Source organism: Mauremys mutica, chromosome 1, assembly GCF_020497125.1.
Source record: "Mauremys mutica isolate MM-2020 ecotype Southern chromosome 1, ASM2049712v1, whole genome shotgun sequence".
NCBI lineage: Eukaryota > Metazoa > Chordata > Testudines > Geoemydidae > Mauremys > Mauremys mutica.
Window position 1 is genome coordinate 151,665,161 of NC_059072.1, and position 53,778 is coordinate 151,718,938.

General features: G+C 51.1%; 3 protein-coding genes across 6 annotated transcripts; 1 reads left to right on the forward strand and 2 right to left on the reverse strand.

The window, feature by feature from the left end:
- Window positions 1-1,355: 1,355 nt before the first annotated feature.
- USP5 (ubiquitin specific peptidase 5) lies at window positions 1,356-25,520 on the reverse strand. 2 transcript variants are annotated; one of them, XM_045000545.1, is made up of 20 exons: window positions 25,297-25,520; window positions 22,737-22,862; window positions 22,336-22,402; window positions 15,261-15,394; window positions 14,891-15,036; window positions 14,194-14,378; window positions 12,709-12,803; window positions 11,455-11,648; window positions 11,132-11,203; window positions 8,356-8,443; window positions 8,033-8,158; window positions 7,373-7,526; window positions 6,755-6,929; window positions 4,899-4,987; window positions 4,448-4,639; window positions 3,748-3,891; window positions 3,446-3,591; window positions 3,158-3,311; window positions 2,206-2,290; window positions 1,356-1,980 (listed from the first exon to the last, which is right to left on the reverse strand). In XM_045000545.1, the coding sequence occupies exons 1-20, from the start codon at window positions 25,402-25,404 to the stop codon at window positions 1,887-1,889; spliced, it is 2,574 nt and encodes an 857-aa protein (XP_044856480.1). In that variant the 5' UTR covers window positions 25,405-25,520; the 3' UTR covers window positions 1,356-1,886. The 2 variants fall into 2 exon arrangements, with proteins under 2 accessions (XP_044856480.1, XP_044856481.1); XM_045000546.1 differs by having other exon boundaries at window positions 4,517-4,639; window positions 25,297-25,518.
- Window positions 25,521-25,694: 174 nt separating this feature from the next.
- On the forward strand, window positions 25,695-32,783 carry CDCA3 (cell division cycle associated 3). Of its 3 annotated transcripts, none has more exons than XM_045000557.1 (6): window positions 25,695-25,823; window positions 26,297-26,476; window positions 26,735-26,870; window positions 27,377-27,661; window positions 31,604-31,725; window positions 32,324-32,783. In XM_045000557.1, the coding sequence occupies exons 2-6, from the start codon at window positions 26,357-26,359 to the stop codon at window positions 32,465-32,467; spliced, it is 807 nt and encodes a 268-aa protein (XP_044856492.1). In that variant the 5' UTR covers window positions 25,695-25,823; window positions 26,297-26,356; the 3' UTR covers window positions 32,468-32,783. The 3 variants fall into 3 exon arrangements, with proteins under 3 accessions (XP_044856492.1, XP_044856494.1, XP_044856491.1); XM_045000559.1 differs by lacking the exon at window positions 25,695-25,823 and adding an exon at window positions 25,865-25,886; XM_045000556.1 differs by lacking the exon at window positions 25,695-25,823 and adding an exon at window positions 25,902-26,045.
- An 853-nt stretch (window positions 32,784-33,636) lies between these two features.
- On the reverse strand, window positions 33,637-48,834 carry GNB3 (G protein subunit beta 3). The gene is made up of 9 exons (XM_045000553.1): window positions 46,740-48,834; window positions 45,201-45,239; window positions 44,895-45,001; window positions 44,562-44,625; window positions 36,808-36,970; window positions 36,638-36,704; window positions 35,623-35,824; window positions 34,964-35,180; window positions 33,637-34,587 (listed from the first exon to the last, which is right to left on the reverse strand). The coding sequence occupies exons 1-9, from the start codon at window positions 46,794-46,796 to the stop codon at window positions 34,481-34,483; spliced, it is 1,023 nt and encodes a 340-aa protein (XP_044856488.1). The 5' UTR covers window positions 46,797-48,834; the 3' UTR covers window positions 33,637-34,480.
- Between the last annotated feature and the right edge of the window lie 4,944 nt (window positions 48,835-53,778).

The following is a 53,778-nucleotide window of genomic DNA, read 5'->3' on the forward strand; positions in this document are numbered from 1 at the left end:
GGACTAAGAGGTTATGGCAGGGAACCCAGCATCCAGGCTTGGATTCTGCACTCAGCTCTACTACTGCCTTGCACTGGTCTGACTCTGTCCTCCTTCACAGTGGTGGGAACAATGACATTGTCACTGTCAAGCTTATCACCCCAGCTAGAAAGGCTTAATTATTTCAGAATTAAAAATATTTGAGCTGCTATGTTCTACAGGCCCTGGAGCACCATCACCTCCAATAGAGCTCATGTTCCCTAAGGATGGAAGAGCAAGGAGGGCATCTTAGAGCAGATTAAGAGACTGAGATTTATGGTCAGCTGCCTTGGCAATTCCTGCTGGAAAACTGGTCTTTTCCTTGATGCCATGATTAGAATCCAGAGAGTGGAATTAATCCCAACTCTGATCCCAGCCATTTGCCTGCAACTCAGAGGACAGGTCCCAATCTGCAGGAGATAAACAGCCTCTGTCCCTGCTCTGTGGGGCGAATACAAGAGGGCACAATGCCAGGAAGGAGAGGATAGCCTCATGGGACCTCCACAAGGACAAGAAACCATTCAGTATGTACTACGCCGATAGACCCATGCCATTATGGATACTTAGAACGCAGGAGTCCAGAACAAGTTCCCAGCTCCAAGCACCTAGACCTCATGCCCAAAAAAGTAACCTGACATGTTTTGTATTTTATTACGTGCGTGCACCAGCAAATGGATAGCACTTTCATCCTGTAAAAGGAGGAACAAAACAATCATGTACCACCCCCAGCAACTGGGCAAGGAAGGGAAAGGGAATTGTTCAGGCACATCACATGTAGGGCTTTAAATAAGAACGGATGTTGACCTGCATCCTTTTCACTATCACACCACTACAGAAAACAAAACCAGAGCTGTGTTCACCAGAAAGGCTGCTGCACTGTGCATCCAGTAATTTCTTAAGGGAACGCATTATTACACCAATAATCAAGTGTGGAAAACATAAGTGAGTGGATCATCATAGCCAGAGCCACGGGTATTTAGGCATGAACAACCCTAAGAGTTGCAAACTCACTGAACAATCCAGGGGCAGATACCTCCAGTTGATGGGATATTCATTAGGCACAGGTAGCACAGCCATCTTTAACCTCTGCTTTAATAGATACATCTCCTGCATCAACATCATTGTCCACAGGCTAGGACAACAGGTGCCGACAAAGACAGGAGGGCATCTAGCTTTACAGTGAGGTCTCCCATTCAAGTTTCTTAGCACAAGGGCTCATATGCCAAAGCAGAGAACTGCAAGTGGCAGGGATACACTGAGCACTGCCTTAGATGAGGAAGGAGTTCAGATACCCCAGCTGACAGGGCCCCCCACTAACATATGGGACAGACAGAAGCCAGGGGGTATTTAGATTTTTATTTTATCCTTCGTGTATTTTGGCATTTAAGGGGCACACAAGGAGGAAGTGGTGCTATTTATGGCCCACATTATTTCCTGCACAGCACCCTCGTGTAGGAGGGGGCACAAGGGAGAGAAGCCACCCACCCATGATACACAAAGCCACACACACACATACATACATACACACGCCCCCCTCCTCCCCTTTCAGCCTGAAAGGGGATGGCATAATTACACCAAGCAGCAAAGCACTAGAGGCTGTGTCTTGGAGTAGGGAGTAATGAGAGATTTTATACTGAAACAAATCCATCTGCCCACCCCTCTTCACTCATGTCCATGGGGGCCCCAGCCCCCAGTTTTATTAACCAAGGAACACCTGCCCCCAGAGTTACAGCAGTGGCACAGGTGGAGAGACAGTGGAGAGTGGGGTGAAAGAATATGCACTGCTTCTCTGTATTTATTGTCACTGCCTCCCCCCCCTCCTCATGCCAGCAGCCTGCTCCCCCCTCCGCACACAGTAGGAGGGGGTTCTAGCTGGGAATCCGCTGATAGAAGTAGATGTAACCGAGATCCTTGGGTGGCTTCTCAGATGCGCATACTTTCTGGTCATTGTAAATCACCCACCTGAAACAGAGATGGAGAGATGAGGGCCACCAGCTTGCAGCTGACCTGCAAGTCTGTCCCCACCATATGGCACAGTGGCCTGTTCCTCTCTTTTCCCTCCCCCCATGACAGTGTGTCCAGAGGGAGAATGACACTAGACCACTGAAGTAAAGGGGGAATTATACTGGTTTATCCTTAGAAGCTGCTGCCTTTAGGCTACTTCTTGTCCCCTCAAGCCCTTCTTACCTGCCATCCTTCTTGATATGGCAGACATAATGGCCACACATGGTGGAAGTGCCCATGTGGCTGATGAAGGCAAAGAGCTGATACTCTGAGGGAGAGAGGAAAAAAAGAGGTGATCAGAGAGAGACAGAGGTAGGGAGGGTTACATACCCTTGGATACCCTCATCCCCCTGAAGAGCTCTCTAGAGAGGAGCTATTGTCCCATGACTCCCTAGAGAGGCCTTCAGAGGTCTGGGCCCCAATAATGGCTGAGAAGACATGTTTCATGATGGAGTAGGTGGAACAAGGCAGCTGCCTGATCACAAGGCCAAGAGAATTTTAGATCCAAGCTCTGTGGAGATACTGGTGAAGCAAACAGGAGGAGAGATGATAGCTCCTTCAAGGCGTCCCGGCCCTACCTGCTGCCTACCTCCCAGAGCTTGATGGGGGAAGTAGATGAGAGAGAAGGCCCTGGCTCACACATCTACTGTGTGGGGCTTTCCACATTACAGCAAGTAGTGTAGCAGCTTGGGCATGAATTCCCACAAAGATTTAGCTGGCTAGAGCCCAGGTATTTTGATAGGGAGACCAGAAAAGAACAGTCTCCAAGGCAACACAGAGATGGGGTTCTGAAGAATGGGAGCAGAGCCCTCCTTACCTCCCTGGCAGGACACCCCTATTCCTCTCCTCCATTTGACTAGACACCACATCCCATTCATCCCTCTGATGATTCCCAGTGGGCACAGACCCTTTCCCCTTCCTCTCTGTTACATTGCCTCAGCAGCCAGATCAACTCTTGGGAGGTGCTAGAATCCCAGGGATCAGTGAGAGACCTGAGAGTTTAGGGAGGCTAAAGCTCTGGGGAAGGCTGGGGCCCCATTGGTTAGAAACCACTACCACCATCCCCGGGAACTAACCTGCCCCCACAGAACCCAGAGGAGGGCAGAACTCATGCCCTCCAGTGTCTAGGACTTACTTCCAGGCCCATCGCGCACTTTGGGACCCACAGGGACAGATTCAGAGATGGACTCAGCCGCAGAGCGCCCCTCTGAGATGTCCATGGCAGCCTCTGCATCCAGGTCATCAATATGACTGAAGATCCAGTCCACAGCCCGCTCCAGACTGTTACTCTGCAGGGAGAGGGGGAAACTGTCAGGTGAGGAACCCCTCATCAATCTAAGCACCTCCCTCCCCTGAGGATGCCATTCCCAGGCACAGCCCTATAAGGTTGCAATCCAACAGTAATCTCATCCTTGCTCCTCACCGTGGCTCTTAGGGCTTTCATAGCCTGATCTCGGGAGAAGCCCATGGAGACAATGGTGGCCACGCTGTCTTCTGAAGGGGGGTCTGGACAGATGATGGTGGAACCTGGCCCACTAGATCCAGAAAGAACCAGAGGGTTGGCAAAATCTGTAGCAGAAAACAGAACATAGTTCAGAGGGATTAGCTCTGGTGGTGGAGAAACATTTTAAGGTCTCAGCCCTGGCCTCTCCAGCAGGCAGTGCTGTAGCATATAGCACATTGATCTGGGTGGGAGGGCTTCGTCATGGTCATGTGTTCTCATACCTGGATCATCCATGTGCGACATGATCCAGTTCATGGCAGCCTCAGCCCCGCTGTTCCCTGTGTAGTACACAGCTTTGCGGCAGGCATCCATGGGAAAGCCCATCTCCACCAGCTGGATAATTACCGATTCATCCAACATGGGGGCTGTGGGGGGACAGAGATTAGAGGAGCCTTGGCAGCCCTGCTCCCACCCACCGCTTTAGTGTGAGTTCTGTCCCCTCCCTCCCACACAACCTTATGCAAACCTCAAGCCTCCCTCCCTGGCTGAGTCTCATGTGAGCCTTGGCTAAGTCCTTACCCCCACAGCACGCAGGCCTCATGCAGGGGGTGGAGAGATGAAAGTCATGAGCCAGGCACTCCCTAGCAATGGCTCAGGAGCTTTGTCTCCTCTTCACCTCTCACCACACCGCCAATCTTTGTGCAATCAAACCTCTCTCTCAGCTAGACCTTCTGGATGCATTGTGCATACCCCACTTCCCACTCCTTCCTAATATGGGCCCACACAAACCTACAGCTGAAAGAGCTTCTGGGGTCAGCAACATCCTCGCACAATGAGCATGCAAGGGGGCACAGTCACTGGCAGAGGGACAGGAAGAGAGAGACTAAAGGAGGAGGAAATCATTAGCCAGGGAGACAAGTCATGAGGAGAGCGAGGGAGTGAGTCAGGCACTAGGAGGAGGAGAGGAGAAGAGTCACTAACATGTTGGAGAGGAGAAGTGAGGGGAGCAGAAGGAGTCGTCGTCCTCGTTGCCATAGAACCCCAGGCTACCTTTGGGCTCGTCTGGCGTCACCAGTGGAGGCGCAATGTCTGGCATCTCCTCCTCACCAGCTTGCAGCCCTGTCCCCTGCAGTGCAGAGATGTCCAGCTCCTCTGGCATTTCGATAGAGACATCTGTAAAAGAGTCTGGATCAGACCCTCAGGGATGTGTTCAGTGAGCTCAAAGAACGTGGATGAGCGGCCCTCAAAGATAAGCCATTTGGGGTAGAGAATGCACATGGGATGTTCTGCAGCAGCAGTATAGCAATGCAGTATGGAATGCTCTCCTCTGTCAGTAGTGACCCCAATGCTTAAGCATGGGGGCGGTGCTACACAGAGCAGCACTGGGGACTCATTGATCCCGATGCTTTGTGCTTCACCTCACTCTCCTTACCGAGCTTTTTGGGTACCCAATCCAGGCCAAAAGTGAATTTCTTGATCTGGATCACCAGATAGTCTGGGAAGGAGGCAAACCGGGTTGTCCTGAAAGAGAGTGATACGTCATATCTGGGCAGGTTACCCTGTTACTTTGTTAATGGGGGAGGGGGAGAGGGAGAAGGAGGGCTAGGGGAGACTGGTTGGCTTGGGGAGAAATCAAGGAAGGGGGTGTGGAGTCTTGCACATTCCAGAGCTACTGCTGGAATACAGAGGGAATGGTCTGTATGGCTCTGGGTCTCCCCACTGTACTCAGCACTGAGCCTGCCAAACCCTGAACAATTCCCAGAGGAAGTGCTCTGACTGGAGGAGAGCTTAACCTAGCATTTCCCAAACTTTTAAGGGTGAAGACCACCTCCAGGAAAATCAAACACTCCTCCCTCCCCTGCAAACCCTGCCATGTGGTACAGGCCACTGGAGATTTTAGAATTCTAATTAAATACAGGTAAAACAAACACGTATGGATGCATTTTAAACTATAGTTGAAGGAATGAGGTATATTCAGCACTGGATGTAAGGAAAGGTGAAAGAATATGCACTGCTTCTCTGTATTTATTGTCACTGCCTCCCCCTCCTCATGCCAGCAGCCTGCTCCCCCCTCCGCAAGTCATTATTCCAAACTGCAGTAGAATGTTAATAATGTCAACTTGAAAAGCAACATTTCTTTAGCCCTGTTATTGCTAAGGGGTATCTTTCAGTTTTTCTGTAACAAAATGTCTCCCCCCCCCCCCCCCCCATGGGCTCTGCTAGGCTCCTTGGGCTCAAGTCCTTCTTGACTGGGAAAGGAATGCCAGTGGCAGCAGAACAAACAGCCACTCAGCAGACACTGTAGCTCTTCATTACTGCCTTGAGTTACTATGATCTGTGTTTTGGACAGCAAAACAGTTAATAAATCTGACATTCAAAGTATCATCACTGGCATTCGAGTTAGCCCTGCTGAAGTGATGGGGACAACTCATCCTTCACAGCTATTGTTTCAGTCTTTCTGTAAACTCAAGGAAATTTTGGTGCACCGGTTGCGCTCATTTCATGTTTTGAAAGTTTTGTTCAACTTTAATAACTAGAGCAGGGGTAGGCAACCTATGGCACGGGTGCTGAAGGTATCACGCGAGCTGATTTTCAGTGGCACTCACACTGCCCGGGTCCTGGCCACTGGTCTGGGGGGCTCTGCACTTTAATTTAATTTTAAATGAAGCTTCTTAAACATTTTAAAAACCTTATTTACTTTACATACAACAATAGTTTAGTTATGTATTATAGACTCATAGAAAGAGACCTTCTAAAAACATTAACATGTATTACTGGCATGCGAAACCTTAAATTAGAGTGAATAAATGAAGACTCGGCACACCACTTCTGAAAGGTTGCCAACCCCTGAACTAGAGACTTCTTTTAAAACGAAAGTTAGGGCTGGGGAGAACAACAGAGTGCTGTCCACATCTCCCTTCTAGGCTAGGCACACTTTAAAGCATAACTCAAATTAAGAATGTCAGAACACTGACAATAGGGCATCAATACCACTGCCAATTTTTCTGGCTTTCCATTGCTTTGTTTTCTGTACCACCACAGAATGCAGTGTTGCGGACCCCACAGCCACCTTAACTCTGCCCACGGTAATCCCCATGGAAAATGGGACAAGACTGAGCCTAGAGGCTCAGGAACCATCCCCCAGGGCTGACAAGTCATGGATTTCTAAGAGGGGAACTGGCAGCCCTAGGAAACATCCCTGCCCACGGTACTGTAGGAAAGGGGTTCCCAAAAGGGCTTTTCACACTCTGATCTCTATCCTAGATAGCACCTCCAAACCACACTCACTTGAGAGCCACAGACTTGGCCTGCAAGGCTGTGCTCCAGAAGTCATCCACCTGCTCTGGAGCCCCGTAGGCCTCTAGACAGGAGCTGAAAGGCACCTTGGCTCGGACCAGCTCAGGCAGTGGCTGCTTCTCCTCTTCCGCCTGGCGCTTCCTCTCCTCATATTCCAGCAGCTCATCTGGGGACAAGGCAGAGGAGTCAGGTCCAGATTCCAGGCACCTGCTGTTGGCTACCTCCAGAGGCAGGACACCAGGCTTGATGGGCCCATCAGGACATGTTCCCTAGAGTGGTGCACAGCGCACACAATCTCCTCCAGCCATCAGGATGGTTTCATTATGCTGAAGTGCCACAGGCTAAGTCACAACCCTTGCCTTGGGTGAGGCAGGGGAAAGGTTTGATCCCTAACTCGAGTGACTGATACCTGTCCACAGAATCTCTGAGGAAATCCACCCTGCCCAACTCCATGGGGTGATGAAGGAGAAGTATTTGGCTACAGAACACCTTGCTTCTTCAGGTCCTTGAGGGATCCTCTCAACCCCAGTAAAGAAGCACAGTAGGTAGAGTTTTCTCACTGATCCCAGTGCCTGCTGTCCCTTCCTCAGTCACCATCAGGCCACTGACCTTTGTTGAGTGCAGCATCCATGGGCACGGGCAGCTGCATAATGTAGTCCACACGCTGGGTGTATTTCACCTTCTCTGTGGCTAGGCACTTGAGCTTCTCCTCCACCAGGAAACGGAAGACCTCATTGGGATTCTCTGAGCTGCGGCAGTTCCTCTGGGAAGGGCAACATGGTGAAGGTGTGTCATATCAAGGTGGCCAGATCAACCAATCACAGGAGCAGCAGCCCCACGTGGGACACAGACAACGAACTGTCTCCACTGTCCCTGGTCCAAGTGTAGAAGCTGGAGCCCTTCAATCAGCACCACCAGTCTCCAGAAACCAATCCCATTCCCACCCCAAAGGAGAGGGTTCCATTTTTAGGGGGAGCTCTGGGTACTCCAAACTCCCCCAAAGTCTACACACAGCAATTTCACAGGGGCTGGGGGTGAGCCCCGAACAAAAGGCCCTGCCGTTGGGCACCCTCATCCCCTTCTCCCAAAGCGGTCACTCACTGGTATCCTGAACCGTTAGTTCTGGTGAACCTGGTGTTTCAAAATACCTGTATGCTGGCCCCCTCCCTGCATTTCCATCCAGCCTAGGTGCCAACCCCTCATTTGCTGGAGCTCAGAACAGGAGCTTCCCCCTTCCTAAGATTTCAGAAAGTGTGGCTCAGTCATTACCTCCACCATGTTGATGAAATGCAGGAAGAACTCCTGGGCGTCTTGCTGCCTATTGGTGGAGAATTCCGGGTGCCCTTTGCCAATGAGAGATTTAAACATGCGTGGAGCAATGCCATCCTGCATGCCCTAGAAGAAAGTGGGGAGGAGAGGAAGGAGTGAGCATGGCCTCCCAACAACTCTGCCCTGGGGTACATCTTTCCAAACCCTGCCTCTATTTAGGGTCAACACCCTGGACAGTGTCTCCACAGAAGATCCCCCACACCATCACAGATATGCTTTAGTGAATTCCCTCCCCATGAGGGTAGTGGGGCCCCAGTCCTCACCTTCTGGTTCTGGTCTGGTTGCTGCTCTCCGTCTCCAGAGGCTGGCTTTGAATACTCCCCAGAGAGTAGCCCATGGCCCAGCTTGGCTCTGGAATAGCAGAGGATTCACCATCAAAGCTGTACCAAGCTGCTTCCAACCCAAACACTCCTGTCACTCCAGGAGCCAGTTCAATCACTTTGAAAGTCATGTTGACTTGCCTCGGCTGACCTCAGCTCCCTCTTCCTACCTAGCCCCGACTCCTCTGTCTCATCCTGCTCTGCTGCCCCCAGCCCTGTCTGATATCTTCCATCTGAACACCTCACAGAACTTTAGAACTGAGCCTCAGCTCCTCCATGGCCAACGGGTAAGGATTGTGGAGGGACAGCCTCAGCCATTCACAGAAAGGCAGCCAGCACTGGGCTGTGACAGTCGTTTACCAGCCACATCTCGCAGCAGCTTGGCACAGGAAGTGAAGCCCCACAAGTGACTCTGTACAGGAGGCTGAGGGAGGCAGAATGCAATCCCTCCAAATCAGCAATGGCTGCGGCCCACGTCATGGAATAGCTGGAAGCAGACTACACCCCATTCCCACCAGCAGGTTGAACAGATTTTCTAAAGTGAGAGAGAGACACTTTACTGCCCAGGGCGGGCAGGAGATAACATGAGATACCCACTATCAATCCTTCACTGTGCTCTCTTGGGCCCAACTTCTCCCCCTACCACCTTCCTCTACTCCCATCTTCTCCACACTCACATTCACACAGCCTCAATCACCAATTCACTCCCATTCCCTTGCACACAACCCTGCCAACCCAAGCCAGCCCATCCCCCTCTCATTTTAGCAACTGACCCAATCCTCACCTGCTCAGAAACATCCACATACCTATTCCTCCTCAACTCTAGACTGAGAACCTCTCCAGAGCTCAGTCACCCCCTCCCCTGCCCCCCACAGCCTTTGAGACTCCTACCCAAGAACCACCTTTAATTGTCGCTGGCCCCGGAAAAGCAGAGGACACGTGCATGCAATTAAAATATTCCCAGATAAGTCTGTATTCCCTGCTCCTCACACAGTATGCAGCCTCTGTGGGACTAGCCCAGCATTTCTCAAATGCGGCCACCAAGGGGTTTTCCTGCAGCCACGACAGCCTCCTGGGCAGAGATGGGGGAGGGGGCAAAGCAGCAGCCGTTCCCTGCAGCCCTCTGCCTCCGGTGGCGGGCTTCAGTCCAGGGTGGCGGGGCTTCAGGAGGGCTGGCTTTGCTGGGTGCAGTGGTCAAGAGGCAAGGAGCGGGATGAGCCTTGGGTGCGAGGCTGCAAAAGGGAGCTTAGAGCAATGGCGGGGGAGCAGCAGGGCCCAGGGACAGTGGGGGGCTAGGAAAGGCAGCAGGGGCTACAGGCAATGGGGGGAGGCAGCAGGGGCCAGATGCACCGAAATACAACTGTACATGATTTTTATTACTGAACCTGCAAAAAGCGCCCTACATAAATCAATGACAAGGATTTGGAGGTGTGTATATGCATATTTATTTGTTTTTTCTAAAGTTAGTTAAGTATTTCAGAAAAATTTGCCAGTTGGTGGCCGCACTCTCAGGCCACCACAATTTTTGTTATGAGAACCCCTGGACTACCTCCACCTAAACCGGTATACTCTTCTCTCAGGCCTGGTCTATACTGGGGGGGGGGGGGGGAAAGGTGTCGATCTAAGGTACGCAACTTCAGCTACGTGAATAGTACCTTAGCCCGAATTACTTACCGTCCTCACGGTGCGGGATCGACGTCCGCGGCTCCCCATGTCGACTCCGTACCGCCATTCGTGTTGGTGGAGTTCCGGAGTCGACAGGAGCACGTTCGGGGTTCGATATATCGAACTCCGAGAAATCGATTGCTACCCGCCGATCCGGGTAGTGAAGACGTACCCTCAGACACCTCTCTCTGTGCTGCAGAGCCAGACACCCTCTGCTGACAGCTAGGGGTACTACACCTACCAGGAGTTTCTCAGTGGCAGCATGGGTTACTGCACCCTGCAGGACATTTGCCACTCTATACAGTTGTGAGATTGAGGCTGGGGCTTAGACCCTTTAATAATAATAATAATAATAATAATTGGAGATATACCAATCTCCTAGAACTGGAAGGGACCTCGAAAGGTCATCGAGTCCAGCCCCCTGCCTTCACTAGCAGGACCAATTTTTGCCCTAGATCCCTAAGTGGCCCCCTCAAGGATTGAACTCACAACCCTGGGTTTAGCAGACCGATGCTCAAACCACTGAGCTATCTTTAGCCCAGGGGTCAGCAACCTTTCAAAAGTGCTGTGCTGAGTCTTCATTTATTCCCTCTAATTTAAGGTTTCGCGCACCAGTAATACATTTTAACGTTCTTAGAAGGTCTCTTTCTATAAGTCTATAATATATAACTAAACTATTGTATGTAAAGTAAATAAGGTTTTTAAAATGTTTAAGAAGCTTCATTTAAAATAAAATAAAATGCAGAGCCCCCTAGACCGGTGGCCAGGACCCAGGCACTGTGAGTGCCACTGAAAATTAGCTCGCGTGCCGCCTTCGGCACCCGTGCCATAGGTTGCCTACCCCTGCTTTAGCCCATCAAGCCCAATCTCCTGGTCAAACCTCAACTCTTGGAAAGTTCCAGAGATATTTAATGACTTCAAGGGGTTGGCATCTCAGAAGAAGTGGGACCTACTTGCAACACAATGCAATTTAAGAATGGGGTTGGACATGAGGCCCCCTACTAGAACACCCCAAATCCATACCACATCCCCCTTTCTTCAGAGCACTACATACACTTGGGTGCTGAAGTCCTGTGTGGGGTCTGCGGGAGCACTTTGGAATATCTTCTCCAGCTTGTCCACATACCTGCAAAGCAAACCAGAGAGGCAAAGAGAGCTGCAGACAGAGCACCAGGCTGCATCCAGCAGGGTAAGATCCCAGCATTAGGGATCTTTCATGCTGATCCCCGGCACCCCTCAAAGGATGGAGTGAATTAATTCCTCTCAGAGCTCAGGTAGGACTGGGGCAATTGGGATGGAGACCAGGACTAAATGGCTAAGTAACCCACAATCCTGGAGCAGTGGTGAGGGGAGGGGGCCTTCCCTTAGCTCACTTACTTTCTCTGGAAGTCAGGGATGCTGAATAGCACCTGCACCACAGAATTGAGGTAGCAACTATTGCCCAGGTTTCGGATGCCAGTGTAACCAGGGCCATAGAGGGGTTTGAGCTGCACCCCAGACTCCTGGATCAGCTCCCACTCCCCAATGCGCTGATTCATGTCAATCTCCAGCTCGGTCATTGTCTTGTCTGTCTGTGGAGAGAAGAGATGGACCAGGGGAGCTCAAACAAGAGCCACAGATACATTCTGGGCCATCCTGTTTGGTGAAAACTATGATTTGGGGGAGGAGGGGGAGAAAGATATGTAAGGGTGTGCAAATGTCTAAGAGATGCCAATGCCAAGGGGAGAAATATTTTTTGGGGGGCCGGGGGGTAGAGAAGGGGAACAGGGCAAGTCTGAGCCAAGGAAAAGGAGCTCAGGAACCATCCCCCAGCACTGAGTTGTCAGAGTCTGAGGAACCAGCTCCCCAAGGGAGGCCCCGTTGCTTGGAGTACGAATAGAAGCCACGAGGGAATGAATCTTGGGGGGGTGAAGGAGAAGAGAGGGAAACAAGTCAGCTCTCTGACCACTGCATAGTAACTAAGTTACGGCCCCCACCCTGGTTGGTGACCGGAGACTCAGATCCAGCTGAGGACTCAGTGTGATAGAGGACAAATGCTTACAATACCCTAAACAAACCTTACTGAATTAGGTTTAATACGTTTGGGGGGGGTCCATTGTATTAAAAATGTAATTGATAGTGTGTTATTGTAGGATTGTCTGTAGCGTGGGGAAACATTAGGAACTTCAAAGAACTGTTTTGGACAATATGTGAGAAGTGGGTTTCCTAGGAGGTACTTGGGTGTAGCTTCAAAACACCTCCCTAGGGAGAAAAAAAACCCATTGTCTGCTGATTACCTGCTCCTGGAAACTCAGAGACCTCTGAACTGTATAAAGGCTGGACTAAATTTTTCATGAGTGTGCTAGTTCTGAGGTTGTTAAGAACTTGTGACCACAGACGAGACCCCTCTGCTGGGTCTGAAGGGCTAATCACTGCCAGAACCCATGTCAGAGTTGGGGTGATCTCTGGTAAGCTTATTAGCCTGGAGATACTCCAGTTAGCAGGGAGAGAGAGACGCATCACCACCCAAGAGAGGTGACAGCTGGGGAGCTGGAACCCTGAGAGTGATGCCCTTGCTGAACCCCTGAAGGGAAATACAGGTGCAATTGTGACACTCAGACCGCTTGTTTTGATTGGGAGTTTCCCTCTCACCTTCTGCATCTTGAGCATGTCAATCCCAAAGTGAGCCAGGTGTTCAGCCAGGCTGGGATCCAGCACCATGTCATCCTCATCATACGAGTAAACGTCTGCAGGAAAACAGACAGGAAACGGAAAGAAACTAGCTTATACCCCAACCAATCCCAGATCCCATTAACACCCACCCCTTCTTCCTCAACCAACCTGCGGCTAGGGGGAGGGTGCAACATAAAGTGCTCAGAGCTTTAGGGTCTAACAGATTGTCCGAGCCAGTGGTTTTCAAACTGCAGGTCACAACCCAGTACTGGGTCACAGTGGCTCTGGTCAGCACCGCCGACCGGGCCGTTAAAAGATCCAGTCGGCGATGCTGCCCTGCTAAGGTAGGCTAGTTCCTACCTGTTCTGACACTGTGCTGAGCCCTGGAAGCGGCCAGCAGCAGGTCCGGCTCCTAGGTAGGGGGACCACAGGGCTCTGCGTGCTGCCCCCGCCCCGAGCACCGGCCAATGGGAGCTGGGGGTGGGGAGTGGTGCCTGCGAACGAGAGCCGTGTGGAGCCGCTTGCGCACCTTTGCCTAGGAGCCACACCTCCTGCTGGCCGTTTCTGGGATGCAGCGTGGTCCACCGTGCCAAGACAGGCAGAAAGCCTGCCTTAGCACCCCCGCTGACTGGGAGCCGCCCGAGATAACCCTGTGCCCCAACCCCCTGCCCTAGCCCTGAGTGCCCCCCAAACCCAGAGCCTTTCCTGCACACCAAGCCCCTCATCCCTGGCTCTACCCCAGAGCCTGAACCCCCAGCCCAGAGCCTTGACCCCCCTCCTGCACCCAGCCCAGAGCCCCCTCCCACACCCTGAACCCCTCATTCCTGGCCCCACCCCGCAGCCCTCACCCCAACCCTCTGCCCCAGCCCTGAGCCCCTCCCACACCCCAAACCCCTCATCCCCAGCTCCATTCGGTCACGGCCATTAACAATTTTCTTCAACTGGGTCGCCAGAAAAAAAGTTTGAAAACCACTGGTCTGAGCAGTACTGTCCTAAGGTGGAAAGAATGGGGGACCCGAGTTCCCCAGAGGTGTGGGGTAAGGAAGTGGAGCAAACAACTTTGCCTTGGATTCTAGTACAAAGGCCCTGTGCGCCTGGCTAACAGAAGGGTGTTGCGCCAACCACCCCCCTTCCCTGTCCCAGACCACTAAAACAATGAGCACCCCCCATCCCAGGCTGGAGGGAAGAGGGAATACAGAAAGCCCTTTCAAAGGCCCTCAAATTCCAAGGAAGGGGGCAGGGGAAGCACAGGGTTTCAGCAATTAGCTCATTGCCCCCTCCACACAGGAAGGCCCAGTTGGTGGTGGTGGCAGCTAGTTGGTGCATATCCTAGGCCACAGCATTGGCACAATTAGTGTGACACCCCAAAATCCCCCTCACTTGTTCTGTCAGGGGACCATGGTGTCCAGATTCAGCCCACTCAGACGCCTGGCATCTGCAACTCCACTGAGTCCCCCATCTCACCAGCCCCATCGGGGGTGATGGTTCCCAGTTTCACAGCCAGCGGGTAGCCTGTCTCCCGATAATGCTCAACTGCATGGTTGTTGCCGCCACTGCCGTCGAAGTAGCGCCGGCCACACAGGATGGATCCATCAGTCATGTTGAGCCACAAGTTCTCACGCATGTCACACTTGTTGCACTTCCAGCCACTGCCAGTAGGGAGAGAGAAAAGGAGCCGTCTATTCCCTATTACTCACCCACCATGGCACAAGCAAAGGCTTTTGGGATTCCTCTCCCCTCCTAATCCAGGAAGCAGAGGACCCGGGGAGACCTATAGGGCAGGAGTCAGTTGTAGTCAACCCCTCACCCACAGAGTTTCCAGGAATTTAACAGCTTGTATCACGGGTCACACACTGATCAGGGAAAAAGAACAGGAGTACTTGTGGCACCTTAAAGACTAACAAATTTATTTTAGCATGAGTTTTATTTTATTTAAAATAAAATAAATTTGTTAGTCTTTAAGGTGCCACAAGTACTCCTGTTCTTTTTGCGGATACAGACTAACACGGCTGCTACTCTGAAAACTGATCAGGGAGAGGCCCACAGGAGAAACCCCTTCCACTGAAAGAGCAACAGTCCCATCACAGCCCCAGAGAGGAAAGTTGTGTTGTGAAGTGTCCAGGGTGAGAGGGAACATGGCCAGGCTTGATGCCAGACTCACCACGGAGGGATGCGGATGCTGTTCTGTAGCTGGTTCAGGGAAAAAGCATGTTTGGAAACACGTCGAACTTCTCCATCCCATGCCTGCACCTCCTGCTTTCGCGAGGCTGAATCTGCTGTCAGGATAGCCTCAACCGCACTGGCAATCTGGAATTGGGGAGCGGGAGAAATAGGGAGATAAGAGCTCCACAACACCTACCCTTGCTATTCCAGACTTGGGCTCCCCACAAGGCTCTGCTAATGCCACTCCACCCAGCCACCCCCCTGCTATTCCAGTCCTGAGCCCACAACACTACTGGATCCAATTTACAAAGTAGGAGAATTCTAATCCATAAAAGTGTGCTTCCTGCAGACAGAAAATAAAGACCTACCCTGTCTTGGACCATGTCTGGCAGCCCCTCCAGCCCATCCCGTGGGATCTCCAGGTGCTCTGGGAAAATAACTATTTTTACATCTTCATCATATTCAAACTTCTCCTCTGGGATGTCAAACCCACCTTCTATGCCTACAAGAGAAGGAACACTTCAGTAAGAGAAAAGGCAAAGAATATATAACCCAGCCAGCTTTCTTGCTTTATGGATGACATCCAGCCTTGGATATTATGTGAACTAGAGAACCTTAGAGCTGTGACTAGCTCCAAGTCTATAGCAGTGGTTCCCAAACCCGGGTTCGTGAACCCCTGGGGATTCATGAAATGTTACAGGGGGTTCTCGGGAAAAAATTCCCTAATGGCAGACAGAGCTGTCCCTAGGGACCCCGGGCAGCACAGGGCCAGCAGCCCGGAGCCCCTGGATTTCCAAGAGCTAAGCAGATCAAAGCCAGCATATCTATCACACTGAGGAGATTTAAACTTCAAGATTCCTTATAAGAAATGGAAAGGGAGGTGGATATTTTTTGCTGTTTTTAAAATTAAATAGGCAGCTAGTATTGTTTTTAAAATTATTATAAAGAACAAGTGTAAGCTTTGTTGTAACGTGCGTTGCTTGCCTGGACTGCTCAAGACCTGAATGCTTGTATAGGGGGAACTCTCTGAGTTGGCTTCTTAAATACCTTCATGCTGTTTCACATCTGATACTCCTGGATGAAACATAGGAGCCTTGTCTTATAACAAGCTTATTCAAAGTGATACAAGCTACAAAAGTGAGATCTTGGAAGAGTGTTGCCATTTTCATAATGTAATAAAAATACTGTAATGATAAATCATAATTAATAATAATGTGTAATAAGCATGTCATAAAAACAAACTATTTCCAAGATCACTGCTTTTATAATTTATACTCAGGTAAAAGAGAAAATCCCTGGAAGTATTCATTTTTAGGAGGGGTTTCACACGACTTGACATTTTAGTGAAAGGGGTTTACAGGTTGTTAAAAATTGGGAACCACTGGCCTATAGTGACATTAGCTAGGACAGAACCACTGGGGGCATTCCTGCTCCTGATTCACAGATGTAAAGACAACTAACTGTAACTGGGGGACATGGGAAGAAATCCTCCCAAACCCAAGGGCCAGTGCACTCACTACCACTTCCAAAACACTTGGCTAAGGCAGTGTGCTCACTGCTCCTTGCACCTTCCACAAAGGGAGGCTTCCTGCTGTTCCGGTGTTTGAGGGCAGGGTGTGAAAGTACTTAGCTCAGGTCTCCCCCAGAAACGCTAGAGTTAGAAGAACAAACCTCACAGACCTAGAGAAACCAGAAAATGCACAGTTCAAGTACTTTCCCACACTCTCCCCTTTACTCTGTCCCCTTTTGAGCAGTCACTGTCCACATATCAAAGAACAATGTTACACGCTACTGTAATAATCTTTGTACAAAATATGCCTTGAGATATTTAAAAACTAGTAACACACTGATCATCAATATTCTTATGTAATGTATGTACAAAATGCATATTAAGAGTTATGCATGTAAGCTGAAATCAGGACTGCAATGTGTTCACCAGACAAGTTGGGGGAGGGGGGCAAACTGGTTTATCTAAGAACAAGATGATGCTTCTAGCCTGTTGTCATCAAAGTTGACTGGCAATCACTTGTCAACTGGCCGTTCTTTGGCAACAAAGGGGGCCAGGAACAGATTGATCTGCATTACAGCAAACAACATGGAACCTCTTACATCGCGAGACTCCATGTCTCTGTCCACACAGCTGGAATGAACTTTATCTAGGAGTAACTGCAGGAAAATATTTTTCAAAGAGTGACTGGACTATAAAAGTGAGGGGCAAAAACACCCTGCATCTGCGTGCACATTTTCTCTCTCTCCCCTCTCGTCCCCCAAGACGACCAAGGAACTAGCCCTTTGACTTTGGGGGGAGAGCCTGACTTGAGGATTTGGTCAACTGTGTTGCTGGGAACCTGTGGTACAGATTTTACCTTGAACCAATTCTAGTTTGTTAAGTTTTAGCTAGGAAGCGTTTTATCTGCGTCTCTTGTAACCATTTCTGACTTTAATACTTTATAGCTGTATTCACTTAAAATCTCTCTTTGTAATTTAATAAACGTGTTTCTAATCTAAACCAATCCGGTGCTGTGTTTAAACTCAACTGTTTGGTAACACCAGTTAAAGTAGCAAACTGTTGAATATTGACCCTTTATAGGGGCAACAGACCTTCAATATCTGAACTGCCCAAGAAAGGGCTGGACACACACTTTTGGGAAAATTCAGGACTGGCAGTGTGTTTGGGTCACCTGAAATTAGTAACCAAGGCTGGTGGAAGCCAGAGGGCGACTGGAAGCCAGAGTGCCGACAGGCTGCTAGGCTCAGACCCACTGGATCAGGACTGCAGCTATACACAGACACTCAGAGTGTGACCTGCATGCAGTTAGGCTGTTTGTGAGCAGCCCAGGTTGGGAGCTACAACAACAAAGCATTATGAGGCACCCATGGTTGCAGGGCACACTGTGAGACAACTCCTTACTGGTCTGAACTGCACCCTGGAATGTGACAGTTTGTAATGGAAAGATCAGATAGCCTAACTTTTAACCCAGCCCCCATGGGACTGTCATGAGGAATGCGCAGTTTGGACAAGGGTGGCATAAGGGAGAAGTCACCCTAACTGAGCATTTCCTGGTTTTCTAACAGAGTTTGGGGATCTAAAGTCCTACACTCCTAAAGGGTACAGGGAGCAGACAGCACTTTGTTCAGGAACAACCTTAGCCTGACCTTTTTTTGTAAATTAATTTCCTTTGTTGTTGTTGTTGTTTTTTAAAAACAAGGCAAATGAGCTAGGCTGGTCAGGGTTCTAATGTCTCTCTCTCTGTCTCAACACAACGGTTCACTCTATTGTGGCAGGGGCATCTAGTCTTTGCAGTTAATACTAGTTGTTACTTTGGTTGCAAGCAGGTTCAACTTAGCATCATCCTTGACCAGGACGGATTGATACAAAAAAATCAAAGTGATTTAAATCAGCAAGCAGAAAACCTTGGTTGAAAACCATCCATTTTAATCTTGTTTTTACATTTGTATCTTTTAGTTAATTTCCTAAAGAACAATTGATTCTCATTGATTCGTAACCATTAGAAATATGTTCATTTGTAACTAAATATAACCTTTACTCTGAATTTGATACTTCTTTTTGCTAACCAAGAGAATACACTGTATCTATACACCTTTATTTAAGCAGTTATATAGCTTAACAGTTATTCGGAGTCTTAATTTTTACATTTTGCATCATTCACCATTTTTAGCCTCTCTTTTTTGGTAGATTACTTTTTTGCTTGTGTCAAGCTGTATTTGGATGGAAGTTGGAATTCAATTTAATAGGTACAAAAATCAGCATTTTAAAACTATTTTATGCTAAATACAATTACCTTAAATGGATATATAAGAAAAAATAGGAAGTTTATCACAACACGCTTTGGATTTAAAACTGATTAAAGAAAGGAAGTATTATCTGTAGTTAATTAATTGAATGGACAGTTTTGGTCGCCGTGTATAAGGTTTTAGAACTAGTAGATCTCAGACTTTAATCATGATTAATCATGTCTCAGAAGGGACAATCATGATCATCTAGTCTGACCTCCTGCACATCACAGGCCAGAGAACCTCACCCATCCACTCCTGCAATAGGCTCATAACTTCTGACAGAGATACTGAAGTCCTCATATCTTGATTCAAAGACTTCAAGTTACAGAGAATCCACCATTTGCTCTTATTCAAACCAGCAAGTGACCCACCGTGACCCATGCTGCAGATGCAGGTGAAAAATCCCCAGGACATCTGCCAATCAGACCTGGGAGAAAATTCCTTCCCAACCACAAATGTCCTCTCACACCACATTTTTATTTATAGAGTGGAAGAGAGGAAACAAATGTTCTTGCTTTTTCAACTCACAATCAGTTTTTAAATGAAGTAGTTATTGAACTGGACTAGTTGAATAAATTGAAATAAAGAAAAAATTCTCTCTGCACCTGCAGAAGAGGCCACTGTGTCAAAAGCTGGTTTAGCACTTCAGCAAACTCTGGTCTAGGTGCTTAGCCAGTGACTTTCTCCAGTTCAGTGGTACAACTTTCTTTAAAACTTTAGCAGCAAATATATAGTGCTTGAATATTTTTGTAATTTGAATTCATTTAAAAGATTATAGTACATTTAAGTCTTAACATAGGTTGCCAATTTCAAATTTAATTTGTAATAGGCATATTTTTAAAAACAACAAAATATTTAAATACAAATCTGATTTTTTTTTTTTTTTTAAATCATCCATTTTTACCCACCCTGTCTGGCAGGCCCTTTTACCCAATGTTCTAGAAACAGCCACTATCTAAAAGAGCCTCCATTCCACAGCGCTTCCAAGAGCCATCGCCTGATTAAATGGAAGAGCCTAATCGCTACTGGCAATCAAAAATATACATTACACCAAGCACAATGCTTTCTCACCCTCCGCGTCCTCCAAATACCCCTTGAGTGCAATGATCTGGTGATGCTGTTACACCAGCACAGTGACAGAGAACTACAAACCTTGGTGGGGTCAGAAATACCAGGAACAGTCAACTGAAAAACACAAGTCAGCACACTATCCCCAGGCTCTCAACATACGCAAACATGCCTTCTCAGCATCTCTCCTGATGTATCCTCAGGGCTCCCAGTCCCTACAGAGAACACCATGCTCTTCCCCCACAACAAGGAGTGATTGGGGATGGGGAATCCCCAGAGCATTAAAAGTTCCTGAACCCTAAAACAAAATAGGCTACTAGGGTTTCAAGGTGGCCCTTCAGAGCTTCTTAAAGCCCTGATGGGGTGGTGGACCCCTTGTGAGCCTCAGGCTCGACAGGTGGGAGTGGCCCTCCAACAGCGTACCACAGGGATCCCAATGATCTACTGAGGTGCTTATAAGCCCCCACTTCAGTACTGAACACCTCAAACACTGATGGAACTATCCTACCCCCACTCAGTGAGGTAGAGAAATCCTGTTGTCCCCCTATAACAGATGGGGAATAGAGGCACAGAGACTAAGGCCTTGTCTACACTACGGGGGGGGAGATCAATCTAACTTACCCAACTTCAGCTATGTGAATAACGTACCTGAAGTCAACGTACTTAGATCTGCTTACTGTGGGGTCCATACTACGCTATGTCGATGGGAGACACTCACCCGTCGACTCCCCTTGCGCTTCTCGTTCAGGTGGAGTACACGAGTCGACGGGAGAGCGATCTGTGGTCGATTTAGCAGGTCCAGACCCACTAAATTGACCGCTGAGGCATCGATCACTGTGTGTCAATCCCCCGGTAAGTGTAGACAAGCCCTAACGTGGAGATTTAAAGGGATTTAAGACCAGAAATCTTAAATTCCTCTCGACAGTTTTGAAAATCTTCCCCAAAGCAATTAATCCAATATCATGCAGGAAACCTGCCGCAGAGAGAAGGTGAGAACTACTGCCTTAACCAAAAGGCCAGTCTTTTCCTTCTTACAGTCCCTGCCTCATTCATTACACTGAAATGTCATCAAGTGCAGCTATTTGCTAGGCCAATACAGATGCATGTCTCACAGAGCTTTGTACACAGGAATAACCCAACTGTACAAAGAGCATAGCTAAACACATGGATTTGGCCTAATCTCGCCGAGAGGCAGCATAGCTAAGTGGGTGAAAGCATCTGCCTTACCAAGAAACCTCTCTTCTATTCCTGGCTTTGACACAAGTAACCTTGGGGAACCTCTGTTACCCAGATACTCCCTCTGTAAAAAGGGGGGTAATGATAAGAACTCAGTGTTATTATTTCTATTGCAACAGTACTGAGAGGGCCCAAATCACTCAGTAGCTTTTGCTACACAAAAAAAGGAATTTTAAGGTGATAAGCAGATCTAACACACTGGTTCAATATGTGTTATACGTTTCCCTCTAGTGGCTGGCCTACATAAGAGGCAAGAACCTACCACTTTTAGCTGCAGTATTGGAGGTCTGGACTGTAGTACAGGAGGTTCTGGGTTCAAATCTGCTCTAACTGAGGAAGAAGCATTTTGAGTGTCCTGACCTGAATTCCTGACCAAAACGCTTTCCAGGTTGTGCACAACATCCCTTTGATCAGCAGTGGAGCACCAGCACTGCAGCATTTCACTCTATCATTCCAAAAAGGATCATTTGTATATTTCAGTGTTTAGGCCTTTTTCAGTACCATGCCCTAGATCTCAAAGAACATTCTAGACCAGAGGTTCTCCATCTTTTATTTTCTGAGGACCCCCCAACATGCTATCAAAATCCCCACCTGTGCCACAATAACTGGGTTTTTGCATATCAAAGCCAGGGCTGGCTTTAGGGGGTAACAAGCAGTGCAATGGCTTGGGGCCCCGTGAAGTTACATTGCTCAAGTTTCGGCTTCAGCCCCGGGGGGCTGGACTCAGGACCCCGAGCTTCAGCCCCAGGCGGTGGGGGTTTGGCTTTCTGCCCTGGGCCCCAGCAAGTCTAACATTGGCCTTGCTTGGTGGCCTCCCTTACACCTGCTCATGGCTCCACAGGGGCCCCAGACCCCTGGCTGAGAACCACTGTTCTAGACAGAAAAGTTTAAGGAGGAGCCTGCCCATAATTTCCCCCCTATCTTCACTAAAAAGGTTCAGGTTTTTCAACTATGTAAAATTGTATGGGGGACTCTCAGAAACATTTTGATCAAGCCACCTCGAAGTTTCCCCAAACTCTACCCCAGCCCGTAATCTTGCATAGCAGTGTTCAAGCTGATCTATGTATGCAGATTTTAGAGAGGATGCAAATTCCATCTGTCAACATAAGTCCATTGTTATAGACTTGAACATAAAGCAACTCTCATCACTGCAGCAGGTTATTAAACAGCTATCCTTCTTGGCCATTCCTGGATACATGGACATTGGACTAGATAGGACTACTGGGTCTCATCCAAAACAGAGGCATTAAAGGCGAGAGTGAATGGCCACTGGGCTAGACAGCCGTAGAGGTCTAATCTGGCACAGCAGGGAAACTGGGCTAGATGGAGTTGTTTTCTTACCAATAGCCAAGCGGGTGGGTTTCTTCCTGGGGGGGTCTCCAGCACTGGAGCTATTGTCTTCCTCCTTCTGTTTTAGAGGCAAGGAGAGAGGAGACAGTCAATAAGGAGGCCAAGCAGTATGAGGGTAGCCCAAAGCCTGTGGAACTGAGGCAGATACTACAGGTGGAGAGAGATGGGGCAGGCAGCCAATACAATAACTAATTGAGTCAGAGCTTCCGAGTTGGGGTTCCATGGGGCGGGGGGGGGGGGAGAGAGAGAGGAGAGGAAGGACGGACACCAGGTTGTGTTTCAGATGAGGGAAAACCTCAGGTCTGAATGAACATGGAGTTGGATCCCTCTTCTCAGACTCAGCAGGTTTGGCAATGCAGTGTGTCCCCCAGCTCCAAGCACCCCATTCTTACCAGCTTACGTGTTCTCTTGAGGTGCAGATAGACCCGATGGCCTGTTTTCCCATAGTATTTCTCTACATATTGCTTCCCGAAGCCTAGGAACGTGTTCATACAAATATACAGGCCCCCATCTGACTCCTAGGGGAGAAAGACAGACTGATAGGGAGACACGTCTCAGAGGGGCTAAAGGAAGGTGTTCAACAGAACAGAATAGACTTTTACCTTTAGTACGCTGGTTCTAATCCAGCTCCATTCAATGACTGCAAATCATGCCCATGTGTCAGCCATTCAGTGGCTGGTCTGAAAGGAGTTGTCAAGTCTCACTCTAGTTGCCAGCAAGATACGTATCTCCCACCACTATGAATTATTTGAAAATTCACTTGCCCGTTTATCCATCGTAGGAAGCTGAATCAGGCTAGACCCATAAACTTCTGAGGAGCTGTAGCCTCATTTAAAAAAGACTTTAGCACTTATAGTTGTAAAATATGACCCAGGCAAAACTGATGCAGCTACATCAATCTGTCTCTGCAGATAGACGGATCTAGTGCTACTGGCGCTGCCCAGAGCTTTGCCAAATTGTTGCAGAGTGAAAGTTAACTAGAATCTTGTTTTTGGTGTTGTTTCGGAACCTTGAGGGCAGCTGTGAAACAGACCAGGACAAGAATTGGGTCAGTCTCATGCTGCTGTGCTTGGCAACCTCCCAGCACCTACAGCACTGATGCTATTTAAAAGTGGTGGGGGAGAGCATGAGACACACCTAACTGTGGAGACCAGGAAAGAGACAGAATACCAGAGAATACCTAATCTGTGTCACAGCGATCAGAAAGCTGAAATGGAGATAGAAAGGAAAAATGAGATTCCAAACAGAATTCAGATGCAGGGCTTGTGGAGGAAAAGAAGAGTCTTTCATTTCCTATTGCCTTGGACAGTGGGACCCAAAATCTTTTCATGTCTGTCTTTGATTAGTAGGTCTAATTCTTGTAGTGAAGTGAAGTGAAAAATAGACACTGAAGACAACATCAAAAGATCTAATTATATGAAAAAAAAAGTGGAGTGAAGTCAGGAAGAGAAAGAAAAAAAGATAAAACTAAGTGAGCGACTGGTAGTAAGTTACATGTTTAGAGTGTTAAAATTTGTTTGACAATGTTACAATCTGATACAAGAAAACATATCATACAACTGTGCTCATGCATAGAAACTGCAATGGCAGTGGCAATGCAGGTATTTTTCATCCTGGTTAGTAGGCTTAGCTCTAGACCAGTGGTATCAAGTAATTTTTGAAGCCCTGATAGTGGGCACAAGTAAGCCTTATAGCTGGAAGCCTCAACAGTGAGTGTAAGGATTGAATGGACCACAGAGGCTGAACTCCCGTCCCCAGGAAGTATATAGCACTTTATCAGGGGGTGTACAGGGAGAGAAACTTGTTGTACTGCTACTCGGGCTGTCCCCAGTCAGGGGATAGAGACCTCCAATTCCCAGGGGCTGCCAATCAAGCACTTTAACCAACACTAACTTCCCAATGAAAAAATGGAACCATGTTTAAAAAATGCCTGAGACTGCAACTCCATTGGGTGAATGTGGCTGGAGGGAAAGGGAGGGGGAGAAGATACAATGCTCTTTTAATGACACAGTACTGGGGTATCCCCCAGCTTTTGGGGCCAGAGAGAACTTTGTGTTCCAGCCTAAGAGGATACAGGGTCCCTACGACAAGGTTCTGAGGGACTTTTAATTTTGGAGCTTAGGGCTGGTTCAACCCCTTCAATTGCCTGGATGTATTTTCCACACCCTGGGGACAGGGCCTGGCTGTGCCCCCAGGAGATGGAGGAGACCTCCCCCGCAAACCGGGCCGGGGGTGTGGGGGTAAGAAACAGCAATAACTTCCTCCCCTCAAATCCCAGGAAGGAGAGCGTGCGCGTTCAAACCCGGCCTCCAGGGGGTGGGCAAGGGGATCAGCGATAAGGTCACCCCCTGCGGCTGTGTCCGGGCCTGCGGGGTGGGCAGTGCTGCCGGACCAGCCGGGCTACGCCCACCAGCGTGCACCGCGAGCAGCGCGGCCCGCCAGAGATGCCAGCGGGGCGAGGAGCCCTCCGCGCCGCTCGTGGAGCGACTCTAGTCTCGGGGGCTGCAGCGCGGCTGGGCCGGCCCCTCGGGCTCGCTCTGGGGGAGGGGTCAGCGGACTACAGTTCCCAGCATGCTCCGCACAGGAGACCCGTCTCGGGGCTGCGCTCCCCATCCCAGCGGGCGCCGGGCCGCCCCGCGGTGAGTCAGCAGGACAAGCCGCGTAGCCGCTGCCGGGGCGGCGGAAAGGCAGAACTCGGCGGGCAGCGCTGGAGAACTACAGCCCCCAGCACACTTCGCCCAGCAGCGGGGCCGGGACCCGGGGCTTGCCGGGAGTTGTAGTCCCCGCAGCCGCGCACTCCGCTGAGCCGAACGGGGCCCTCACCCGTGGAAGACTCCATGTCCCAGCATGCCCCACGCGGGCCGGTCCCTGGGGCCCGGGCGCGCTGAGGATCAGGCCGGAGAGCAGGCGGCCCCATGGGTGAAGGCGGGAGCAGCTGCCGGGGGCGCTTACCGGTGTATCGAAGGAAAAGGCGCATTCCTCCTTATGGACCCGGTCCCCGGCCTTGGGCACGCGGATGGCCGGCAGCACCGACAGCAACGCCTCACTCAGCTCCGCCATGACAGCGGCTCCCTGCAGCACCGCCCGCAGCCCCACCCTGACCAATCACAGACCTTCGTTGTCAGAGACTAGCGGGCCAATCCCATTCCACGCAGGCGCACAAGCAGAGAGGTGGGGCTACCGTTAACCGCTCCGCCCCCTTCGTTCCAAGGCCAGCCCCGCTCACCCTATCAAAATTGCCCTTTGTATACGGACAGCCACCTGGGACAATCTAGGTAGAGACGTCTAAACCTCCAGCCAATGCAAGCGCAAGAGTCACTTGGGGCGGAGTCGCTTTGAGATTGACGGGGGGAAAGCCAATGAGCCCCGGAAGCCTAAGGACCTCACCAATAGAAGATGATAATGTGCTAGGCCAGGACATAGCCAATCAGATTGGAAAACAAATAAATTCCAGCGAATAGGAAACAGAGAGGGGGGAGGTATCGTTTTATGAATGATGTTGCGCTAAGGTTTTAGCTGTCTCGCCAATGGGAGGTTAAGAGGTGGGATTACGGAGTGATTGGCACTACGATTGGCCAATGAGCCTGCGTCACAGGAAGCCTGGTGGATATTGGGGGCGGGAGCGAGCGGCAGCCGCTGGGGCCAATGGGGGTGCGGAGCCGGGCGCGGCAGATTTGAATCGCGGCGGAGACTGGGCCCAGGTGAGGCTGGGCGGGCGCTGCCGGCGGAGCGCGGTCCGGCAGCGGCGGGAGGGGAGATGCGGGAAGCCGGCCCCGGCCCCGGCAGCTCAGCGGGCGCGGGGCCGCCTCCAGCTCCCTGCCCAGCAGCGGCGGGGCTGGGGTATCGCTGCCGCGGGGCCGCCTCCAGCTCCCTGCCCAGCAGCGGCGGGGCTGGGGTATCGCTGCCGCGGTGGCGCCCGCGGGTGACTCCGCAGCGTTTCCATTTCCCGCAGGGCTCCCTGCTGGAGGCGGACCCGGGCGCGGAGGACTCGCCACTCCTGGTGCCCGCAGCCATGGGGGCTGCTGAGAGCTTCCCTGCGACACCCACTTCGAAACCCTTCCTCAACAAGCACCTGGCGCACGTCAGCGACCCCCGCTCCCCCACACCCGGGATCCTGAGGACCCCCATTGAGGTGAGAGGCGATCAGGTTCATCCCGCCTCCCCCAGCCCCAGTCAGACCAAAACCAGGAGTATCCCCCGTGGTGTCCGTCCCCTCCCTGCCCCTCTCGCCCAGTGTGTCTCACCCAGGCCAGTGGGCCTGTCTAGTCCTCTGCTCTTCGTCCGAACATCACAGTTCTGCTTTGGCTTTGCCCACTGTGCATCTGTCTCCCTGCTCCGGTCACAGTTTGTGAGCGGTGTCCATTTGTGCCTGGCTCCGTCTCTCTCGCAGGTGGAGAGCTCCCCTCAGAGAAGCCCCTTGGCTGAGCCCAAGGAAGCGGTGAGGGCAACTGAACAGATCCAGAGTTGGGACCCTCGCTCGCCAACCCTTGGCATCTCACGCACCCCTATGAAGGCTGTGATGGCTGGTAAGTACCGGTATATGTCTTCTCTTGTAATGTGGCTTGTTGTATGGACAGATCAGGGTTTTGGGCAGAATCAATCTCTTCAGTCCATTTCTTGGGGGATCTGGACCTTTCCCTTATGGAGACCACTCCCCAGACTCCCAGATCCCTCAGGACTGGGGATGGTTCCTGAGCTCCTTTCCCTGGTTCAGTGTACCCTGTTCACACCCTGCCTCCTAGCCACCACAGTTCCCTCACGTTTTGTGTCCTTCAGATATTTACAGATGATTCTTGTTTTATCTTCTTTATTCTTGGGTCTGGTGAGCTGGGTGAACTTAGCTCTTGAAGTCTCCCACCAGATTTTCACCACTCTGGCTCCCTGAGCATTTCTTAATTCTTCTCTGAGCACACTTCAGTTTGTCACTATCTTTCTGACATTGTAGGGTCCAGAGCTGAGTACAGTATCTCAGGTGGGGTCTCGCCCTCTCCCCAGGGTCTGATAAGGTGTCTTATCCTCACCTTCTCCCTAGACACCATAAATTGTTTGGTGAAGCAGCTCAGTGAGGCCTTTGGGGCAGAGACCATGGAGCAGGAGTCGCTGCTGGAAAAGTCATTAGACCAGGGGCCAAATCTTGGAGCTGCCTGCATTCCAGGGGAGGAGACAAATGGAAAGAACCCTCAGGGGGAAGGCTCTGCCAGGGATGCGTCTCAGGAAAAGATCCCGATGCGGGATGAGGAGAAGCAGCCACCTTCCAACACTTGTGCTCAGCCTGTAATGAGACCAGCTCGCTTCACTGACCCACCTCGCACCTCCGGTAAGTGTATGGGTTTGGGGCCTCCCCTGGTGTGGGGATTGGAGGTTCTGGGGAACTGACAGAGGCCTCTGTTGTGGTCATCCAATGGGGGAATATGATTAAGGAGGTGAGAGGGGCCCGGATGTGTAGAGGGCCTCAGTGTGGGGTGAGGGGGGTCTAGAGCAGGGGTCTGCAACCTTTCAGAAGTGGTGTGCCGAGTCTTCATTTATTCACTCTAATTTAAGTTTTCGTGTGCCAGTAATACATTTGAATGTTTTTAGAAGGTCTCTCTCTATAAATCTATAAACTATTGTTGTATATAAAGTAAACAAGTTTTTTAAAATTTTTAAGAAGCTTCATTTAAAATTAAATTAAAATGCAGATTTTATCAGTTTAGTGCAGTGGTTCTTAACCTGTGGTGCATGCACCCCCTGGGGCAGGGCTGGGGCAAGGATATTTTGCGCCCTAGGCAAAACTTCCACCTTGCGCCCCCACCCCCTTGCACATCAGTTCACTGAGGGGCAAATCCCAATGAGATTTTATAGACCCCAGGGGCCAGCCATGCCCAGGGGCTGCTCCCCAGACCAGATTCCCCCCTCCCTGCACCCTGACCTCCCCTGGAGGGTGCACAGCCCCCCCATGAGCCCACCCCACCCAGGTGGCCCCCGCCCCAAGTCCACTCACTGGCTTTGCAGCAAGCCCCAGCCATGGAGGAGCCGGCGCGGTGCAGCGGGGGCAGCAGCCCTGCAAAGGCGGTGGCGCCGCTAGCGGGGAGCAGCTGCATCCCCCGCCCCTCCTGCCCAGGCTGCGGCTTGGCACCCCCCCGGGGGCTCCTGCAGGCTGCAGTGGATGTATGCGGGTGCCAGCCCCCATGTGCCCCGTGGCTCCCCGCTCGCCTAGGGTTACTATATTTCAACAATCAAAAAAGAGGGGAGAGCCCTGCCCCCGTCCACTCCCTCCCACTTCCCACCCCGATTGCCCTGGTCAGAACCCCCAACATCCCCCCCCCCGGCTCCTTGTTCCCCGACTGCCCCCTACCTAAGCCTTCCTGCTGCTTGTCCCCTGACTGCCCCAACCCTTATTCATACCCCTGCCCCCAGATAGACCCCCGGGACTCCTATGCCCCATCCAACCACTCCCTGCCCCTTGACAGGACCCCCAGAACTCCCGACCCATCCAACCCTCCCCCTGCTCCCTGACTGCGCCCCGGGACTCCCCTTACCATGCCAATGCCAGTCAGACGCTGGTGCCACGTGGAGGCAAAAGTCCATGTGGAGTGCTGAGGCAGCGGGGGGGGGGGGGGGAAGCTGCGGGAGGGCCAGCAGTGGCTCACACTTCCAGGAGCTGCAGAACCTGAGCTCGGTGATGGGAGACACGGGGGAGTGCCTGCAGCAGATGCATGCGAGTGGTGGTCCCCGTGCTCTTCCCCCCAGCTCCTCCCTTGCTGTGCTCAGGCTCTGCAGCTCCCGGGAGTGTGAGCTGCTGCCCCTCCTGCAGCAGGCTCAGGGCCCTGCGCCCTGGCGGCTCACAGTCCCGCGAGCCGCAGAACCCCAGTGCGGGGAGGGGGGGAGCCGGGGGGTGCGCCTGCTGCTGGTCTGGGGTCCCGGCCGCCGGCCTCGCTCAGCCTCTGCCAGCCTGAGGTTCTGTTCACTCAGCCAGCAGTGGGTTGAGTGGGCCGGCGGTCGGGACCCCAGCTGGCAGCTGCGTGCCAGGCAAAATCGGCTCGCGTGCCAAAGGTTGCCGACCCCTGGTCTAGAGCAAGTGAGAGGGATCTCCCTCAAAGGTCATAAAGAGGAGTGTGCTTGAATGTGTCCTCAGGAAAAGTGAGTTAATCTTAGAAAGAAGCAGCATTGGCCCCCTCTTGCAGGCTGTGAGGGGCACAGGAAGTATGTGGGCAATGAAATGAGCTTAAGGTTCAGCTTGAATAGTGGAGTCTTGCAGAAATGTAAGAGTGGAAAACCCCAGGGTCTTAGTCTAGTTCTGAAAGGGGAGAACATGTGGACAGACAGATTAGTCCTGGACCCAACTCCCCCACCCACACCAGCCACCTCCCCAGAGCCTTTCTGGTTTGCTTCTCCGTAACAGTTTTGTGCATCTCACCCTGCCCTACAGACACCAGTTGCTGTCTTCGTCACCCTACCCCTGCTTCCTTCCACCCCTTTATATTCCGGATGAAGCACACCCACTGTCTCATTTCCTTGTCACCAGCTCCCTGCTGTTAATTCCCTGCCTCCCCCCTCTCTGTTGTGTTTTAATTGGCTGTTAAGTCACCAGGACCAGATGGTATTCACCCAAGAGTTCCAAGGGAACTCAAATGTGAAATTGCAGAACTACTAATTGTGGTTTGTAACCTATCGTTTAAATCAGCTTTTGTACCAAATGACTTGAGGATAGCTAACATAACGCCAATTTTTAAAAAGGGCTCCAGAGGTGATCCTGGAAATTACAGGGGAGTAACCCTGGCTTCAGTGCTGGGTAAACTGGTTGAAACTATAGTAAAGAACAAAATTGTCAGACACAGAGATGAACATAATTTGTTGGGGAAGAGTCAACAATCTACTAGAATTCTTTGAGGGGATCAACAAGCATGTGGACAAGGGGGATCCAGTGGATATAGTGTTCTTAAATTTTCAGAAAGCCTTTGATAAGGTCCCTCACCAAAGGCTCTTAAGCAGAGTAAGATGTCATGGGATAAGAGGGAAGGTTCTCTCATAGATTAGTAACTGGTTAAAAGATAGGAAACAAAGGGTAGAAATAAATAGTCAGTTTTCAGAATGGAGAGAGGTAAATAATGGTGTCCCCCAGAGATCTGTACTGGGACTAGTACTATTCAATATATTCATAAATAATCTGGGAAAAGGGGTAAACAGAGAGGTGGCAAATTTTGCCGATAATACAAAACTACTCAAGATACTAGACTTTTGTCCAAAGCAGACTGTGAAGTGCTACAAAGGGAACTCACAAAACTGGGTGACTGGGCAACAAAATGGAAGATGAAATTCAATGTTGATAAATGCAAAGTAATGGACATTGGAAAACACAATCCCAACTATACATATACAGTGATGGGGTCTAAATTAGCTGTTACCTTTGCTAGAGGATGTTGTGAAGACCAACACTATAACAGGGTTCAAAAAAGAACTAGATAAGTTCATGGAGGATAGGTCCATTAGTAGCTACCAGTGAGGATGGACAAGGATGGTCCTAGCCTCTGTTTTCCAGAAGCTGGGAATGGGCAACAGAGAATGGATCACTCAATGATTGCCTGTTCTGTTCATTTCCTCTGTGGCATCTGGCATTGGCCACTGTTGGAAGGCAGAATACTGGGCTAGATGGGCCTTTGGTCTGACCCAGTATGGCTGTTATGTTGGAGAAAAGGGGAAAGATGCATGATAAAAAGCATTGCTTGTTTAAGTGGAGGGCATTTAACTGGTAAGGTTGACCAGCTGCTAGTGGGCTGAGAAGCACAGTTTGTGGGGTGCATCAGCCAGAGAAGGCAGTTTGCCCAAGGGAATGTCTATGGGGTGAGAGGTGAAGGGGCTGTAATATGGGAGCGCAGTTTGGAGAGGATGTTTCTCCTATGTGAGGCAGGACCTGTAGTCCTTGCTTATGAGCATGGGGAGAAGCTCTAGCAGGTGGCAATGACAGAGCAGACGGAGGGGAGAGTAGCAAAGGATCGGCACGTGTGGGAGATGACAGTGAGATTATTTAACCTTTGGACCAATTTACCTATGTGTGGGGTGGATTTGAGTCTTTTAAAACAAGATTGAGCTCTTTCTAAATAAGATGCTCTAGTTCACTCACAAGTCATTGGGTGGTGCAGGAGTCACTAGCTGAAATTCTCTGGCCTGTGCTATGCTGGAGGTCAGACTAGATTATCATAAAGGGCAGAAAGGACTATAAAATTGCTGACCCTCTAACTGAATTGCAGCTGCTTTTGATTGCATCTTTCTCTCTCTCCAGGGGGCAAACCCACAAGACGCAAGGCCAGCAACAAAGTCTTGGCAGCCTCTGGTGGTAGCGGGCGCTCTCCCCTCAGCATCCTACAGGACGACAATTCCCCGAGTACTCTCACTCCTCGCCAGGTGACGCTTAGTGGGAGTCTTGCGGGATGAGGCATTAGGACCCCATAAGGGGCAGAGTGGGGGTGGAGCCCCTTCAGGTTCTAAACACCTCATGAGCTCAGTTCAGAATTGTTTTCCCAAACAATGGGGCTTCAGGCCCTTTGGAGAGATGACTCGGGCTCACAAACCCCTCAGTGCTGAGGGTTGGTTTCTAAGTTCCTTTCCCCTTTTCGGTCTTATCCTCTTAACCTCCCACTAAATAACCTGCTGTGCCCTCACCCCCCAAGTTTGAGCCTCCTCAGACACTTGCAGATGATCCCCTCGCCATATCATGGCTTTACCATGCTGGGTATACCTTCCTCTTTGAATCTCTCCCCAGACCCTGGCAAGGAGGTGATTGCTAGCCCCTGTGGGATGTATCAAGATGCAGGTGCAGCCAGGGGGGTTTTAAAATGTTTACCGCATGACTCCTGCGTATTTCCGAGCTCTGCCTACCTTTAAAGGACTGAGGGGGCCTAGAGCTGGTTGCAGTATCTCATGTAGGGTCTCACCAGAGCCCCAGAGAGGAACACTTCAGACTAACTTGCCTTTGCACTCAGTAATTTTCTCTCCTTTCCAGGGTAAGAGGCACCCATCACTGGCAGAGAACCTGGGGGAGTGGAAGGAGGTGGCAGCGGATCCAGGGTGCAGCCTCAAATCAGGGGGCCGTGCCTGGAATGATTTGAACAAAGAGAATCAACACTGTCGTTTGGTGGAGAATTAAAGGGTTTGGGGGGTCCCCTTCCCCTTGGACTCCTGACAATAACCCTTTCTTCTATCTGTGCTTCTAGAATGGAGCCTTCTAAGGACAAAGGATCCTGCCCTTTTGGGTAGGGGCACCTGGGGCCTGTAGTCTCTTCTCACCCAATCTTTTCAGGGGGAGAGGATGAACAGTACTTCCTTTTCTCTCCCCTAATTTTATGCATATCTCTTTTCATGTACAGGCTTGTGTACTATGTGGCTGTTGGTCTCTGAAACCTCACTTGCACTGCCTCAATTTATAAGCCCATGCATGTGGTAAATAAACACATTTTAAAGACCATCTGGCTGTACCAGTGTCTTGCTGCATCCTGCCAGGGCTAGCAGTCGCCTCCTTGCCCGGTGCCTGTCCAGTTCAGCTGTTGCTGAATCTTGGGCCCAAGATTCAATTTGGTTCTTATGGGAGGAATCTCCCACCAACCCTGAAGGGAAGCAGATTACTGATCTCCAGTATTCAATGGCATATGCCATTTGAGCCAGGGTCTGTGACGTGCTAAGTCACTAGTGGGAGCTGCACCTACTTTGAAGTGAGAAGAAATATTGCATATGAGGAGCTGTCGTCAAAGGTTAAGAGCTATTCTGGGGCTGGGGGGTACCTCACTCTGGGATGAGAATATGGCATGCTGGGAGTTGTACCCCTCCACTCCTGAGCATTGTATGCTGGGTGTTGTCTCTTTAGTAGGCTAGTTTCTGTTGTAAGTGTTCTTTTTGTTGCTGCCTCTGGCATCTCATGTGGTTAGGCCCTTTAGCTACAACAAACTGGGACCCCAGGAAGGTGTCTGCTGGCTGGCTGCTGGCTCAGAATTTCCTGAGCTTGATGGAGGGGCCTTCCCACATCCTCAGCTCCCTGAGAGGCTTTCAGTGGCTGACTACAGCAAATCTCAATCTCCTGCTCCCAACTTGACCCCTTGTGTACTCCAGAGGGGGCAGCCAAGTGTTTGGTATCGGGTGGAAGTAGGTGGGAGACTGCATAGTCCTCCTGGGGCACCAAGAGACGGGGAGGCCCATGACTTCTCCCTCCCCTGGGGCCTGCCTCTGGGAGTGAGGGGCTAGAGCTGAGTGCAGTAGACACACAGGAGTTCCCAGATGATTATCCCCTGTGTTCCAAGCATCCTTTGCAGTAGCCTAGTCCAGTGTCTGTCTCAAATGATGCAGCACATGCATCTCGCTTGATCTCTTTATTGTGCCTGAAAGTCCTGTGTGATAGTTACATCTTGAAAGCAGGGGCTGAGGTGGTCTACAAGCTAATGCAAGAGGAATACACAGCACATGTGGATGAGGGGAAGGGGACAGCTACAGGAATATAAATAAAAATAAATTAACATTTGCCTGTCCTTGATGCCCTAGATAGGGCAGTGAACTCCCCTCCCCCATTTGATGCATAGATAAAATTGGGCTAATGGCAGTGAGAAATTAGCCCCTCTTAGCAAAGCTCAATGCAGAGGCCTAGCTGGTTAAAATCTCTTCTCTCTACCTCCGTGTGCCAGGAGGAGGGTCTCTGGGAGGATTAGGGGAGGTGTGTCTGGAGAAATGGTTGTAGTTATGTAGTGGAAGGGGGAGGGTCCCTGTCTCAAGGTAGAGGCCTTTTTCAGGGAATGGTGTTTGTCTTTCTGGTGGGTGATTGGGGTGGGGGGACAATGTAGGGATAAACTGGTGTGGAGTCAGTTGGGAGGAATGGGTGTCACTGGGTGTGCAGTGCAAGATCCTAAAGTTTGTGAAACAGTCTCGCTTATGTGGGGTCCTACAACCTGTCCCAGGCTGAAAGCCTTATGGCATATTTAGGAAGTGGGTTGGGGGGGACAGCTAATGGAGGGCTCCTTTCCCCTAGACCCCTCCTGCAGACTAGGGAGCCCCAACAAGAGACTCAGAGAGAGACATGCCTGTGACTAACAGATAGAAATACCAATTGTGTTCAACTGACAATGTGTTTGGTGTGGACACCCTCCTCCCAATAATCTCCCTCTCCCGATCACCCTCTTCAGTTCCAAATCTTGAGGAAGCTGTCCCAGGAGCCAGTAGCCACAGCCATGCCATCTGCTGTCACCCCCAGGCAGCTCACCCTGTTGTCATGACCGGAGAGGATCCCTGAAGGGGAGAGAGAGCAGACATCATCAAAAGAGAAGGGCTGGGGGAGACATGCTACAGTGTCTGTGGGAATGTGGCCTACAGGCCCGTACACCACTATGCACCACGCCAGCTGTGCACGTCGTCCTAGCAGGCATCTTCTGCATACCTTAATGCCAAGAGAAGGCATTTCCCTCAGCAGGACTGTAACCTGCCCTTCCTAGGAAAAGGGTGACTTGCATTCCACAATGGAGAGCCTCCGGGAGAACTGACTCCCCAGCTACTAACCTGCCCCTCCTAGAAAAGGGAGCTTTGTCTCCTATGGAGTGACTTGCTGGGGTTCCCAGGCCTCCATTGCAGTAGGCAGTCTTAACAGGCAACTTCAGGGCCCACTCACCCACACGCTCCCCCTTCAGGGAGTCCCAGATGTTGCAGTTGAAGTCGTCATATCCAGCCAGCATGAGACGCCCGCTGCGGGAGAAGGCGACTGAGGTGATTCCACAGATGATGCTCTCGTGGGAATAGACGATGAGCTCCTGGTCCGCCCGCAGATCAAAGAGGCGGCAGGTGGCATCATCTGAACCGGTGCAGATGGCCTCGCCGTTGGGGAAGAACTGAAGAGGGAGACGGCACCATTCATGCAAGGGACCATAATCCTGCCCCACAGCACCTACTACACCAGCCTGCCCCCCACCCCAGCTCTGTCAACACCCCTGCCATTCCAGCCCAGGCCCTAGATAAGGTACTTATCTGGTTCAATTACCATAGAGTCTGAGCATCTTGTAAATGTGAGTGGTTCTACACCCCAGCGAGGTAGGGAAATGCTACTGTCCCCTTTACAGTTGGGGACTGAGGTACAGAGAGACTGAGGAGCTTGCCCTAGGGCAGGGAACAAAACCCAGAACTTCCAAGTCCCACGTTAGCAACCAAACGACGTGAGCACCCTTCCTCAGATGGGTGGCTCCCCACACACAACTATGACACTGCCCCCATGATTGTTTCAGTCTTGGGCCTAAAACACATTTGCTGCTCCCCTAGGCTGGACAGGATACATACACAGATGGCATTGATGTCCGACTCATGCCCTGTGAATGTCTGACGGCAGGTTCCCTCCCGTACGTCCCACAGCTTGGCAGTGGCATCACAGGCCCCGGAGATAAAGAGTTTGAAGTCTGGGGAGACGGCCAGGCTCATGCAGTCTCCAGTGTGACCCATAAACACAGTCTTCTGCTGTCCCGTTTCAATATCCCAGAGCGCGCTGTAAGGGGAGGAGAGAAGAGTCCTCAGGGCTACAGCAACAGAAGTGCTAGAGTCTTGTGGCCACAGGAGATGGACCAGCCTTAAGGCTTAAGGGAAGTTTACCCTATTTTAAAAGAAGAGGTGGAAACTACGGCCCAGGCTATCTGACAAAAAAAGATGTTTTTACCAATCAAGTCAGCTTAACGCAACTGGAGCCTTCTTATCACATTGTGTTAATACAGCTGAACGCCTATACAACCGGGCTACTGGTTGTGTTGTAGCCTAGGACTAAGGGCTTGAGCTAACTCTGGCCAGGTCTATGTTAGAAACTTTTGGTAGCACAGCAATGTTGCCTAGGGGGTGATTATTGTAATTTTACTGGCATAAAAGTGCTGTTGGGCTGTGTATCTTATTTTGCTCACTAAAGTGCTGTAAACTGTACCAGCTATACTAGCAAACTTTCTAGTGTAGACCTGGCCTCAGCTGGAAAGAAAAATACCAAGTTTATTATACAGAAGGAGAGAGGAATCAGCCTCCTCTTTGTAGTCCTCCCATACTTCTCTATGCCTCAGAATTGCCACACCAAACATTCAAAAACCATGAGTCACGAGTTTCAAACGTAAAAAACATTGGGTTTATTTTTGTTATCTTCTTTTTGAGCCTTTAAGATGCACTGGGGTCACATTTTCCAGTTTTCCCTGCAACCATCTGCCCTAATCCCATGACTCCTGGGGTTGGAGCTTTAAGATAAATGCCACATATTGGGGACTTGCAATAAAATCATTAGTTGGTAACACCAAAGTCTGGTGAGAGGACGAAGGGAATCACTCACCACGTGGTGTCTCCGGAGCTCGTCACGATATTATTGTCATCCAGGAATCGGCAGCAGGAGAGGTAACCTGAGGGGCAAGAATAATGGGTGATGAGAATAATGGCGGGGGCAGGAGAGTGAGGCTCAGGGGTAGGGATGCCCTGGGCTGCAGAGGTGGGGAAGGTACTCACCTGTGTGGGCCGAGAGCTCCCTGCTCACTTTGACGTTGCCTTCACGAGTCTTGAGATTGTAGATAGAGCACATGTTGTCGAGACCCCCACAGGCCACAAAATTCCCTGAGGGCGCATAGGCACAGGTCATGACCCAGGATGAGCGGAGAGGGATGGCATGAACCTGGGGAGAAATGAAACAGTCCTGGACTCTCCCAGCGAGAGAAACTGAAGGGCACAGGGCAAGAGTGCTGCCTGTTAGGGGAGCCACTCCAGTCACAGCCTCTCCCAGCAGGAGGCACTGTAGGAGTCAGGGTGAGTAAGCTGGCTATAGGGGAAGCTCCCAGTTTCAGCCTATCCCAGCAGGAGGTGCTTGTGGGTAATTGTACCTTTAAAAGGCTCATGTTATGTAACTCGGAGGCAGTTGGAACTGAGCTAGCGAATGAAGCAGATCTCTGTAAAGCACTTTGTCTGAGTGATCGCTGAACACCACGTGGTACTAGGAGTGAAAACGCACTTAGACAATACCCTGAGTGGAAGAATGGAGTGGTTAAAAGCCCCCACCAGAGCTGAAATGCTCTGGAATTTGGAAGACAGCTGGAGAAGGTTCACACAGCCCTTCACTCCACATCTACAAGCCATGGGTGCCAGTAGAAAGGAAAACAATCAGAAAGAAACCTCATTTCTGACAATAGCTGGTTCTGAAGTATTGGATGTGTTGAATAGTTTTTAGTTAACTCAGGCAGAGGAGGCTAACTATGAAATCATAGTACTGGCAGTGGTATTTGAGTACTGCACTCCACCTAAAAATGAGACACATGAGAGATGTTTTTAATCAGAGAGAAGGGAACAAAAGGAAAGTGAAGCTATAGAAGATTTTGTGTCTGATCTAAGGCTAGAGTCAATCATGCAGTTTTGGGAGCTTACCTGAGTCCCTTGTAAGAGACCAGGTCGTGTTTGGGATCTGGAACAAAACACTTACAGACAGAGACTATTAGGAAACTGAGCAATTAGAATTTGCCAAGCAACAAATGTCACCCAGTCCAGATTGAAGCTCTGACACTGTAGACATGATAGAGAATCCAGAATACTGCAAGGAAAAAGACCTGAGGCCTAGAGGCATGCAAAACCCACAGTCCAAGTCAGAAACGAGATCAAAGCTAGCTCGGGCACACACGTGCTGCAGTCAGACCGCCCGACACTCTTATTATCAGTACACTCAGATAGAGGAGGCGGCTTTGGCCTGAGTCTATGGGGGTAAAAAGTTTCATGTCTCTATTTATGGGAGGCCAGTTTTAGCTGAAACTGACCTTAAACCATTTATTGACATTGTGAAAAAGGCCTGGCAACCCTCTCGCCCGACCTCCAAGAATACAGAGATTATTTTTTCAAATTGCTTTGCAATTGGAATACAAACTTGGGAGAGATTTGGTGCTTGCAGACACTTTTTAGAACATTTGGCTAAACTGGAGCTAGATTTTGAGCATGACTGATTAAAAAGAAACTTGCCTGGATGAAATGTAGCCCCTGTAGAAGGGGATTAAGGCTATTAGCATAGCATATGCCCAGATCCCATATTATCAATTTTAAAATGTAAACATTGAATAAGTGGGCACTGGAGGCTGGCATCATGGGCAAGTGTCGGCATAGTGACACTGAATGAGAGGTGATAGGTAGGGTGGGGATTGATGGTGAAGGGCCTTGAAAGCAGCTTATGTTTGATGTGCTAGAGAACGGGGAGCAAGCGGAGGGATTCAAAGAGAGGAGTAACATCAGAGTGATGGGTTAGGAAAATGAGCAATGCAGCAGCATTCTGGCTGGATGTGGGTGGGGCAAGATTGCATTTGTCAAGGCCAGAGAGAAGGATGTTGCAATAATCAAGGCACAAGATGATGAGAGTTGGGTGGATGGATAGGAAAAGCTGTATTTTAGGGCACGGCTACACTATAGCGGGGATCGACGCTATGAGATCGCTCCACCAGCAGTCGCGGGTCTAGTAAAGACCTGCCAAATTGACTGCAGATTGCTCTCCAGTCGACCCCTGTACTCTACCCCTGACGAGAGGAGTAAGGTAAGTTGACGACCCCCTGCGGTGGAGACCCCGCGGTAATTCGATGTGAGGTACGTCGACTCCAGCTACGTTATTCACATAGCTGGAGTCGTGTAACGTAGGTTGACTTACCGCAGTAGGATAGTCAGCCTTAGAGATTTGGGGCACCACATTTCCTGGTGCCCCGCGCAGCTGCGTGCTGCTCCAGCCCCTGCTCCGCCTCTTCCCCATGGCCCTGCTCTACCCCAAGACCCCCCCCCGCCCCCCCGGAAGCCTGCACTCACTGCATGGTAAGTGGAGCGACCGAGCCCCAGCCTGCTCCGCTCCCCTGGCTCTCAGCCGTGCCACTGGCGAGTGCTGGGGGGTGGTTCCCCCCTGCTCCCCAAGGCTGGGGGCCAGGGGAGCAGAGCAGAGCAGGCTGGGGCCATGGAGCGGTTCCCCCCTTACCCACAGCCCTTTCCCTGTGGAGGCCTGGGTCCAGCCCCTCACCCCACGGAGGCCGGGGGCCCCACACAGCCCCCCCATGGGGGGCTGCATAGAGCACCAAAATGGCTAGGGACGGCCCTGCCTCCAGGGACTCAACTTCGGAGCCTTCAGCACCCTTGCTTCCCACCATGACCTCTCCTCAGCAAGTCCACCTGAATTGGACACCTGGGAAAGACTTGCACACCCAAATGGAGCAATGGACCCCCGACTTCCTGACTGCAGTGACTCTCAGCCAGTGCTGAGTAAAAGCAGACGGGTTTATTAGCTGTCTGGAACACAGCATAGAAAGTCCTTAGTTAACATAGAGCACTGGCTCTCAACCTTCCTAGACCACTGTAGGCCTTTCAGGAGTCTGATTTGTCTCATGTATCCCCAAGTTTCACTTCACTTAAAAACTCCTTGCTTCCACAATCAGACATAAAAATACAGAAGTGTCACAGCACACTAGTACTGAAAAATTGCTGACTTTATCATTTTTGCCATATAATTATAAAATAAATTAATTGTAGTATAAATATTGTACTTAAATGTCAGTGTATGATCTGATATATAGAGCAATATAAACAAGTTATTGTCAGTATGAAATGTTAGTTTGTACTAACTTTGCTAGTGCTTTTTATGTAGCCTGTTGTAAAACTAGGCAAATGTCTAGAAGAGTTGATGTATTCCCTGGAAGACCTCTGAACACTCTCATGAGTACGAGTGCCTCTGGTTGAGAACCACTGACACAGAGAAAGGAAAGTTACAGCAGAATCCCTCTGGGTCAATTCAGAGCTCAGAGCCCTCTAACCCCTTTGTAGTCCGATTCTAGAAACTTCCCTCTGCCTCCAGCAGCCCACACAATACAACCCCCAGCCCCTTCCCAATCCTTTATTCTTCAGTTCGTCACAACCAGCTGGCTTCCTATGGAGGGTGGGCGATCCATGGTCATTTGTTGCTAGGTGCCAAAAGTCCAGGAGTGGCCAGTGTCTCCTGGGACTCTCCACGGACATGGGCCCCAGGCAGCTAGGCATTGGTCCTGCCTGTATCTCTGGGTTGCTGCAATGAGTACACAACCTTTCCCTCCCCGACCTATTTAACTATGTACCACACAGGGGAAACAGAGGCACACACAGTAGTCATCCAAAATTAAAAATATGAAAAATTCCCACTCCATCACGTCTTCCCCCTATGAGACAAACTGAGTGGGGTCACTTCAGCCAGCGACCTGGCGAAGTTTGAACCCACCAATGTTACCCATAGGCAGGGCCATCCCTAGACATTGTGGTGCCCTATACAGCATCCCTGCGGGGCAGGGGGCTGGGCCCAGGCCTCCGCGGGGTGAGGGGAGGAGCTCTCAGGCAGCCCCCAGCCCTTTTGCCACCCTAAAACCTTTTGGTTTGAAACTGGGCTGGGATCCTGCCACTGCCTCCCCCCCTTCATCTGCCAGGGAGTGAGGATTGCGGTGATCCCACATTCCTCTGTGTGCCAGCTGTCTTGACCGCAGCCTGGGGTGTCCTTACCCTTGGTTGGAACCTGTTTACATTGGTTATTAACCCAGTCACAACTCTGTGGCTCTGGTATCCCAGCATCTGGTGAGGGATGCAGGGTGCTCCTGCACATTGGCAGGTCCCCTCTGGAGTTGTGTCCCAACCCCAGCGCTGTATAAATACAAGGAGCTCATCTCCCATCCCAGGGTCAACCCAAGTCTGAGTCCTCTCCCAGCTCTCTTTCATGAAGGGCTGTAATTTGGGCAGTGGTGCTGTTCTTCCTCATGCTTCTGCTGCTTCTCCCGGTCCTCTAGCTTTTGTTGCTCCAGCTGCAGCTTTTTGCTCTCAGCTCCAACTACTTCAAATCTACTGATGGGAAACCAGGTCGTGAAGACCCCCCTGCTGGATGGGGAACTGGGTCTGGTGGGCACCCTGCTGCTGCCTCTGCTGTTCCCAGACCCTCTTGAAGCCCCACTTGGGCCTGGAACCTGCTTCTTAGACTGGTCATCCTTCTCCAGCCATGCAATCAGCTGTGCCTTGTTGAGCTTCCCAACGCTTAGCCCGCTCTCCCTGCATAGGTTTGCAATATTCTTCTTCGGGAGATGGTCATACACAATTTCCTCCCTGTTTTCTTTAACTTCTCTTGTTTTACTGCTGCCAGCACTTCTGGTGCCTTCAGCAGCCAACTGTCTACTGGGTGCATTCGCCAACCATCCTCTGCTACCACCTGTCATGAATCCACAGGTCCAATGCTCTTGAATGGCTCTGGAACAGTCCTTTCGAGGACCCCTTCTGTGTGTCAGCCCCCTTAGGGTCACACTGTCACTACGGTAGGCCTCTTAGCTTCACTGCCTCCAGGGACCCAACCTCAGAGCCTTCAGCACCCCTGCTTCTCACCGTGAGCTCCCCTCAGACAGTCCACCTGAATTGGACACCTGAGGAAGACTTGCACACCCAAAAGGAGCAATGCATCCTTGACTTCCTGATCTGCAGTGACTCTCAGCCAATGCTGTAAAAGCAGAAGGGTTTAATAGCTGTCTGGAACGCAGTATAGAAAGTCCTTAGTTAACATAGGAAAGTTACAGCAAAGTCCACCTGGATCAGTCCTGAGACCCTCTGACCTCCTCTTTAGTCCCAGACTAGAAGCTTTCCTCTGCTTCCAGCAGCCCACACAGTACAATACCCCCGCTCTGCCGCTCCCCACTCCCCAGTCCTTTGTTCTCCAGCTGGCTTCCTAAGGAGGATGGGCCATCCATGGTCATTTGTTGCTAGGTATCAAATGTCCAGGCAATTGGAGCGACCATTGTCTTCTGGGACTCTCCACGGGCATGAGCCCCAGGCAGCTAAGCGTCGGACTCATCTGTATCTCTGAGTCACTCCAAAGAGTAAAGGACCTTTCCCCTAGTTAACTATGCACCACACAGGGGAAATTGAGGCACACACAATAGTTATCCAAAATATTATGAAAAATTCCCCCTCTGTCACAAGCTCCAAATCAAAGATGACACCTGGGTTACGGGCCTGAGTGACAGGCAGGATGGTGGTATTGTCCAGAGCCATCAAGACAGGAGGTAGCAAAGAGGACTGTTATTCTCACTTCCCTGAAATAGTTTTACTAGATTGAGTATATCAAATCTATTCTTAAAACACATGGTGTACCTAACCTCATGATATCTGACAATGGGCCACAGATTAGTGGGCATAAGAGTAAGCAGTTTCAGTGAAGTATTTATGTAGACATAACTGCTAGTACCCATCATCCTCATTCCAATGGGTTGGTGGGAAACAGTCAAAATAATAAAGTATCTACTGAAAAACGCCGAGGAGTCAGATTCTGATCCATATTTAACACTATTAAATTATAGAATGCCACCAATGAAGCACAAGTTGTTACCTGTTGACATTTATTTCACAGAAAACAGAACCAGAATGCCTGTAATGATAGAAGCTGATGTCAGAGAAACTGGGGACTTGCAGATGTATAAAGAGACTGAAAAGGCCAAACCAAAAAAAAATCTTTATGATCTAGGGTCCCAGGAGCTGCCAACACTTCAAGAAAATGACACCATGCATATCTATCATGGGAAACAACAGCTGCAAATAGCAGTGGTTTCACCTGAGGTTGCCTCCCCAGACAGACACTTACTGAAGAGGAATAGGCAACACCTTCTCCAACTTCCACAAGAGAGGGAGATAAGGGGCACTGAGTTTGCCATGTTGCCCAAGGAGGTCTCAGACAGGCAACAAGCACAGCAGGTTAAGACAGATGAGCCCGAGCACTTTTAGCGCTGACAGAATAAATGGACGCAGCCTCCTGACAATAGCAGTACTGATATTTCAAGATAAACCTGCAAGTCCAAGCAGTGGTGCCCAGGGTTGTGAGTTTGATCCTTGAGGGGGCCATCTGGGCATTCGTCCTGCTTTGAGCAGGGGGTTTGACTAGATGACCTCCTGAGGTCCCTTCCAACCCTAATAATCTATGATTCTACCTCAGAGATTAATTGCACATCATTAGTAAATACAGTCAGTAGATGAACTGGAAGTATTTGGAATTGTATGTTATGTAAATATTGATTGTAAATTGTTATCTTTAAATCTGGCTGGGAAAGGGAGACATGGGAACTGTACCTTTAAGAGGCTCATGTTATGTAATGCAGAGGCAGCTGGAACTGAACCACTGAATGAAGCAGATCACTGAACACCACAGTATGGCAGGGAGCATGGCCGAAGTTTGGCTGAGGGGGAGCTCCCAGCCATGGGCGCCAGGTTTATATAATTTTTGGTTGTGCACAGAATGGCTCCAAGCAGAGCCGTCCTGTCCATGGGACGGATTGGGGCAACCACCCCAGGCCCCATGCTCTGGTGGGCCCCGAGCTTCAGAGGGATGTGGGGTGCAGGCAGAGCTGTCCCATTCTTAGGACAGACCGGGGAAACTTCCCTTGGCCCTGCACTTTGGGGGCCCCCACGGTTCAGGGGGACATGGGGCCCAGGGTAGCCTGGGCTGGTTAATGGGGGGCCTGGCGCCAGCAGCAGCAGGCGACCCGGCCCCAGCCCACCCTGCTCTGCTCCACCCTGCCGGCTCCCAGCATTGCTTGGGGGAGGGGGTGGAAGCCAGAAAGAGGCGGGGCAGGGGCTTGGGAGAAGGGGTGTAATGGGGGCGGGGAGGGGGCAGAGCAGGACAGGGATGGGACCGGGTCGCTCGCTGCTGCCAGTGCCTGGCCCCCCCACTAGCTCCCCAGGCCGCCCTGGACCCAGAGCTGTCCTGTCCATAGGACAGACTGGGGCAGCCTTCCTTGGCCCCGTGCTGTGAGGTGCCCTGCACTTCAGGGTGATGTGGGGTCCAGGGCGGCCTGGAGGGTTAGCTGGGGGCCTGACGCTGGCAGCAGTGAGTGACCCGGCCCCCTCCCTGCCCCCATTCCACCCCTTCCCCCAAGCCCTGCCTCTTTCTGGCTTCCTCCCCCTCCTGCAAGCGATGTCAGGAGCCGGTGGGGTGGAGCAGAGTGGGGTGGGCTAGGTCGCTTGCTGCTGCTGGCCCCAGGCCCCTTGCTAACCCGCCCAGGATGCCCTGGACCCCATGTTCCCCTGAAGTACGGGGGCCCCCAAAGCACGGTGACCCCAAACATTGGTGTAGCTGGGCCCACGTTCCTAAAAATTGGTTGAGCACGGGCACCACAGGCCCGTATAACTCGCCGCCTATGCTCCCAGTTACTCCACTCCAGGCCTCCCCTAGCAGGTGATTCTGGCTACTGGTGTGTGCTCCCAACTCTTACCTTATTGGTTGTGTAAGTGTCCCACACGATCAGTTTCCCATCTTGCGAGGCACTGACCAGTAGTCTACAAGAGAGGAAGCAGGCCCTGTTAGTGTCACCTCTCCCACTGGGCCACTCCTACCAGCATCCCCCTCCCCTCCCTCTCACCGCACCAGCTCACATTCCCTAAATAAGCAGCAAGGATAGGGTGACCAGATGTCCCGATTTTATAGGGACAGTCCCATTTTTTGGGTCTTTTTCTTATATAGGCTCCTACTACCCCCTACCCCCATCCCGATTTTTCACACTTGCTGTCTGGTCACCCTAAGCAGGGGCAGCCAGCGTTTCACTCACTTGGAGTCCGTGCACCAGTGCATTGCATAGATCTTGGCCAGGTGCCCACGCAGGGTCCTCCGCGTACGCATCTGAATGCGTCCAACTACCTCCACCCCGGACACAATCTAGGGGGGTGGGAGATTCCCCCAAGGAGAGAGAGAGTTAAACCTCAGCCAGCAGGGAAGGGGGTTCTCCAACCCCCCACATTGCCACATGGCTCCATCCCTCATTCCCTCTCCAGGCTGTTCTGGGAAGCACAGCCTGGGGGTTGTGGCTGATTTGCACAGCCACACCTGGTTGAGGTTGGCTAACACCATTTCCTACCTGAGCAAGTGTAGTGTCAGCACAGGCTTTCCGTGCATCCTGCAGGGAGAGAGGGAATAGCAAGAGACAGAGCGAGCATGAGAGACAGGAGGCAAGGGCAAGAGAGACTCAGGTACAGGATTTGAAAACCTCTTTAGATTTACTTCCATTGTAAGCAACTTGGGCCAGGGACCGTCATTTTGTTCTGTTTGTACAGCACCCAGTGCAGCAGGCTCCTGGGTCAGGGCTAGGGCTCCTGGGCACAGGGCCGGCTCCAGACCCCAGCGCGCCAAGCGCGCGCGTGGGGCGGCACAATGCCGGGAGGGCGGCAGGCGGCTCTGGCGGACCTTCCGCAGTCATGTCTGCGGGAGGTCCAACGGAGCCGTGGGTCCACGGGACCTCCCGCAGGCATGACTGCGGAGGGTGCGCTGGTCCCGCGGCTCGGGTGGACCTCCCGCAGGCATGACTGCGGATGCTCCACCGGAGACATGGGACCAGCGAACCGGGAGGTCCACTGGAGCCGCGGGACCAGCGGACCCTCCGTAGTCATGCCTGCGGGAGGTCCGCTGGTCCCGCGGCTCCCGTGCACCTCCCGCAGGCACGACTGCTTGGGGCGGCCAAATTCGTAGAGCCGCCCCTGCCTGGTCACTATGGTAATAACACAAATATTCATAAAGAATAAGTTGGGGCACAACCCCCACTTCCTCCTCCACCCCAGGCCATAGGCGCCGACTTCTGCTCCCACTGGTGAGTGCCCACTGGTGGAGCCCCCACTCCACCCCTTCCCCCAAGTTCCCACCCCCACCCGGCCTCTTCTCACCCCTGTTCCACCTCCACCCTGCCCCCATTCTACCCCCTTCCCCAAGTTCCCGCCCCACCTCTTCCCCCCCAAGTGCGCTGTGTCCCCGCTCCTCCCCCTCCCTCCAAGAGCATCCTAAGCACTACCAAACAGCTCTTTGGCAGCGGGCAGAAGTGCTGGGAGGGAGAGGGAGGAGCAGGAACATGGCGCGCTCAAGGGAGGAGGTGGGGAAGAGGCAGAGGGAGCTTGAATGCTGGTGGGTATTGAGCTCTTGCTAATTTTTTCCCCGTGGGTACTCCAGCCCTGGAGCATCCATGCAGTTGGTGCCTATGCCTCAGGCTATACAGCTACTTTTCTCCACACTAAGACCCTCCACTGGGGTGCACCCCACGCACACCCCAAAGGACAGGGAGATTAAATCCTGGGGAGGAGAGGAAGGAATCAAATTCTATGATGTGACACTCCTTCCCTGGCATCACAGACCACCCACCACCTGCCATTCATCCCTAGCACATGCCATGCACATTTCTTTCTTATCGGGGGCGGGGAGGGGGGTTTAGTAGTTGCCTTCTTAGTAGGGGCTCTTGGGATTAAGGCAGGAGAGAGCTGAGGTTTCCCTGGTTGGGAATTCCCTGCTGTGGAGGGAGGGGATAGGGTTATTTTGGGCAGAGTGGAGCAGCTCCCTTGGGCTGGGATTCCCCTGAGTGGATGGGAGAGGGGAGAAAGTGGGGTGCATGGACTGGTTCCATCTCCAGTGTTACCGCAATCTGCTTCTTCAGCTGCTCGGCCTCCTGCCTCATCTGTTCCATTTCCCCCATCTCGATCGGCTAGTAATGGGTCCTCCACTCGGGATAGCCTGAGTCCTGGAGAGACCAAAATGAGGGGGGAGGGAGGGCTGTCAGAGGCCACTAGTTAGAAGATCTCACCTTTCCCTCACACCTCCCATTGCTCAGCATCCCAAAGGGCTTTACACACTCCATGTGCACATGGAACACTTCACCCACCTGCTGAGATGCAGCAATCTCTGGGGTGGGACTTGGCAGCCATTTAACAGCTGCATTACAGGGCACTTTGGGACAGGAAGTGGAGTGCTGTATCTGGTTGAACCTGTGTGAGGACTGTAGGGAGGAAGAATGGACTCATCTCTGTTGAGGTTTGGCCAAGAAAATGCAGTTCATTGCGCAACTCATGGGGAGAGTGACAGATCTCAGGCAATCAGGACTCTAGTTTCATATTTTCTCTAAAAACATCTCTAGCGTCACACAACACTGGGACCTGGGCTAACTCGGAGCGGAGAGCGAGTCAGCTACACAGCTTTCTGAAATCTACTTAAAATGTCCAGTTTTCCCCAGTGATTCTAGCTCCTCCCCCAGTCTGCAGTCCCCATCCTGTCTCCCACACACCTGCTCTTTGTTAGTTCAACATTTCCCCGGTGATGGTGTCAGATTCCCGGATGGGCCTCATGTGATTTGCATCTCACCTGTTTGTCGGCAGAGATCAGCTCCCAGGTTTGGAAGTTTCCTTAGGCCCAGCCAGCCCCGAGGTTAGTGACAGACCCTTCGCCAGGACCACAGCTTCCCAGGTGAGGAAACACGATGGGCTGTACAGGCAGGATTTCTCCTTCCAGCACCGAGGGGTTACTTTGGCCATTCCCACCAGGTAGGCAGGAGTTGCCTTAGCCCTGTTTGAGGGAATCCTTTCTTGCCACAGTCTGAGCTCTAGTTCCCAGTTTCCCTGCCCTTGGGGAGACAGCTCCCTGGGCTCACGGACCCCTCAGCGCTGGGGGGATAGCTCCTGAGCTCCTTTTCCTTGGCTCAGTCTCAGCCCCTTCCTTGTGGTTGCTCCTGCTGGGGCCCTCCTCAGGCACATGCAGACAATTCTCAAATCTCTCCTTTTATTCCTGGCTTTGCCAAGCCAGCTGGATTTAGCTCTTCGACTCTCTCCCCAGAACTCAACTCCACCACCCCTTGAGCCTTTCTGTGGCTCTTCCTTGAGTCCCCCCAACCCGAGCCACACTTCAAGGTTCTCAAAGCCCTGTTCGGGAGTCCCTTGAGAGGCAATGCAGAATCTCAGCTTTCATTACACACAAGTTGGTTTCTTGCTCTTTTTCTTGCAAAGAGCCTTACAAATGCAATGCAAGGAGTCCAGGAAAGCCAAGGTCACAAGCCCTTGGATTTTTGGGATGGCCCATGGCTGCATTTGTGAGAGTCAGTGACCCTTGGGCTGGCCCTGATGCCTGTAGGGTGAGCCAAGGCTCCTCTCTGCTAGTTGCCTGTGGCTGAGTGGTCAGGGTCACCTGTGGCCACCCAGAGGGGCAGCTCAGTAGCATTAGAGGCAGCATATTCTAGTGGACTAAGTGGAGTATGGCCAGCAAATCAATAATCTCAACACTGATCCCAGCTTCCTCTGTGGCTGTACCCCAGGTCCCCCTGTTATGAAATGGGGTTAATAAGCATGACCCACCACGTGGTGGGGCTGAGACAACCAGCTGATGTTTGGTAGATGAGGCACAAAAATCCCCCAGAATTCACAGGGAGGACTGGCTGCTTCCCCCGAGCTCCCATCCTGCTTGGAGAATTGTTCCTCTAGTAAAAGTTGGCAACATGTTCCCTGTTCTCCTGCCGCAGCTGTCTGAGTGGAGACAGGACCTAAAGATCCCTCCCAGCACCAGCCCCACTAGTTCAAAAATCATGAGTCAGGCCCCAAGATCATGAGATTTAAACCAAAAATATATGTGCCTCCTTGTTTCTTTGCTGTCTGGTTTCTGGGCCTTCTGGATGCACTCAGGTCCCGTTTCCCAGCTCTTCTTCCCAGCAGCAAGGGCTAGAACTGTATTTTTTTAAATGAAAGCTGAGATTCTCAGGTAGTTACAGAATCAGGAGCAGGGGCTTTAGGAAAAGCATCAAATATCATGAGATGTGATAAAATCATGAGTTGGCAATACTACCAGACACACTTTTTATAGTCCATTAAGTTCTGAAGAAGTGGGTTTTTTACCCACAAAAACTTATGCCCAAATAAATCTGTTAGTCTTTAAGGTGCCACCGGACTCCTTGTTGTTTTTGTGGATACAGACTAACACGGCTACCTCCTGAAACTTAAGTTCAGGGTGTATTCCATACAGCCATCCCAGCCCTGCAAATCCTAAGGCCAGACTACTGAAGAACAAGAGTCCCCCATAATCAGGAATCAGTTACCTTTCAGGCCTGGGAGGTCATCTTTCTGGACTCTGTCCTTCACCCCGCTTCCACCCTCCCGTGCATCAGCAATGTCCTGGAGACTGTGCCCAGCTCTGTTCAGCTGCCTCCGCTCTCATCAAACCAGATAATTTCCCTCTCACCTTGCATGGACCCTGTGCTACAATCCTGCCATCAGTTCTCTGTACCTCCTCACTGTCACCTCTGGGTAGTCCTCAAGCTGCACCTACCATCTTGCAGTGCGTTTCTCTCTGGCTCATCTCCTCCAGCCTCTGCTCCTGAAATCCAGGCCCCTCTTCTGAAATCCTCATCTCAGGCTCCATCTCCTCTGGCCCGGGCAATTGAAGCTTCCTCGCATCCAGCCTCCCTACAGCTGTTTGGCTGCGACACCCCTCCAGAAGCTTGCTTAAGTTGACTTCACGGACTTCTCTCTCCTCCCTTTCCACCATGTGGGGCTGAGAACGTCCTGCTACTCTCCAGCTCCTGCCACATTTGGAGCAGCCTCCTTGGATGCTCCACCTTACCCACTATCCATCCCATTTCCAGCCTCACCCACACATGCCTTTCCTCCCTTAGCCTATTCAGTTCTTTCTCTCTCTCCTTGGCTGAGTTTTTAAACTCTGGAATTGGTTTGGGGGGCCAGAGTTGTAGGAAGCTGCTACATGGAATGAAGCTGCAGAAGTTGAGGGATTTACAGAGCTGGTAGGAGGATCAAAAGGACAGAGGCACACTGTTAAGGAGGGATAGAAAAGCTAAATATAGAGGGAGTGAGAGAAGCTATGGCTCAGCCTCAGGTCTTCATCAGAACCCTTAAATCCCTTTGAGGAAACAATCTAAATGAAGTTTGGGAATTGTTTCCAGCCTCAGAAGGACAAGGAGCCACAGCTGAGAGATAAGAATAACTTTACCTTCCCCGTAGCCTCCACTGCACCTCATCCCAAAGTGATTTGCAGAGAGTGAGTCACCTCCCAGCTCTAAAATGCAGCTGCCTCTGGGGAAGGGCATGGCAGGTGCTTAAGTGTGATACTGCATGAAAATTTAGGACAGGAAGTGGAGGAGAATCCAGTCTCAGAATTGAATCAGCAAAGAAAACTAAAGGAATCAGAATGGAACTATCCCAAGCTCAGTGGTTCTCAAACTTTTGTACTGGTGGCTCCCTTTCACAAAGCAAGCCTCTGAGTGCGACCCCACCCTTATAAATTAAAAACTTTTTTTAATATTTAACACTATTATAAATGCTGGAGGTGAAGCAGGGTTTGGGATGGAGGCTGACAGCTCATGATCCCCACGTAATAACCTCCCCAGTTTGAGAACCCCTGCCCAAACTGGAGATTGGCCCAGGACATTGGAGTTAACACCCTGACTTTGGGGAAAATACCCAGGGATCTATCAAACCTAGCATAGATGAAGGGCCTATATTCTCAGAAGCAGCTAGTGATTCTGGGTGCCTCCATTTTTGGGTGCCCAACCTCAGATTCCTTAAAGGGACCTAGTTTTCAGAGGGCAGGTGCTCATCACTTTCCAAAAATCAAGCCCCTTTATGGTGTCTCAAGGTTAAGATGTCTCAAGGTGGGTTCCCAAAAACTGAGGAACCCCAAACCAGTAGTACCTTTTGACAATATAGGTCAGCTTATTAATGACTCAGCTGGAAGTAGGGTGACCAGATGTCCTGATTTTATAGGGACAGTCCCGATTTTTGGGTCTTTTTCTTATATAGGTTCCTATTACCCCCCACCCCCTGTCCCGATTTTTCACACTTGCTTTCTGGTCACCCTAGCTGGAAGCTGATACCTCGAACAGCACAGCAACCCCTACCACTGTGTTAGGGCATCGGGATCAGGAGTGACTTGAGGGAGAAGATGCCCCCTACTGAGTCACCCAGGCCACTGCAGCACAGCACCCCTAGCAGCATGCTGGGGTATTGGAGCTAGTCTGCCCTCTTTGCTGAATCCCTCCATTGGCTTCCCTCATTATATTCAAGTTTCTTGTCCTCGCCACAGCTGCTCTTCTGGTTTAACAGCTCTTGTTGTCTACCATGTTTCCCCTCCTCACCCCTGCGGCTCCAATGAAATCAACTAACTTTCCTTTGCCTCTTCCCAGGCTGCCCCTTAGCCATGAAAAGCCTCCAGCCAGGGGTGCTGGAACAATTTGCATAGTGGGGGAGCTAAGAGCCCTTGATCCAACTGTAGCCCCTGTACATGATGGGAACCACTTCAAGCCAGGGGCTGCGGCGCTCCCAGTTCTAGCACCTTTGCCTCCAACTGATCTTCCTCTGCGGTGTTGCCTATAAGCAAACAGTCAAATCCCAGCAGCCATTTGATCTATTTATAATAAACTAAGCAAATGTATCTTTGTTTATAAAAAATGAGTCTATTCAATTATCTTCATGCCCTGCCCGCTTCATGAATCACTCATGTTCCTGGCCTGTAAGCTCTTCCGGCCAGGGCCTGTGTCTTTGTATGCGTTAGTACAGCACTTAGCACCACTGACTGGGCATCTGGGTGCCACTGGAACATCTCGTAACCCAACTGTAATGGCTGAGTGGAGAGCGCCCCCCAGCCCTGCAGCACGGCCCCCCAGCACCACATTGGGACAGTGGGGCGGTAAGAACACCTATGGAATCACCTACATCACCTCATCCTGTTTGTATGAGAAATGGAAAAAATTGTTGGCTGGGGGTTGAACCCTCTGGTTTATATCAGCCCATGTGGCGTCACCCATCTTGGAAAGGGGGCTGCAGCTCAGCTGGGGTTGGGGAGCCTTAAATAGAAAAGCGAAAGGCACAGAAGGGTTGAGGATTAACAGGGGATGTCATGGTCCCTGTGTAATCCCTAGGCAGGTGCTGTGTACTTGCCCCGGTAACCCTGAGCATCTTCAGAGCTGGATAGAGAGATGATCCTCTTCCTCTGCTACGGAGATCAAAGGGCAAGGATAAAATTACCCTGATCTTGCTCTTTTTCTCCAAATGGGATAGGAGCTTGTTGCAAAGAGCCGGGCAGGGAGCACAATGAGTGGGGTCCTATTGGAGAGTCTGACTTCCAGTTCCCTACAAGTGGGATTATACACCCCTGTGACATGCTGGAAACTGCTGGGAAGGGATGTCTGCATCCCATGTGCAATAGAGACGAGTTGATTTTAACCCCAACCTTCCTCCTATAGAAATATCCCCTTCCACAGTCTACACATCTATGTACAAAGTGAGACCCACACCCAGGGCCCCCCCCCAGACCTGCAGAGAGGGTCACAAAAGGCATCTAGGACCCACTTGGGCATACAGAACCCCCCAAATGCCAAGGAGAGGGAGGTAGGCTCAGGGCAAGCAACAGCAAAGGAATGTCCTTACCTGGTCTGTGGGGAGAGGTGGCAGCTGTCCCCTCCTGGTTGGCACTCCCTTGGTCCCCTGGGGATTTAGTCCCCCGTCAGGATGGGAGCCCCTGGTCACGCTGTGATCCCCCTCAGTCCTTCCCGTCCTGGCGCCAGCTATCCACACACTGTGTCCCTCTCTCACTCTTGGTGTGTCAGCCTCTCCCAGGACTGATCTCCCCATGGGGAGCTGGGAGGCTGTGTGTGTGGGGGTGGGGGGAGAGGTGGATTGGGGAGGGCTGATTCTAGGAGCAGCGTCAGGCAAATTAAATCAGACACCAGAGAGTTGGGGAAATCGGATTGGGACTTAATGCAAAGCAGGTGGTATGGGAGGAGATGGAGGTACAGGAGAGAGTGTGCTGCTTCTGAAGGGAAAAACACCACACAAAGATTTGACTCCCTTTGTTTGTTAGTAACAAACTAATCAGAGGACGATTAGGCAGAAAGAGCTAGGATCATAAAATGGGGGGTGGGGGGCTGTGCCAGACACTGAATCCCCACGCTCTCCTGAGAAAGAGCCCCTCATTGGGATAGGGCTCAGGTCGTAACCCGACAGGCAGGGGAAGAAAGGCCTGTGCCCCTTGTGGTATCCTGGCTACCCCCAGATAGAAACCCTCGTGTATGGGGGCAGGGCTGGGATCTGGCCCCAGGGGGATGCAGAGATGGGATGGGGAATGGTATTGGGTGGGCTGGCAAAAGCATTTGCTTGACGGCCTTTTGGCAGCTGCTTTTGCGGGATGCTGCTGTGGGGGATTATCTTGGCCTCAATCTCTTTTAATCTCTCCTGCAGCTTTGGCCCAATCCTGAGATAAATACCTTTTAATGGATCTCATCTGACGTCAGGAAGCATCAATCTAATTACCCGGGCCACCTCTGGGCCAGAGCTAGGCACCACAGCATTGCAGTGCCTGGTCACCTCAGACAGGACTATGAGGCTGGTGAGAACAATCTATCCCATAATCAATTTCCAAATCCTCTCCGAATACAGGGAAGAAATTATATAGGAGGAGAGATGTGACACTGCCAATGGATGGGGAGCGGGAACCTGAAACACACAGTGATTTTTTTTCTCTCAGCTCCTGGCCATAAAGTGAGAGTAATGGATAACACAAGATGGGATGTTGCCAGGCGTGGTGGGGAATGAACAACTGGTTTCAGTAGATATGCATCAGAGCAATTCCTCAACGTCATTAGAGTGTAAAAGGTGTGGTAGCATCTGCTCAACCTTCTCATCCTCCAA

Coding starts and splice junctions, on each gene's coding strand:
- USP5 (XM_045000545.1), bottom strand. CDS start 25,404: ATGGCGGAGCTGAGTGAGGCGTTGCTGTCGGTGCTGCCGGCCATCCGC. Junction 22,403..22,736: donor TCAAGAGAACACGTAAGCTG/GTAAGAATGGGG, acceptor CCTCTAAAACAG/AAGGAGGAAGACAATAGCTC. Junction 2,291..3,157: donor AGTGCGCGATGGGCCTGGAA/GTAAGTCCTAGA, acceptor TCTCTCCCTCAG/AGTATCAGCTCTTTGCCTTC.
- CDCA3 (XM_045000556.1), top strand. CDS start 25,923: ATGAGCCTGCGTCACAGGAAGCCTGGTGGATATTGGGGGCGGGAGCGA. Junction 26,871..27,376: donor TATGAAGGCTGTGATGGCTG/GTAAGTACCGGT, acceptor CCTTCTCCCTAG/ACACCATAAATTGTTTGGTG. Junction 27,662..31,603: donor TGACCCACCTCGCACCTCCG/GTAAGTGTATGG, acceptor CTCTCTCTCCAG/GGGGCAAACCCACAAGACGC.
- GNB3 (XM_045000553.1), bottom strand. CDS start 46,796: ATGGGGGAAATGGAACAGATGAGGCAGGAGGCCGAGCAGCTGAAGAAG. Junction 45,002..45,200: donor CTGACACTACACTTGCTCAG/GTAGGAAATGGT, acceptor CCACCCCCCTAG/ATTGTGTCCGGGGTGGAGGT. Junction 36,705..36,807: donor GGAGCTCTCGGCCCACACAG/GTGAGTACCTTC, acceptor CTTGCCCCTCAG/GTTACCTCTCCTGCTGCCGA.